Consider the following 72089-nt stretch of genomic DNA (forward strand, 5'->3'; position numbering starts at 1 on the left):
GATGCATCTCCAGCGATCCCAGTACATCTGAAGTTAGAGATGGAAACGAGAAATCACGATGCAACAATAATAACAAACGCCGGAATAAAAGAGACAACACGAAGAGCACGGCAGTAAACGCCAGATTCAAAAGCTCTCGGCCAAGTCAGCAAAAGCCGCCCCCTAAAGGCGCCAGAGACGAACTGTCCAGCCTAAACAAAATTCTGGACCAAATATGTAGGTCCATAGCACCCCTGGCAAACCAGCCAATCATACCCACAGAGACTGTCGGGTGTTCAAGCAGTCCGGCAAGCTCAACACCGTATACAAGGGGGAGGATACACAAAGCGAAGATGAGGATGAGCCTCTCAAGAAAGACACTGGGGAACAAAAGAAATTACCACCAGAAGTCAAAACAGTAAACGTGTTACACGTGATCAATGGCAGAAACAAAACGGCACTCCCAGAAAAATACGCCTGAAGGCCTATCACCGCGGAGTCCTGCGACTGGTCGTCTCAACCGATCACTTTCGACCATCGTGATTACTCAGCAAGTGTCTAGCGTGCAGGATGGGCAGCCCTGGTATTAAACCCAATAATTGACGGATACCACTTCACACGAGTCCTGATGGACGGTGGCAGCAGTCTAAACTTGATATACCAAGATACAATCCGCGAAATGGGGATAGACCCAACAAAAATTTGCCATAGCAATATTACCTTTAAAGGAGTAACGCCAGGCCCAAGGGCTCATTGCACGGGCTCCCTGCTACTAAAAGTTATATTCGGCTTCCCCGATAACTTCCGTAGCAAACATTTAACCTTCCACATCGCTCTGTTTCAAAGTGGCTATCAAGCACTACTCGGACGCGAAGCTTTTGCTCGCTTTAACGCAATACCACACTAAGCTTCCCTCACACTCAAGATGCCCGGTCCACGTGGCATCATTACAGTGAACGGAAGTATTAAGCGATCTCTGTGCGCCGAAGAGCGTGCGGCTGGGTAGCCGCAAACTAAAAACGGCCTCACCAACTAAAGCATTTAGCAGGTCGTCACGACCTCGAACACGGTTAGATGAGTCTGGCGCAGCCATATGCAATTTATACCAGATCAATGATCACACCGCTATTACAAATACAAGGGGCTCAACGTGCACAGACAAGCGGCAATTCTTACTTACCTTGAAGTATACATGATTTCTTTAAAAAAAACTATCTTTACGACAACTTTTTCACCTAAGCTCCTCTCTTTTACAAATTATCATCATGCTACACCCGTCCAGGATAAGGCACAATGGAGACACAGGCGCAGACGTGCAGCAGTGACCCGCTCCAAGGATTTTTTTTCAGATTAAGACCCTGCATAAACCTTTTTAACTATCTCTTGTTGATACATATCCACCGCATTCTCAGCACAGTTGAGAAGTATGCTGGCGTCTTGGCATGTGGCCACGTCAGAATAATGCACATACTTGGACACAAGGGGCTTCTTACAAAGGGCACTATTTGGGACCGGTTTATACCATAAAGACCGAATACCTTAGGGAGTGTTCGGCGTCGCGAGTTTGGCCTTATATGCATCAGCTCCGAATCATTGTCTTTGGTCAAATGTTGGGTTTTCCCGGCTCCTGTGTTTTGGTGCCTTATGTTCCACTTTACCGGCTAAGGTAGCACCAGGAGAACTACTACGATTGTGCCCTGGTTCATCCGGACGAGCACCTCAGTAGAGAAAGCCGAAAACTGACTATCATGATATAGCGTGAGACTGGTCAACCACTCGGTGACCTATCGGAATGTTAGAATTCCTCCGCCTTAACGAAGGGCCGTTTCCCGGCCAGGCATGTACGCACCCCGCGATCGGGAGAGTAGGGAGCCACCAGGGGCTATCTAGTAGCCCCACTGTCAAACTCCTATGGCTAAGTGAAAGTGTTAAAGCATTATAGTCTGGTTGCCTCACTCGCTACGCTATCACCTCCTTAATAGGACCAAGACGTTGGGTTAAGTGTGAACACGCATTTTTTGCGAGCACCCCGCATTTTATGCGTGGGGGTTGAAGCCGACGACTGCAATCTTTCAGGTTATACACAAGTATACATAAACGGCCGCACAGGAGGCATCATACTACTTTCAGGCAAAAGTATAAAAATAACCTTATAAAAAATTCATAAAAGCATTGTGCTTACAATGAGAATACATATCACTCAAACATAATATTTTTCGAGCACTGGGCCTCTATCAAACGAGCACCCTCGAGAACCTCCTCGAAATAGTGTTCGGCAGCCACCCGGCCTATGGCCGAACCCTGCGCCGCAAGAGTGGTAGCGTTCATCTCTGCCCAGTATGCTTTAACACGAGCAAGGGCCATCCGCGAGCCTTCTATGCACGCCGACCTCTTCATCACATTAATGCACGGCACCGCATCAAGGAACTGCTGCACTAAGCTGAAATAGTTGTTCGGCTTTGGCCTTTCTGGCCATAGCTGATCCACAATGGACCTCATGGTGAGTCCCGACAACCTATTCAGTTCGGCCCATTCGGCTAGTTGGTCAGTCAATGAAAGTGGACGCTCTGGAACGTGGAATTGCATCCAGAACAGCTTGTCCACTTCACGATTTGTCTGACCTTGGAAGTACTTGGCTGCATCGGCAGCGCTCGCTGCCAAATCCATATACGCATCTGCCGAACTCCACAGCCGATCCAGAGGGGCATACAGGGGATCTTCGAACTTCCTCCGTAACATGAAGGGTTTCCCAGCCGCAATATCCCCGGCTTCCCGCAGCTCCTCCTTCTTTGCTCTCATAGCAAAACGGGAGTCTTTGTCTGCCGCCGCGGCCTTCTCAAGGTCCGTTGCCTTCGCTCGGTTTTCTTTCTCAAGGATTCGGCAACGGTCAGCAGTGTCTTTTAATTCTACGGCCATCTTGGCCATCTTCTCCTAGCTCTCGCAATGTGCGGCCTTCTCGGCTTTCAACTCTTCGATCGCCTTCAAAGCAACCACATTACCAATCCTCGCTTGTTCCTTGGCTCGGGCAAGTTCCGCCCGCAAGGCTTCCACGGTGGCAGCTCCATCTGCAGTCACAACATATTACAGATACTGGCATTATGTTGCTCTTACTATGTGGCGTTCACCGGATAATAACACTTACCCTGTGCCTCGTCAAGCCTCTTGTTAACAAGCTCGATGTCGGTGTCTGCCGCATCCAGTTGCCGTTTTAATTGGGCAAACTCCCTAGCCCGGCTTGCCACCGGAGCTTCCACCACCTGCACATAGAGGTAGTTTGGATATTGCCTGGGAATATGATCCCCTATTCGCCGCCGTTCTCGACGACAACCAGAGTCTCAGAGGCTACTATCTACACAGGGCACACCTAACATGTGCAGTACTATCACATATTATCTCACATACCTCAAAGCCTATCAATAGACTCATAAAGGCTTCATGTAATCCGGTTTTAGCGGACGAGATTCTCTCCATCACCGTACCCATCAGCGTACGGTGCTCTTCTGAGATGGCCGCTCGCCCCACCAACTCCCTCAGAACATCCGACTGCACACCAGACGGTGTCGGACTCTTTCGTATGCTCTCTTCGGGAGCCGGACACTGGGGACTTTGGGGGTCTACGGGATTATCTTCTGGCCTCACCGGATCCGGAGAGGCCCTCCGCGACGACACTTTGGGGTCGCCCGCTTCTGGAGCGGAGGAGTCCGGGGGAGGTGTTTCGCTCTCCGTCATCTCTGGAAGAAGATCCCCCCAAGACGAGCTCATTTGAGAGGGGCTGAGGCCCGAACTGCAAGATAGATGCGGTGGTTATTTTCTCAGAGGAAAAAGATAGCATACCCTTACTATTAAAATATTTTGGATATCTTATGACTCGTTGGAGGGCTGATCCCCCCGCGGACTCTGTGCGGCAAAAACACCCCCCAAGGCAGGACCCTCAGTGGGAGACCTCTTCTCCCGTTTGGAGGCTTCGGCTTCCAGATCCTCGGAAGCAGTCCTTTTCCTCCCCCGACCGTCCTCCTTCATGGAGACGCTCGTTCCCTCGGTTGGAGCAGATAGCGATGGGGGCCCGCGTCCGCCCGTATTATCTCCCTCGGTATCTTCCTTCAAGGGCTCCGGGCAAGGTGCGACCTCGAGCATCTTCTCCAATACCGGATTTTCCAAACCCTCGGGGAGGGGGGCCAAACACCGAATCATCTTCGCCTTTGTTAGCCAGTCCTGGTCAAAAAGCAAACTCTCAGAAATAACTTCGAATAAAATACAACGTGTTCGGCTAGGGGATTTCTTACTTGTTTGGCGGCGCGGTTACTGCTCAGGCCCACATCCTCGGTGATATCTGGACATTCCACTTGAGGTCCGAAGAATGACTTGTACATCTCCTCGTGCGTCAGGCCGAGGAAACTTTAAATGGCACGTGGTCCCTCTGGGTTGAACTCCCACAAGCGCAGGGGCCGGTGTTTGCAAGGCTGGACTTGACGAACCAGCATAACTTGTATTACCGCAACCAAATTAAAATCTCCCTCGAAGAGATCTCGGATGCAGCTTTGCAGTATAGGCACATCCTTGGCTGGACCCCAGCTCAGACCCCTGCTAATCGATGACATCAGTTGTGGTGGGGGGCCCGGGCGGAAAGCGGGGGCAGCCGCCCACTTGGCACTTCTGGGATCCGTGACGTAAAACCACTCCCGTTGCCATAATTCAGACACCTCTGGAAAGGAACCTTTCGGCCATGGAGCTCCTGCCATCTTGCCTATTGATGCACCTCCGCACACTGCATGTTGCCCCTCGATCATCTTCGGTTGTACTTCAAAGGTCTTGGGCCACAGGCCGAAGTGAGGGGTCACACGGAGGAAGGCCTCACACACGACAATAAATGTCGTGATGTGGAGAAAGGAGTCCGGAGCTAGATCGTGGAAATCTAGCCCGTAATAGAACATCAAGCCCCTGACGAAGGGATCCAGAGTGAGGCCTAGACCTCAGAGGAAGTGGGAGATGAACACAACATTCTCATTGGGTTCGGGAGTAGGGACGACCTGCCCTCGAGCAGGCAGCCAATGCGAAACCTCGGCGGTCAGGTATCTGGCCTCCCTCAACTTCTTAATGTCCTCTTCCGTCATGGAGGAGGGCATCCATCGGCCTTGAAGGCTGGATCCGGACATGATTGAAGATCCAGAGCACCTAACTTGGGCTTTGGGTGTTAGAACTCGAGGCGGGGGAAGGGTTTGGTTGAGCACGAGAGGGAAAAAGCGAAAACCTTGTCCCCTTATAAAGAGGGTGAATATCAAGCGTCCTCTCGGTAGCCGTTTGGGACTTGCCTATAATCTAGGAGTCCTAGACACGGTTGGGTTGCCCACGACCGCATTAATGAGAATCCCGTAATTAGGGGAACATGATCTCTGCTTCAGCAAGGCGTGTCAAGAAACCGCCTCGCATTATGTGTGGAGCTGGTTAAGAGAAACAATTCGAATAATCACCGGGCCATGACATGACGTCATGCTATCAAAACAAGCCAGCAAATTAGATCTGCGAAAAAATTATTCTCTCTGCGGTGGAATGTGGAACTTATTTTGCAGGGTCGGACACTATCCTTGTATTCAAATTCTTCTGTGATGTATTCGGAGAAGGAACCGGCCTTGCAATGCCGAAGACAACTGCGCACCGGACTCATCGTCATTGAAGCCTGGTTCAGGGGCTACTGAGGGAGTCCTGGATTAGGGGATCTCCGGACAGCTGGACTATCTCCATTGGCCGGACTGTTAGACTATGAAGATACAAGATTGAAGACTTCGTCTCGTGTCCGGACGGGACTCTACTTGGCGTGGAAGGCAAGCTAGGCAATACGTATATGGATATCTCCTCCTTTGTAACCGACCTTGTGTAACCCTAACCCTCTCCGGTGTCTATATAAACCGAGGGGTTTTAGTCCGTAGGACAACAATCACAACATACAATCATACCATAGGCTAGCTTCTAGGGTTTAGCCTCTCTGATCTCGTGGTAGATCTACTCTTGTAACATCCATATCTTCAATATTAATCAAGCAGGACGTAGGGTTTTACCTCCATCAAGAGGGCCCGAACCTGGGTAAAACTTGGTGTCCCTTGCCTCCTGTTACCATCCGGCCTAGACGCACAGTTCGGGACCCCCTACCCGAGATCCGCCGGTTTTGACACCGACACTAGCTCTATTAATAGGGGCCCTGGGCCTCTCCCCGAATAATTGAGTGGGAAGGGCGCCAACAATTGGCCATTTTGAAGGGGAACATCTAGTACAAGTTATCCTGACCAAAGGTGGTCTTCGGCTGCCAAAAGTACTGGTGATGACGCCGTCTTGGGCTCCATGGTGACATCCGTCCTGCCGCTCTGCTGGTCTTGGTCTCGTTGCACCGAAATGGCAACCTTTGTCTGATGCCTTGGCCTGTGCTTGCCCCCTTTGCACCAAAGGGGAAACAAGGACCATGTGCAGGCCGGCGCCCGCCTGGCGCCCGCCTGGCCTTGATCGTCATGGCTTGCATCACGAGATCCCCGCGAGGTACCCTTGCATTGATCTCTCCGCCTCCTCGTGAGCCTGCCTGATGAGGCCGCTTCTGAGGAAGCTTCCTGTCATCCGCCCCGCGAGGCTTGGCCCTCGCGAGGGTCTTGAGCTTGAGCTGATGAAGATGGGCCGCGCTGGGCCCCTGCTTGAGCCACGCCGTAGGCCGCAGGCAGGCAAGTCTGGGGACCCCCGTTCCCAGAACACCGACAGCAGCACGGCCGACCACGGGAGGCGGGAGTAGGCGGTCCCGCCAGCGCTGCTTTGGCGGCCGGAGCAAGAAGATCAGAGATTGAACAAACACAGCGGCCGTTGGATTGACATCCAATGGTTACGTCTGCTTGAATCGTTTGTTGACGTATATAATAACTAAAAAATCTTGCATACGCGTCAACTAAATAGGCCCACAAGTCAGACCACTCCCTCTTTTTTTTAATAATTTATATATAGCTCATGGCAACTTCTTATGAAATTTATTGCAGTCGTTTTTTTGGTTGGCCAGGGCCAATTTCGCATATTTCTATGGGTTCCAAACTATTTTTAATACCGAAATGTCCAGCCAGATTTAACATACTTTGAAGATATATTTAAATTAGGTTAATGCCCAGTGAAATAGGAATCTGAAAATGTAATAAAATTCAGAAATTATAAAGTAATTGCCAATTTATCATTTGTTTTTATATTTACAACCCATTTCATATTACTTTCAAGATTTGCAGGCGTCTTGAAAGAGTTGCAGCTCATCAGGGCGTAGAAAAATAAGTAGGCCTGGATTGGGTATTCTTCAGAAAAAATAAACTGGGCTCATTTTCACAAAGAAAAAATAGCTGGGCTGGTCACATGGTGAACATAAAATATAAGCCTGGGCTAGATGGGCCACAACCCAGTTCAAACCCTGCTCCGTCTCAACAATACCAAACAAAAAAATACTACTCGAGTAGCTACGTCCCAGGTGTCAGCCGATCTTGTGTTGTTCTCTTGTCTATTGACTATATACGCTCCCAATGTCGTGGGTCCCAGATGTCAGGAAAACACTAGGAGGAAGCATTTTATTTTTCCAAACGCTGATGTGGTGGGCCCCTACTGTCATCCTCTCCACGTACTTCTGTCGATTCCTATTGTTTGTTGACCATGTTGACAACGCGAGAGGGCGGCGCCGCGGCGAGCGCACCAAAGCGCGCAGAGGACGTCGGCGTTAATGATTTGGGAGACGGTGGGGCGGCGATGCGTGCGCTGAGGCGCAGCCAGCCGTGGGAGGCGGAAGCAGGCGGCCCCGCCGGCGCTGGTTTGGTTTTGGCGGCTGGAGAAAGACAGGACTGAAGAAACATGACAGACTGTAAAAGCAGCAGGAGTACTTAACAACCTTAACTGAAACCAGCAGGGGCACTTGACAACCAAAGCTGAAAGCAGTATGAGTACTTATACAGGTTCAACCGTACAAAGCACACCTCGAACAGTGCTACTTTGCCTACAGTTAACCAAGGGTGAGGCCGCCAAGCCCCAGGACAAGGCCCAGGCGCCACCCCGCGCATTCACAACCTTCTGAAAGCGGCTTCATCTCGCAACGTGGTCAATAAATAGGATATTCGCTTTAGAGCCATGGAAAAGCATGAACATAATCTTCTGTCCTATTCTCCAAGATGGACGGGCCTTCATTATTTGAGACCACCCATGAATAAGTACCTTTTCACCTCCAAGGGGAAATGAGTAGGTCGACATAAACATCATGTTGTGACCAAGCGCAAGTCTGACCCGACCATGGTCAGGCATCTGTATAGGAACAATAGAACTCGGCAGTTCCTGTTTCAAGAAGATCACAGCTGTAAAACTATGTATAAGCAATAGTTTATGAACAACATATATAACAGAAAACAGCTCGTACCATAAGTTTCTCGACACAGTTGGACCTGTTCAACGAGTGCAGTAGTGGCACACATATCCCACGTGGCCTTCCACCATTGAAACGCCCCACAAGGACCTCAAGACGATCAATAAAGTGTAGGAACTTGTGGATGTCGATCCAGTCAACTTCAGTGCCATTAGTAACAGCCGAGTTATTACAGAGTAACAAATGAGCAGACTGCTTAACTCTGAATAAACCTACACGTGCCACCAATTATAAGAAAAATATTAGTTAGAAGTAGCATCTTCGTGAGAGATCCGTTGCTACTTCTAAAGTTAAATTGTGATTAGTTAGACAGAATAGGTGGATTAAGAAGTAATCGAGGCAACAAGAAAGAACCAGATACAAAACTAACATGGATGAACAATTGGAACGACGTCGGGGTGGAAGATCGCAGTGAAGATGAGACCGGGTTCTGCTATTTCCTTCAACATTCGTGCGCCAACTTTCAGTCTGTAACACTTGAGAAAGTTTATCCAAGTTCGGCCATAAAAAAGCAGCGATCTTCTTGGTTCATGAACCCAACTCGGAACTTATATCCATGGCTTGTCTTCACTATGACCATTAAACTAGTGTATTCAATTATGGCAAGGCCGAGCATCTTGAGTACATGTGTTCTGGCAGAGCAAATAATACACTGCAGGAAAAATAATATGAGAACACAGCATGTTCAAAAAAACCCCACCCTCCCGGATAGAAAAGAGGATTCTAGGAACATACTGTGCGCGTTTCAAATTGATGTGTTAGGATGAGAAGGAACAAGTGTGGCGTCTCGCCGAGGGCGCAGAAACCTGTAGGGTACTCGCACTTTGGGCACTGCAAATGAAACACACTAGATTCAGTAGGAAGAAAAATGCATCAACGGCGGTGGCTGCCATCCTAGGATTACCTGCGACCAAGGGACTTGGGTTTATCGGGGATGGATGAAGAATTCGTACCTGGTTCTCCATGAGAAAACCCTATGCAATCACCGAGAGGGGGTTTTCTCTGAAGAAGCAGACGAGGGAGAAGGGGATTCAGGCCCAGTGAGATATTGCCGCTTTGTCCGTCTAGCTTACTGCTAAAGCTGGAAAGGGGGGTTGTGATTTGACGGCACATTGGGCATTACTGCGGCGCTACGACCAGGGTGTGTCTACCGTGAAGTTGTGCACTCTAATTTGTGCATATGGCACGTGGACCCCGTTGCCGGTTGCCCCACATATCAGCGAAAGGAAGTAGAAAGACAGGAGTAACTAGTTACACATAAATATATATTTTGATAGAGAGATACTCCCTCTGCAAAGAAATATACAAATCTTTTATATCACAGGCTCACCTTGCCGAGAAATATACTCCCTCTGCAACGCACGGGCATTATGGGGGTTCAGCTGAGAATATAATACTCATATGTTTTTTTGAGGGATAAAAGCTGCTTTATTGAAGATTAACAGTCATAGTATACAAATAATTTCGGGGGTTCCTGTGAGCCAAAGATGGCGTCCACAGGGCAAAGAAGTAGCAGCTTTTGCGAGCACATGCGCTTCAACATTACACTCGCGTTTTTCATGTATGATCTCCATCGTTTGGAACATATTCTTCTTCATCTTGATCTCGTCCATAATAACTTTGCTGGGCCCCAAGTATGCCTCTCCGATATGCTTGACTGTTGCTGAAAAATCGGTGTTAATCTGAACTTGTTGCAGGTTTAAGTCAAGAGCCAGAGATAGCCCCTCGCAACATGCCATTGCCTCTAGGATCTCTAGATCAGTAACACTTTCGCACACCAGTGCCGATGCTCCAAGGAAGAAGCATGTATGATCCCGGCTCACAACTGCCAGGGCTCCCCTTTCACCATTGCGAGATAACACATCATCAACATTCATCTTCGCCCAACCCACAGAAGGAGGAGGACGCCACTTCTGCACTGAGCTAGTGCTTCTTGAAACCAGGTTCTGGAATTTGGGCCGCAGGCCAACCCTGCATGTTTGGGGGGGGGCATGTGTTCTACCTCAGCGCTTTTCATATTGCAAGCGATCGGTATGGCGCTGGTTTTAGATGATGTCGCAAGGCGAATACACAAAATTGAATAAAGCACGGCAGCTGTTGGAATGAAATCGAATGACAGTTCCTAACCAGCCATCAAAGTTGCAATTCTATCAACGATATACATGTGATAAATAATACTATCGTACTACTTATACACACAAGACACTTGTTTCACCATGCCAGATTATTACATCAAAATCTCTCGGAGGATAGATCAGTTAGGCAGTTGCCTGCTGCTACTGAAGAATTTCAAAGTTGATTTGGACCAGCTCCTTGCCGAGAAAGTTCGATTTTGACATCATCCCCTACCACAAGATATGATTTAGATTTGAACCTTGACCATCCTTTAGCATCAATCATCATGCGACAATCCTTTGTTCTTACGATATATTGAGCAGGTTCATTCACACCAAGGCTGCGCCTGGTAAGAGAAACTTGGTCGCGGTCGCCCGGATTGTTGAACGACTCCCTCGTTGCTCTAGGAATTCTCTGTTTGCAAACAAGAAGACATACCCAAACAGTTGGATCAACACAGTGAATCATGTGAAACAACATGGAAAGAAAAAAGAACGAAGTGTTTGGGCGGCCAATGCTTACCAAGAAGGTGGACATGTCGGTTTTTGTAAGGACTTTGGTATATGAAGTGCGAACTGCAGCCCAGTCTGTTGCCGGTGCAACTACACGGGCCAGAGCAGATGCAAGTGCAAGTGTTGGTGCAGGTGTCGAAGCCGCCGCTGCTGCCGAAGATGGTGCTCCTTCTAGAGCTGGTGCCGGTGTCGAAGCAGGTGCCGGTGTCGATGCCCGATCCTCCGGTAGATCAGACTGATCCGCTGACGCGGTCGGTGCCCAATCCTCAGCTGGATCAGACTGAGCTGTTGCCGCTGTCAGTGCTAGAGCAACTGTCGGTGCTCGATCTGTGCGAGACAGCGGCGATCGTGTCTGGTCTGCTATGATCAGCTTTCTAACTTGACTAGGATCCGTGACCGTGATCTAGTTTTTTTCTTCATTTCTTTTAAACGCGAGAAGGACTAATTGTGGCGTTTTTGTTAAACCAAACTGGAGTTCATCATAGGGATTCAGCTTGTACTCAGACAACAGACTGATCCAATTTTTTCCAGTAATATAAGTGATGGACAGTGCCTTCGTTACTGACACGACATAAGAAGTGAAACCTGCAAAATAGCCATCGTAGAGCAAACCAAACGGTTTATTCTGTGATGAATGTCACATGGCAAAACCTGCATCGTAAAATTGCAGGAAAAGAAAGAAAACATGACATTAAATCAATAAAATTTAGACAGTAAATCAATAAGATTTACTTGATGTGACACGAGTAAATCCTTACCAGGAAATCACTATGTTGAAGTACTAAATAGAAGATTGATCGTTCAACTATGCATGGCATGTAGGGGCCCCGCCTACTCCCACAAGCAGGACAGTCCAAAGGTCGTGACAAATCGTATGGACCGAACATCCATGGGGCTGGAAATCCTGGTGGGTGCGATAAACCCTGCAATGCATACAGATATTGGAGTGTAACCATAATTGATAGACCGTCCTCACAAAAAATATGATATGGATATTTCAAAATATACAGACTGAATTGAGTGGACAGACATTAACATAGACCGTTCTCAGGACTGACCACACACCAAAAGCGGCAGTACTAATAAACAATACAGGGTTCACAAACACAAATCAAGTACTGAACAATAGTACTTACTACAGACAAGCAAAGTTGCGCTAACTAAACTCTGCAGACTATTTTTTACCACCGACCTACGGGATGAACCCCGCATAACTGACTAGGCCATGGACTTCGTGTGAGATGTCTACATGCACCATCACCATCTTGTCAACCTTGGAGAACCTAACAGAGTGGTCTTTCCACTCATAAACATGATGATGAAGACAGGCCGCATCAGATTTGTTGGGAAGCTTTACAAGAACCACACCCTTCATAATCGAAGGCGGAACCAGGAAATTGTTGTGGTCAAGTACAGCCTCGAGAACACGCCTGATAACAATGCTACAGGAAAACACTAGTTCAGGACACATGGCGACAAGGACACAGCAGCTGGATAGTTTAGCAGCAGGACTCATCATCAGGTCTTCCAGTTCACACAGCATGACTTTGAGAACTTCATCTCCACCGCGGACCTGGTTCTAATTCAAACAGAAACCATATTTTATTACTCCCTCCGTTCAGAAATATAAGATGATTTTCGATATTATACTCCATATATGACTACATATACGCACAGAAATGAGTGAACAAAGACACTAGAACATGTCTTCAAAAGCATGAGAGCAGAGGGGTTACATGCAATATCCATAACACAAGTTACGGAGGCAAATATACCCTCTTAAAAGGTAGCATTGATGTTCATAAAGTACTCCCTCCGTCCCAAAATTCTTGTCTTAGATTTGTCTAGATACGGATGTATCAAGTCACATTTTAGTATTAGATACATCCGTATCTAGTAAAATCTAAGACAAGAAATTTGGGACAGAGGGAGTAGTTGAAAGTAATCTATAAGAAATCAGTGTCAACCTCTCGCATGTTTTGGTCAAAAGAGGAATTTAGAACCGTCATTTGGCACACAAAAATCACATGCAAGATCACCTAGAAAGTTGTACTACTAGTACTAGTACTGCGTGTTAGATGAAAAAACATGACCAAGATCGAGTGAAAGATCGTCAAGAAGAGATATTACCTGGACTTGCTTAATGAGGGATCCCGGAGAGGGGGGCTTGGACAGGGCGATGGCTTTGAGCTTGTCTGCGGTAGTCTCGGCGGGGTGCTTGAGCTTCTTCGTACCATGAGCCCCGACGGTTTTGGCCGGAGCCATAGACATCACTTCGGTCGGTGCTCCAGCGTCCATCAAGAAACTGTCAAATAGAAATAAAAGAAAAGAAACCATAATCACAAACCCAAAAGAGAGGGAGTTATTGGATCAGTCTCGGGGTTGCAAGACCGGGCCTTGGCCAGAATCAACACCATTGATGCGCTCACCTTTCCTTCTTTGGGAGAGAAGAACAATGGCAGAAGCAGGTCGGGGTTTTCTTGAAGAAATGAGGAAAAAGATGAGGCAGAAGCGAGGGTTGGGTAGAGAGGAAGCTGAGAGAGAAGAGTGAAATGATGGTTGCTTTGTCTGTCCAACTTACGGCTTGAAAGGAGGGGGTTTTGTGATTTGACGGCTCATTGGGAATTACTGTGGCGCTTCGATCGGGGTAGTCTACCATCACTCTACAACGGAGTAATTTAGTGCATGGCTAGTGGACCCCGATGCTGGTTGTCCCACACGTCGGCGAAAGTGAGTAATTTAGTGCATGGCTGGAGGAGGATCCGCACGGTAGAGCGTGTCCACTGTTTTTCAGAAGAAAAAAATGATTACATCAAGCGTTTCCACTCTTACGACGGAGGAGTGCGAAACACGGCAGCCACTTGAACATACACAGTGCTCCTACTACTAGGCATGTGCAGTGGTTCATACGTTAGTACTACACAATCTTGTTGCTAGTGTAGTAAGATATGACGATAACAAATGATGTTGTGCGCATGTCAACTACTCCTATATGTAACATAGTACCGCTTTTTCGACTGTCCGGTCGAGAATGGACGGTGAGATCAATGTTAACAGAACTAGGTCCACAGCGCACGGAGAGTACGGTGCTACAATACTCCATGAAACATGAACCATATGAAGCACGAATAGTGTTAGGCAGGGTGTATGAAGGGTGCACGGGATGGGAGCAAAAGTTCCCTTCTCGACCCACTTTTGGGTGTTTTACAGAGTGCATGAAGGGTGCATGAGTCCACACTAGTAGGTTGAAAAAAATACACGAAGAGGAAACAACTATATTGAGATGAGAATGCAACCAAACACACCCACACGCTTTGTGCTACAGTGACTAATCTGCAGCGTCTGAGTTTGATCCAACGGTCATGTTGCGCCGAGACATTGACATGCCCATGCAGAGGGCGCCTAAACACCACCGAAGTCCCTCTGCTTCTCGAGGCGCACGACGTTGGTGATGCAGGGTGCAACCGCCCGCTCCTGGTCGACGGGAGCCAGCTCGTCAAAGACGGTGTCCAATGGCACAAATGGATTCCGGTGACGGAGCCCTGAAAGGATTCGCCCGGCAACAGCGATGGCAGGCTGCAACCGCTCCTCTTCCAGCTCAGCCCCCACCATCGCGCGGAGACGACTCAGCTCCTCGGAGATATAGGTGAAGAAGGAGACCAGGTCAGGAAGCCGCAGCTCATTGAAGTCGGCCGGGTGGTTGAACGGGTTTAGCCCGACGGCCGGCATCGTCGCGCTGGCACGACGGTACGCATCGCACTGCCGCAACACGTGCATGGCAACTTGGTTCACCAAGTGGCTAAGGCGATCCTGGACCTCGTCACGATCGGCCGCTCGCGCTCCAGCCGGCTCCCCTGACGGCCTATCATATCTCCCGCTTTCTGCAGCAACGCCGCCGACGCCTCGAGCATCTTTGTGGTGGACGCCTGCCACTTTCGAAGGTCCGTGAACTCCCACACATAACGGAGGAGCATGGCACTCCTCTCCTCCTTGAGCTCACGGAGCTCCACGTCCTTGGCCCTGAGCTCCGCATCCTTGGCATGGAGCTCCTGTGTCAGGAGCCTCACCTCGGACTTCGTGATCTGCTGCGCCGCCATGGAACCAGGTAGAAGCAATGGGGAGAGGATGCAAAGGGGGCGAAATGGCTGAAAGGCAATGCAATCTACAGGAAGGCGGAGGGAGCGGGGAATCTTTTGGTTTTCACCGTGGTAAAACACCAGTCGACGACTTCTCACATCAGGGAGCAGTGGGTACAGGCGGAGTCATCATGACTAATTGCTTCCGCGCCTGCGCTCATCAATCAAAAAATTAAAAATACTGCCGCGCCTGCTCCCGTCAATCAAAAAATTAAAAATTCTGCCGCACCCAAACACTAGAGCAACGCCGCGGTGGATATTTAAATTTACCTGCCGGCAAGTAGATAAAAAAAGGGGTGAAAAAACAAATATGGCGGCGGCCTAGCTAATCGGTCAAACTAGCCCAACTAGCTAGCCACCGTGCTTCACTGATGTACTCGGCGGGAAAGGTGGTCTTTCATGATTTGATGACTCATTTACTTGCATTGGTGCTACGATCGAGGAGGACCCAGAAAACGCGCGGTAGGGCGTCCCACGTCAGGAAGAATACATGCGTGCACCACCCGGAGGACCCCGAAACCGCGCGGTAGGGTGTGCCACGTCTCGGCACGGAGGAAAAATGTGCGTGTAAAAATATATCGTATCAGACGTAGTAGAGTACCTATGGTTCGACCTCGGGACCCAGCCAGTCGGTTGAAAACACCCCACTAGCCACACAGCTTTATCATGCAAATGTGGCACGGAGGATAGATGTGGTTAGTGATACGTCTCCGTCATATCCACTTTTCCAAACACTTTTGCCCTTGTTTGGACTCTAACTTGTATGATTTGAATGGAACTAACCCGGACTGGCGCTGTTTTCAGCAGAATTACCATGGTGTTGTTTTATGTGCAGAAAACAAATATTCTCGGAATGACCTGAAACTCCATGGGAGGTCTTAGAAAAAATAATAAAAAATACTCGCCAAATATGAAGACCAGGGGGCCCACACCCTTCTCACGAGGGTGGGGGGTGCCCCCCCCCTAGGGCGCGTACCCTATCTCGTGGGGCCCCTGTTGCGTCTCCTACTCCAACTCCACCTCCATATATTGAGTTTCGATGAGAAAAAAAATCAGGGAGAAGAAATCATCGCGTTTTATGATACGGAGCCGCCGCCAAGTCCTAAAACCTCTCGGGAGGGCCGATCTGGAGTCCGTTTGGGGCTCCGCAGAGGGGGATTCGTCACCGTCGTCATCATCAACCATCCTCCATCACCAATTTCATGATGCTCACCGCCGTGTGTGAGTAATTCCATCGTAGGCTTGCTGGACGGTGATGGGTTGGATGAGATTTATCATGTAATCGAGTTAGTTTGGTTAGGGTTTGATCTCTAGTATCCATTAGGTTCTGAGATTGATGTTGCTATGACTTTGCTATGCTTAATGCTTGTCACTAGGGCCCGAGAGCCATGATTTCAGATCTGAACCTATTATGTTTTCATGAATATATGTGAGTTCTTGATCCTATCTTGCAAGTCTATAGTCACCTACTATGTGTTATGATCCGGCAACCCCGAAGTGACAATAATCGGGACCACTCCGGTGATGACCATAGTTTGAGGAGTTCATCTATTCACTATGTGCTAATGCTTTATTCCGGTTCTCTATTAAAAGGAGGCCTTAATATCCCTAAGTTTCCAATAGGACCCCGCTGCCACGGGAGGGTAGGACAAAAGATGTCATGCAAGTTCTTTTCCATAAGCACGTATGACTATATACGGAATACATGCCTACATTACATTGACGAATTGGAGCTAGTTCTGTGTCACCCTATGTTATGAGTGTTACATGATGAACCGCATCCGGCATAATTATCCACCACTGATTCGGTGCCTACGAGTTTTCCATATACTGATTCTCGCTTATTTACTTTCCCGCTTCTACTAACACAATCACTACAAAATACCAAAAACATTACTTTTGCTGTCTTTACTTTTGTTGCCGCTACCACCACTATCATATTACTTTGCTACTAAACACTTTGCTGCAGATACTAAGTTTCTAGGTGTGGTTGAATTGACAACTCTTCTGCTAATACTTGAGAATTTTCTTTGGCTCCCCTTGTGTCGAATCAATAAATTTGGGTTGAATACTCTACCCTCGAAAGTTGTTGCGATCCCCTATACTTGTGGGTTATCAAGACTACTTTCTGGCACCGTTGCCGGGGAGCATAGCTCTATTCTTAGAGTCACTTGGGATTTATATCTGCTTATCATTATGAAGAACTTGAAAGATCCAAAAACCAAGATCTATCCCTCAACTACAAGGGGAGGTAAGGAACTGTCATCTAGCTCTGTGCTTGATTCACCTTCTATTATGAGTAAGCTAGCGACACCTACACCTGCTTCTGCTATTCGTTCCAATATGTCGCATGTTATTGATGATGCCACTTCTGCTATGCATGATACTTATGATGAAACTATTTCTATGCCTGATACTACTGAGCTAAATATATGATTAAAAGAAAATGCTTATATGATTAGACCCTTGGGTGATTATATGGCTGATATTAAAGGTGAACTTAAACTTGTTAGCAAACATGCTTCTATGGTTACCAGGCAAGTAGAACAAGTACTTAAAGCTCAAAAAGAAGTGCTTGATGAAATTAATAGTAAGAAAAATGATTATGCTGTTAGAGTGGCTACTAGAACTGGTAGAATGACTCAGGAACCTTTGTATCCCGAAGGCCACCCTAAGAGAATTGAGCAAGATTCTCAGAGAAATAATATTGATGTTCCTAGTTCTTCTAAAAAAGAAGAAAAATAAAAATGATAGAACTGTGCAAACTTCTAGTGAACCTATTGCTGAACCACCTGATAATCCAAATGATATATCTATGTCTGATGCTGAAACACAATCTGGTAATGAGCATGAACCTAATAAAAATATTAATGCTGATGTTCATGATGATGCTCAACCTAGTAATGATAATGATGTAGAAATTGAACCTGCTGTTGATCTTGATAACCCACAATCAAAGAATCAACGTTATGATAAAAGAGACTTTGTTGCTAGGAAACATGGTAAAGAAAGGGAACCTTGGGTTCAGAAACCCATGCCTTTTCCTCCAAAACCGTCCAAGAAAAAGGATGATGAGTATTTTGAGCGCTTTGCTGAAATGATTAGGCCTATCTTTTTGCGTATGTGATTAACTGATGTGCTCAAAACAAATCATTATGCTAAATATATGAAGGATATCATTACTAATAAAAGAAAGATACCGGAAGCTGAGATTTCCACCATGCTTGCTAATTATACTTTTAAGGGTGGAATACCAAAGAAACTTGGAGATCCCAGAGTACCTACTATACCTTGCTCCATTAAAAGAAATTATATTAAAACTGCTTTATGTGATCTTGGAGCCGGTGTGAGTGTTATGCCTCTCTCTTTATATTGAAGACTTGCCTTGAATAAGCTGACACCTACCAAAATATCTTTTCAAATGGCTGATAAATCAACTACTATACCTGTCGGTATTTGTGAGGATGTGCCTGTTGTGGTTGCAAACGTTACTATTTTAACGGACTTTGTTATTCTTGATATTCCCGAGGATGATAGTATGTCTATTATTCTTGGAAGACCTTTTCTTAATACTGCAGGGGCTGTTATTGATTGCAACAAAGGCAATGTCACTTTTCATGTTAATGGTAATGAGCATACAGTACACTTTCCGAGGAAACCACCTCAAGTTCATAGTATCAACTCCATTGGAAAAATTCCATCGATTATAATTGGAGGTTTTGAATTTCCTCTTCCTACTCTCAAGAAGAAATATGATATACTTATTATAGGGGATGTGCATATCCCCGTTGAGGTAACTTAGTGTTATTCAAAATTTCTCCGATTCCATGATTATCGGAATGAGTTTGTTAACAAGACTTGATCAACCTTGTTAGTGGATTCTTTTTGATGACCCTGAGATGGATGAAACTAGAAACACAAACTTTTGTACCCACTCTATATTTTCTGATATTTATATTAAATAAAGTAAAAATAGTATTTTTCTGTCTGTTAGCTGATTGTGTGTGCAATATAAAAATATCCCGAAAATAAAAGTCCTCAGAATGACATGCCAATTTAATATGATTTTTTCAGGAATATTTGAGGATTTAATGTGCAAAAATTACCGCGGGAGGAGCTGCCACCTGGCCACGAGAGTGGTGGGCGTGCCCCCCTGCCTCGTGGGCCCACGGTGGCCCTCCTCCACTTATCCCAGCACCCATCTTCTTCCTCTATCTCACACAAACCCGAAAAACCAACTCAAGCACGAGTTCCAGCCACTTTTGTTGTGATTTTTGATCTCCTTGCTCAAAGCACCTCTCGCAAAACTGCTTGGGGAGATTGTTCCTTGGTATGTGACTCCTCCATTGGTCCAATTAGTTTTTGTTCTAGTGCTTTATTCATTGCAAATTTGTGCTGCATAGGTGACCATGTTCTTGAGCTTGCATGTCAAATTTATATGGTTCCAAGTAGTTTTGATGCATGATATAGGCTCTAGGCACTTGTGGGAGTAGTTGCTGTCAGTTTTATTGAGTTTGGTTTACTTTTATTTTGAAGTTACTAAAAATTTCAGAATTTTTCAGAAAATGATGAGGAGATTATTGAGGGGCTCATCGAGCCAAAGCTCGAAGGAAAAGGCACCGGAGCCTAAGTATAATCTGCCTCGCACCGCGGAGATTCGGGCGTGTGAATGGCCTTCTGATGATTTCTTGAGAGCAGCCGGTATCTATGTAGATTTTCATGAATTGGCTCACAATGCAGGCCTCACGGCTTTCCTCCACGACCAATGCAATCAGTATCTCTTACTCACAAATACCTTTGTGCAAAACTTTCAATTTCATTCTAGGAACTCACCACCCACGGTGGAGTTCCATTTATATGATGAGCATAAGGAGATGTCACTTTATGATTTCTGTCGGATTTGTTTAGTCCCCTTTGAGGGCAAGACATAAGAACCACATCATGATGATGTGGAGGGATTTATTAATAATATCACTGTAGGAGAAACCAGGAAGGTTTCCGATGCACGAATCACTAGCATACATTTTCCTGTTTTACGCTATTTTGCATTATTTGCTAGTCGTTGTTTAATTGAACGCAGAAACTGTGGAAACCTTAGTATCCCTGATTTAATTATTCTACTCCAAGATTTATACAGTGATAACACTTTCAGTATGGGCGGCATTATTGCTAGACGGTTAAATATGAACTGTACTAAGGGCCCCATCTTTGGAGGCATTTATGCTACACGCCTAGCCGCACATTTTAACATACCTATTAGGCATGTTGAGAAGGAAGAAAAGGTGCTGCCCCATGTTTATCTAGATCATAAAAGTATGGTGGCACATGATTTTATTGTTAAGAATAGGGCAGGAGAGCTTAAATATCAATTGTTCTTTAATAAACATCATCCTGAGACTATTACCATGCCTGCTCCTTCTTTGTTTGATTTGACTGCAGGCACGTACCTTGTTCCGTTGACGGCTATTCATGCCTACCGGGACCCTGCACCAGCCGAGGAGCCAGAGCCGAAACCACAATTGGATCCTTCACGACAGTCTAACTATCAGTGGGATCTGGAGATGATTGCCAGCCAGTGGCAATCGGAGCCTTCTTCTTCCTCATCACAGTACGACCCCAACAAGTATTATTATGGATATCCGCCAGGCCAGCCGTGGCCATAGACCAACTTAGGCCAAAAGCCTAAGCTTGGGGGAGTACGTATTTCTCACCGACATTACATTTATGTTCACACACACTCATTGCTAGATGTCGGTGCTCATACTTTTTCACTGTAATATCCATGCTAGTTTATTTTCTTTTCCCTGCTTTCTTCTTGTGTGTTCGTTAAACCTTAAGAAAAACCAAAAAAAATAGTAATAGTTTATTTTTCTGCTGTAGTATTAATAATTAAAAAGAAAACCCAAAAATATTTCTTGTTCTTCTTTTGCTTGTTGGGAGCTTTCCCGTGTAAATAGTTTTATTTCTTTTTCTTTTCTTTGGGGGTCAGTAGGAGAAGACCATAATTAAATTGTTGAAGTGGCTCTTATATGCATCATTGTTGATTTAACCAAGGAGCCCATATTTCCTTGTCTTCTCCTGTTTATTGAATGCTCGCAGATTCCAGCTTAGTCCAATGCACGTGCACTCTTATTATTATTCACACCATTCGGTCGTGCAAGTGAAAGGCAATTATGATGATATATGATGGACTGACTGAGATGAGAAAAGCTGGTATGAACTCGACCTCTTTTGTTTTTGTAAATATGATGAGTCCCGCGTTCTTGATTCAGCTTATTATGAATAAACATGTTTGCAATGACAACTAGAGATCGTAGTTGCTTGTGCCATGCTTAATTAGCTATGAGTTATAATGATTTACCTTGTGTGCCAACATGCTATTAAGATGATTATGATGTGGTATGATGGGGTGGTATCCTCCTTTGAATGATTTAAGGACTTGACTTGGCACATGTTCATGCATGTAGTTGAAACAAATCAACATAGCCTTCACGATATTTATGTTCATGGTGGATTATATCCTACTCATGCTTGCATCCAATTTTTATTAATTTTAATGCATGTACATGGCTGTTGTCGCTCTCTAGTTGGTCGCTTCCCAGTCTTTTGCTAGCCTTCACCTGTACTAAGCGGGAATACTGCTTGTGCATCCAATCCTTTAAACCCCAAAGTTATTCCAGATGAGTCCACTATGCCTTCCTATATGCGGTATCTACCTGCCGTTCCAAGTAAATTTGTATGTGCCAAACTCTAAACCTTCAAATAAACATTCTGTTTTGTATGCTCGAATAGCTCATGTATCAACCAAGGTTGTCCTTATCTTCCGTGTTAGGCGGGTTATTCTCAAGAGGAGTGGACTCCGCTCCTCACTCACGAGAAAATGGCTGGTCACCGGGATGCCCAGTCCCATGCTTTATGCAAACTAAATCAAAATTAATTGCAAACAAAACTCCCCCTGGGACCTGATGTATGTTGGAGTCACTCGTTGTTTCGAGAAAGCCATGGATTGATGTTTGTTGGTGGAGGGGAGTATAAACTTTACCATTCTGTTTGGGAACCGCCTATAATGTGTTTAGCATGGAAGATATCGCCATTTCTTAGTTGTTACGTTGACAATGAAAGTATACCGCTCAAAATACAATTTATCTCTATTGCAAAACCAAGCTCTGGCACCTCTACAAATCCCTGCTTCCCTCTGCGAAGGGCCTATCCATTTACTTTTATGTTGAGTCATCACCCTCTTATTAAAAAGCACTAGCTGGAGAGCACAGCTATCATTTGCATCTGTTACTATTAATCTATGTTGGGTATGACTGATTGGATCTCTTTTACCATGAATTACAATGTCTAGTCAGTCCTTGATCTTTAAAGGTGCTCTGCATTTATGTTTTGCGGTCTCAGAAAGGGCTAGCGAGATACCATCTTGTTATATCATATTATGATTGTTTTGAGAAAGTGTTGTCATCCGAGATTTATTATTATGACTTGCTAGTTGATTATGCTATTGATATGAGTGATTATGAGACCTGAGAATTATTACAAATGTGGTTAGTTATGATCTATGCTGAAAACTTGAATACTGGCTTGACATAGTTACAACAACAAGAGCAAACAGAGTTTGTAAAAGTTTTTCTTTCTTTCTTTCAGTTTGTCAACTGAATTGCTTGAGGACAAGCAAGGGTTTAAGCTTGGGGGAGTTGATACGTCTCCGTCGTATCTACTTTTCCAAACACTTTTGCCCTTGTTTTGGACTCTAACTTGTATGATTTGAATGGAACTAACCCGGACTGACGCTATTTTCAGCAGAATTACCATGGTGTTGTTTTATGTGCAGAAAACAAATATTCTCGGAATGACCTGAAACTCCACGGGAGGTCTTAGAAAAAATAATAAAAAATCCTCGCCAAATATGAAGACCAGGGGGCCCACACCCTTCTCATGAGGGTGGGGGGCACCCCCCCCCCTAGGATGCGCCCCCCTACCTCGTGGCCCCCCTGTTGCGTCTCCGACTCCAACTCCACCTCCATATATTGAGTTTCGATGAGAAAAAAATCAGGGAGAAGAAATCATCACGTTTTACGATACGGAGCCGCCGCCAAGCCCTAAAACCTCTCGGGAGGGCTGATCTGGAGTCCGTTCGGGGCTCCGGAGAGGGGGATTCGTCACCGTCGTCATCATCAACCATCCTCCATCACCAATTTCATGATGCTCACCGCCGTGCGTGAGTAATTCCATCGTAGGCTTGCTGGACGGTGATGGGTTGGATGAGATTTATCATGTAATCGAGTTAGTTTTGTTAGGGTTTGATCCCTAGTATCCACTATGTTCTGAGATTGATGTTTCTATGACTTTGCTATGCTTAATGCTTGTCACTAGGGCCCGAGTGCCATGATTTCAGATCTGAACCTATTATGTTTTCATGAATATATGTGAGTTCTTGATCCTATCTTGCAAGTCTATAGTCACCTACTATGTGTTATGATCCGGCAACCCCGAAGTGACAATAATCGGGACCACTCCCGGTGATGACCATAGTTTGAGGAGTTCATGTATTCACTATGTGCTAATGCTTTGTTCCGGTTCTCTATTAAAAGGAGGCCTTAATATCCCTAAGTTTCCAATAGGACCCCGCTGCCATGGGAGGGTAGGACAAAAGATGTCATGCAAGTTCTTTTCCATAAGCACGTATGACTATATACGGAATACATGCCTACATTACATTGACGAATTGGAGCTAGTTCTGTGTCACCCTATGTTATGAGTGTTACATGATGAACCACATCCGGCATAATTATCCATCACTGGTCCGGTGCCTACGAGTTTTCCATATACTAGTTCTCGCTTATTTACTTTCCCGCTTCTACTATCACAATCACTACAAAATACCAAAAACATTACTTTTGTTGTCTTTACTTTTGTTGCCGCTACCACCACTATCATATTACTTTGCTACTAAACACTTTGCTGCAGATACTAAGTTTCTAGTTGTGGTTGAATTGACAACTCAGCTGCTAATACTTGAGAATATTCTTTGGCTCCCCTTGTGTCGAATCAATAAATTTGTGTTGAATACTCTACCCTCGAAAGCTGTTGTGATCCCCCATACTTGTGGGTTATCAGTTAGCTCCGTCTCGACCAGCCACAATGTCTCTTGTTCTAGGCGATTCTTCTATTTTCCAAGTTTTTTTAGTTGTAATAACACCACGGCAAGCTAGCGCCGCTCTTCGTGTGTGCCCGTGCAAAGGTTAGACGATGGAGAGAAGAGAGATTGAGATCGCAGACCTGGGACCCACCAGTAAGTGAGATAATGGTCATGCACGTGTTGACGAGGCACTCCCTCTACTCTACTCAATGCAAGTACTGTATAAAATCAAGTTACGGGACAAAGCCAACAACTGTTCATTTTTTCAGGCTATCGACTTACGCTTTGTAGTCCAGGTTGCCAGTTTGAATCTTGTCTTTCAGATTTGTTAGTTTTAGGTCCAAATTTGATTGATGACAAGTGGGACCCCCGTGTGTTGTTCCGATATTTCAGTGTAGGATGGTTTTTTTGAACAAACACTTTGCGCGGTTAGACAAGTAACGACACGAGTTACACGGTTTTTGCAAGTTTACGAACAAAAATGACAGTGGCATAGAATATCACATCCACCCCGCAGCTTAGATACTATGGTGATACGAGTTTTTACACCGTTGGAAGTGAGATCCAATGGCTTGGGGGTAGTCTTTGTAATTATGCGCAATTTCCAAACTCTCCAAAGGTTTTTTTGCAAATAAAACATTCAGGCCTCGTGTGTGCTGCTGCATCTTCGATCCAACGGCTCCCCGGTGCTCATATTAGGTGCTCCCCGTAGCTTAATTACCCACTACGGTGATTGGAGTAGTTGTGGGCCGAATGCTATGAAAATATAATCTAAACCGACCGGAATAAATGCCTACACAAATTAATCCAAGGTTGGAGTGTCCCTCGCAATGTAAATAGCTCCGGCTTTGCGAGGGATGGAGAGGTAGTAGCTTCAACGCTTGGAAGATACGGTGTGAGAAAGCGAGGTCAATCGAGAGACATATAGATAGAGAGACAAAGTGAGTGTGGTCCGACATTCATTGAACAAATATGTATGCTCTGGAGAGATATTGTCCGATTGAGATTTTTGGCAAGGGTGAGGGCAGTAAGATAGAGCTTGAGAGATGATCCAGTCACAGACGTGTAGATATATTTTGTGTGTGGGAGGAAGCAAGGTCAACCGATCACATAGGGTCGTCGTGCAATCGAAAGATCGAGATGGGTTGGAGAGAGTGACCTAGATAGACGATGTGCGTGAGAGAGTATACAATGTGAATAGGTCGAATTGGGCTCAACATGGTGATATATCGTTTTTGTCCGAGAAAGAGCGAGGTCAATCGAGACATATGGAGAGAGAGAGAGAGATTGAGTGAGCGTGGCCCACCATGAGGTCAAAAGAGTGGTGGAGGCTTGGATGGACTGACCTAGATAGACAATCTGCGTGAGAGAGTATAGAGTGTGTCGATCGAGGCCCGAATAGGGAGATATATCATTTGTGTGTGAAAGAAAATGAGGTTAAACGAGACTCCAATAAAGAGAGTGATATTGAGCGAGTGTGGCCGGCCGTGTGGAAGAAAGAGTGAGACAGTCTCGAGGGAGTGACCTAGATATACAATGTGCGTGCGTGCGCATGCACGAGAGGTTGGGGGCTAGATAGGCAATACATGTATTTAGTGTGAGAGGGTGAGAGGGAGAGGGGGGAGAGAGAGAGAGCTCGGCATGGGGTGCAATGGCGGGTGTGTAAGGTAAATACATTTGGTAACAGAGTGGAAAAGGGGTTGTGTACTTGAGAGACTTAGAGATCGAAACATGGAGAGAAAGAATGAACGTGTGTTGGAAACCAATAGCTTCCTAAGGTGGTTAGGAGAGGGAGATTGACCGATACAGGAAGTATGTAGCGTTTGTGCAGGGGGGCTAAAAACAACATTTGAATGTACATAGTACGAGACTTAATATCGATGTTTCAATTTGGTGTACATTGTAAGATTTGAACCGAGGACCAGGCATACGGGTAATAATTTCGGAATCATGCCATACTAAGTTTCGAAAAGTTGACATTGACTCAGTTTTTGTGCTATTTTGTAGGTCATATGTTACACGGATAAGCCAGGAAACAGACAGAAAAATACTATTTTTACTTTATTTCTACTAAATAACAGAAAATATAGAGAGGGTACAGAAGTTTGTGCCTCTAGTTTCATCCATCTCATGCTCATCAAAAAGAATCCACTAACAAGGTTGATCAAGTCTTGTTAACAAACTCATTTCGATAATCATGAAACCGGAGAAATTTCGAATAACACTAAGTTACCTCAACGGGGATATGCACATACCCTATAATAAGTATATCATATTTCTTTTTGACAGTAGGAAGAGGAAATTCAAAACCTCCAATTATAATCGATGGAATTTTTCCAATGGAGTTGATACTATGAACTTGAGGTTGTTTCCTCGGAAAGTGTACCGTATGCTCATTACCATTAACATGAAAAGTGACATTGCCTTTGTTGCAATCAATAACAGCCCCTGCAGTATTAAGAAAAGGTCTTCCAAGAATAATAGACATACTATCATCCTCGGGAATATCTAGAATAACAAAGTCCATTAAAATAGTAATGTTTGCATCCACAACAGGCACATCCTCACAAATACCGACAGGTATAGCAGTTGATTTATCAGCCATTTGCAAAGATATTTCGATAGGTGTCAGCTTATTCAAGTCAAGTCTACGATATAAAGAGAGAGGCATAACACTAACACCGGCTCCAAGATCACATAAAGCAGTTTTAATATAATTTCTTTTAATGGAGCAAGGTATAGTAGGTACTCCGGGATCTCCAAGTTTCTTTGGTATTCCATCCTTAAAAGTATAATTAGCAAGCATGGTGGAAATCTTAGCTTCCGGTATCTTTCTTTTATTAGTAATGATATCCTTCATATATTTAGCATAAGGATTTGTTTTGAGCACATCAGTTGATCGCATACGAAAAAAGATAGGCCTAATCATTTCAGCAAAGCGCTCAAAATCCTCATCATCCTTTTTCTTGGATGGTTTTGGAGGAAAAGGCATGGGTTTCTGAACCCAAGGTTCCCTTTCTTTACCATGTTTCCTAGCAACAAAGTATATTTTATCATAACGTTGATTCTTTGATTGTGGGTTATCAAGATCAACAGTAGGTTCAATTTCTACATCATTGTCATTACTAGGTTGAGCATCATCATGAACACCATCATTAATATTTTCATTAGGTTCATGTTCATTACCAGATTGTGTTTCAGCATCAGACATAGATATATCATTTGGATTATCAGGTGGTTCAGCAATAGGTTCACTAGAAGTTTGCACAGTTATATCATTTTTCTTTTTCTTCTTTTTAGAAGAACTAGAAACATCAATATTATTTCTCTGAGAATCTTGCTCGATTCTCCTAGGGTGGCCTTCAGGATACAAAGGTTCCTGAGTCATTCTACCAGTTCTAGTACCACTCTAATAGCATAATCATTTTTCTTACTATTCATTTCATCAAGCACTTCTTTTGAGCTTTAAGCACTTGTTCTACTTGCGTGGTAACCATAGAAGCATGTTTGCTAACAAGTTTAAGTTCACCTCTAATATTAGCCATATAATTACCCAAGCGTCTAATCATATAAGCATTTTCTTTTAGTTGTCTACCAAAATAAGCATTGAAGTCGTCTTGCTTAAACATAAAGTTATCAAACTCATCCAGGCACTGACTAGCAATTTTAGTAGGAGGAACTTCAGCTTATCATATCTATAGAGAGAATTTACCTTTACTACCTGTGTCGGGATATCGGGGTCAGGAGGTTCTTCAATAAATAAAGAATTGAGATCATAAGTTTCTTCAACAGGCGGTGAATTAAGACCATGTATTTCTTCAATAGGAGGTAAATTCTTAACGTCTTCAGCTTTAATACCTTTCTCTTTCATAGATTTCTTTGCCTCTTGCATATCTTCGGGACTGGGAAATAGAACACCTCTCTTCTTCGGAGTTGTTTAGGAATAGGCTCGGTAATTGGAGCAGGAGCTGGCTCAGGAGCTGGCTCAGGAGGTGCCCAATTATTTTCATTTGTCAACATATTATTCAATAGAATTTCAGCTTCATCTGGTGTTCTTTCCCTGAAAAGAGAACCAGCACAACTATCCAAGGTAATCTCGGGAAGCATCGGTTAGCCCATTATAAAAGATATCAAGTATTTTGGGTTTCTTAAGAGGATGATCAGGCAAAGCATTAAGTAACTTGAGAAGCCTCCCCCAAGCTTGTGGGAGACTCTCTTCTTTAATTTGCACAAAGTTGTATATTTCCCTCAAAGCAGCTTGTTTCTTATGAGCAGGGAAATATTTAGCAGAGAAGTAATAAATCATATCCTGGGGACTACGCACACAACCAGGATCAAGAGAATTGAACCATATCTTAGCATCACCCTTTAATGAGAACAGAAATATTTTGAGTATATAAAAGTAACGCGATCTCTCATCATTAGTAAACAGGGCAGCTATATTATCTAACTTAGTAACATGTGCCACAACAGTTTCAGATTCATAGCCATAAAACGGATCAGATTCAACCAAAGTAATTATATCAGGATCAACAGAGAATTCATAATCCTTATCAGGAACACAAATAGGTGAAGTAGCAAAAGCAGGGTCGGGTTTCATTTTATCTCTAAGTGATTCTTTGTTCCATTTAACTAATAACCTCTTGAGCTCATATCTATCTTTGCAAGCTAAAATAGCGGCAGAAGATTCCATATAAAAAAGATAGCCCTCAGGAATAACAGGCATATTTTCATCATCACTTTCATCATCATATTCAGATTCAATAGTTTCTTTTTCTCTAGCCCTAGCAATTTGTTCATCAAGAAATTCACCAAGGGGCACAGTAGTATCAGGCATAGAAATAGTTTCATCATAAGTATCATGCATAGCAGAAGTGGCATCATCAATAACATGCGACATATCGGAACGAATAGCAGAAGCAGGTTTAAGTGTCGCTAGCCTACTCATAACAGAAGGTGAATCAAGTGCAGAGCTAGATGGCAGTTCCTTGCCTCCCCTCGTAGTTGAGGGATAGATCTTGGTTTTTGGATCTCTCAAGTTCTTCATAATGATAAGCAGATATAAATCCCAAGTGACTCAAAGAATAGAGCTATGCTCCCCGGCAACGGCGCCAGAAATTAGTCTTGATAACCCACAAGTATAGGGGATTGCAACAGCTTTCGAGGGTAGAGTATTCAACCCAAATTTACTGATTCGACACAAGGGGAGCCAAAGAATATTCTCAAGTATTAGCAGCTGAGTTGTCAATTCAACCACACCTGGAAACTTAGTATCTGCAGCAAAGTGTTTAGTAGCAAAGTAATATGATAGTGGTGGTAGCGGCAACAAAAGTAAAGACAACAAAAGTAATGTTTTTGGTATTTTGTAGTGATTGTAACAGTAGCAGCGGGAAAGTAAATAAGCGAGAACCAGTATATGGAAAACTCGTAGGCACCGGATCAGTGATGGATAATTATGCGGGATGCGGTTCATCATGTAACAGTCATAACATAGGGTGACACAGAACTAGCTCCAATTCATCAATGTAATGTATGCATGTATTCCGTATATAGTCATACGTGCTTATGTAAAAGAACTTGCATGACATCTTTTGTCCTACCCTCCCATGGCAGCGGGGTCCTATTGGAAACTAAGGGATATTAAGGCCTCCTTTTAATAGAGAACCGGAACAAAGCATTAGCACATAGTGAATACATGAAGTCCTCAAACTATGGTCATCACCGGGAGTGGTCCCGATTATTGTCACTTCAGGGTTGCCAGATCATAACACATAGTAGGTGACTATAGACTTGCAAGATAGGACCAAGAACTCACATATATTCATGAAAACATAATAGGTTCAGATCTGAAATCATGGCACTCGGGCCCTAGTGACAAGCATTAAGCATAGCAAAGTCATAGCAACATCAATCTCAAAACATAGTGGATACTAGGGATCAAACCCTAACAAAACTAACTCAATTACATGATAAATCTCATCCAACCCATCACCGTCCAGCAAGCCTACGATGGAATTACTCACGCACAGCGGTGAGCATCATGAAATTGGTGATGGAGGATGGTTGATGATGACGACGGCGACGGATCCCCCTCTCCGGAGCCCCGAACGGACTCCAGATCAGCCCTCCCAAGAGGTTTTAGGGCTTGGCGGCGGCTCCGTATCGTAAAACGCCATGATTTCTTCTCTCTGATTTTTTTCTCTCCGAAAGCAAATATATAGAGTTGGAGTTGGCGTCGGAGGGCATCCAGGGGGCCCACGAGGTAGGGGGCGCGCCCTAGAGGGGGGGCGCGCCCCCCACCCTCGTGGACAGGGTCTGGGCCCCCTAGTCTTCATCTTTGGCGAGGATTTTTTATTATTTTTTTCTAAGATGTTCCGTGGAGTTTCAGGTCATTCCGAGAATATTTGTTTTCTGCACATAAAGTAACACCATGGCAATTCTGCTGAAAACAGCATCAGTCCGGGTTAGTTCCATTCAAATCATACAAGTTAGAGTCCAAAACAAGGCAAAAGTGTTTGGAAAAGTAGATACGACGGAGACGTATCACAGCCCTGCAAAATCTCTCTTCTCCACCGTCCCCTTCCGCGCCCAGATTGCTCAAATCCCTAATTCGCCGCCAACCCTCGAATCGCCCCTCGTCTCGTCTCTTTCCCCACTGTTCCCCACCTCTGTGTCGGACAACGATGATGAAGACGACGGTCGCGCTTCACCACCGCACCGGAGCTACCTCATCTACGCCCTCGTCCACCGCACCGGGTGGTCCACCGACAACGTCGGCCACCGCAACCGACGTATCTCACAGACACCGAGTTCCACCGCATCAGGTGCGCTTCACCGACGCCGTCTCCCAGCTCACCGGGGCTACTTCACCGAGCACATCGTCGCACCTCCGCCCCCCGAGGCCGTTGGGGCTTCACCAACGGTCTCGTCCACCGCATCGTAGTGCTCTGCTGCCACTCAAGATCTGCATCCATGCGCGGCCAGCCAGCGCATCACCCTCAACGGCTCTGAAGTGACCCGCACTCTAGCTAGGCGAGCATGCCCAAACATCGGCCCGAACTAGGTATCCACACATCACTCCCTTGTGCACTGTTCTCACAATGTTTGGATATCCTTTCACTGCTCTCTTAGCTTACACGCCTATGCAACTCTGACCTTAGCTCTTATTTCTTCTGGAGATATCATCTGAAACAAGCAAATCCATATTTTAGCGAAGCATGACGGCGCTACAGGATCTGGTACACATCCTGCACACCCGTATAACCTTGTAAGTATCTGTCCTCCGGTACAACATCAAGGTTGATTCCTCTTATTTGATCAACCATTCACCGTGTCAAAAATGCAGAGGGGGATGCAAGGAGCACAAGGCCTACACATCCAAGCAAGTGGCAACATGGACTTGTACATGGAACATCCCAAGCGCAAGCAGAGCTGTAGTGAGCCTGTGCAACGAGCTAGCGTAAGTCCCTGCATTTCATTTAATTCATACTGGCATTCGTGTATGATTTGTGTGCAGTGGCTGATCCACGAATTAAAGTTACCAGGGGCGAACATTTAACTTAAAAAAAACGAAGGCACTTGCACTCCAGAAATCAACATAACTTGAGAAATGTGAAGCTACATGCACTTTGAAAACCAGCTAATGATCCAAAGTAGTTCAGATTATAAACACTAAATGATGCAAGCACCAAAAAACACAAAATGCAACATGGTGTACAAGGACTACAAACATGGTCTGTACCTGCTTGAATTATCCGTTCTCTGGCTGAAAATATCAAAGTGTAATTGCACGTATAACCAGTGCGCAAACTGCATATCAATATATCTATCCTGCACAAGTATGCCAATAGTTTCAAACAACATATTAGAAAAGTATTTATGCTATGTTGTCATGATACGGGGACTTTCTGGTAGATGGCCTTGACGTTTCCTCAAGCTATGAAAATGCACTATAATTTGCTTGTCATCAATGCCTGCAAATCTCTCTCTCTCAACATAGTAGATCATCATTAGACACTAAATCCTTCAATGAGCTTGCAAAATGCTTGCATTAGATCCCTCATTAGACACTATATGTTCATCACCAGGAGCATGTAAAATGTTTGCATCAAATCCTTCATTAGCAGTCTGTTCATCAGACACTTCAGGCTCAAGAACAACATGAGCTTGTATGTTTGCACCGGAAACTTGATTAGATACATCAGATTCAGTCAGTTCGGTATTGATTGGGGGAGTTATAAAATAAGTAGAAATTGGTTTCATTTTCTCATAGATTCCCTACATACAAGCAGTTTTACAACACCGTCAGGTTTAACTATTGGCCAGAAATTGAAGAGTTGAATTAGATATAATCAGGGATGTGATGTGCCTGCTTGTTGCGCATGCTACTCTTGCAAGTTGCGACTATCCGTTTGTGCAAGCTCGATGCCATGACCGTGCTGCCGCCGCTGCCTCCCACGTAGGCTACACCCAGGGTTGGATCTTCATCTTCTTGTCCTTTCGTTCGCTTGAAGCCCGGCGACCGTCCTCCAACGAGGGCGCGAGGAAGTGATATGTCGGTCTGTCCAGCGGCGGCTAGGTTAGGAGGGAACCAGACTGGAGGCTGGAGCGAATGAATTGGGATTTTTCCTATTGTCGATCGATATGGGAGGCGCTCGTTTGGGCCGCAAGCCTGCTATAGGGCCTGCCTTGCACTTATGTTATTGGCCCATCCAAATTGAAACATTTTTCTTCATTTTTTATATTTCCTGCTCGTGCATTGGGACGAACAAAACTAGCGTGGGCCAACCTGGACGACTCAAAGTAGGTTCACACTTTCCAGGCACCTGAGGTGGCCGCCCATACTAGCCCCTATGGTGGCATCTCCCCTTTTTGCATGTATGATTGGATAGTGAAAAATATTCTAGTGGCGCTTTTGATTTACCCATAGAATGGTTGAATTGCTTGTTTCTATGAACTGAGTTCGTCAATAATGTGAAGGATGCCAGTCTTTTCATCCTATTGTAGATTACTTAGATCTCGATATGCCAAAAGTAATCGCATGAAATATACAGTAAAAGCCAGTGTGATGTGTTTGGCTACAACTAGTCAGACTACACGTCCTCATATAGCATATCAAGGATGCACCATCTTACCAGATTAACCATTCGACTTACCCATGCAGTGTGGGAAGAAAGAAGTATTGGGACTGCGTATCCAAGCAATTGATGCCATGGACTCCTTCGTACAACCTTGTAAGCGAAAAAGAAGTTGCAGTGTGCCTATACAAAGAACTAGCGTAAGTTGAGTTACCTGCTCGGAATTTTAGCTAGCCACTTATTGCAAAATTGTTCAATTACGTTGCTTGGCTTAATTTAGTTTGCTACTGATTACATAATGGCACAGCCTGTTAATCATATTGTAGACTGCGCCTATCTATGTGTTTCATACTTACTATTAAGAATTACCTATTTGCCTTAACTTAAATATCTACTTGTTTGTTTAACTGCTTTGCTGCTGCAACAGCGGGTTACAATAATGTTAATAACTGCTTTTCAGCATCCAATTGAAACTCTTTAATTCCTTGTTTGTTTAACTGGTTTGTTGTTATAACTCCCAGTTGAGATGTTTTGCTAACTTCAACTTTTCTGAATCCAATCGGAACTTTAATGGCAAAACAGGTTAGCCCAAGATCAAAAAGCGAGGTCCCCATGGACGTTGCATCATCCCACAGCAGTGGCACCGGCCCAATCGTGCATTATGAATTGCCAACTGCTGATGCTCTAGAGGCTAAACTAGTGGTAGAAAGAGATTCTGCTTCTGCACTTAGAGATGAAGTTGACATGTTGAGGAAGCAAACAGCACAATCACAAGCAGTACTCGAGACAACCATTAAATATTTGGTGGATTTCAAAACGAAGCAAGCTAAGACTGACCAGATTGTTAAGGTCCTAAAGGAAAAAAGGAAATTAAATTCCTACTTGGTAAATCATAGGTGAAATGTTCTTTCCATAGTTGAATAACCTTTGTGTTGTCTGTTCATGTAATCAATCAAACCATTTGTTTTAGAGATCATGTAATAATTGTTCTTTTGTTTGTAATTTTATTTGAGCACAAGTCTGTATTAATTGATAAGACTCGGAGACATTTCATTTGGATTGCTGTGCCAGACCTACAAATATGCCAATCGGGCTGAATGTGCATTCAGCAATAGTAGTATAGATGGACCATAAGTGACACGCATCGGAAAGGGCCAAGATGCTGGCTAAAAAAAGGATGTTGTTGTAGCCAAAAAAAGTACAGCGGCCTGGCTTATGTATGTTAGTTGATATTATTGATCCATATACTCTATAAGTGTTTATATGTCTGTTAGTTCCGTACATTCTTGGTTGATTGACTCGATATTTGAATCTTGATACATCGCTTGTGTACATATCTAAATGGGAGTACACATTATGTTGCGTGTGACATTTGAGTTGGACATGAAGTGTTCCAAATATTCGAATTCACCTTAAACTGGATTCTAGTTTCTGAATTTGAGTATCGACATTTGTAAACCATATTCATATATGACAGTGGAATACATCTTTGTCGTCCTTTTGAAGATATATAAAAACACATAGAATGATTTATAAAGATTCATATAGGAATACAAAATGGATTCGAATTTAGTTGCCAGGGTAAACGTGGATGCTTATTGTCCCAAAATTTGAAAGAAACAGCAAAATGTCCACTCCCACATCGGCTGCCCGAAGCCAAGTGTTTGGGAGATGGAAATTACTGTCTACCCATTACACGGACAATACATCGGCCCGATTTCCACTGCTCTAAATAGGGGTAGGTTAGTAACTTCAATTAGACGTGACACGACTGCCTCTGAGCCCATTCTGACATGGTGGGCATCAAACATGAGCGGCAAAACTCATTTGATTCAAGCTCATCCGAAAGACCTCTGTTTCTCCCTACATTTCCCATTCATACACGGTGAGAGGCAAAACACCCTCTCCTCGTCCGAAATAGATGTAGGCTAATATTTTAAATAGGGGTAGATGTGTAACTTCCATCAGACGTGACACAACCGCCCTACCTGTCAGCCCCATTCATACACCGTGGGCGGCAAGACACCCTCTCCTCGCCCGAAATAGTTACCGGCAAATATTTGGGAGATGCGAGATTACCGTCCTATCCCCAACCAACGAGATGTCCAAATTTGAAACGAGGGATAAGTTCATAACTTTCCCATATTTCAGACAGGCGCGTCCCAAAAACATGGTTCCCCGTACCTCTCCCTCCATTTTCCCATTCATACACCGTCCGCGCTAGAACACCCCATTCCCACACCAGCCTCCGTCCGCCACCCCATCCATCGCCGCCGTCCTGCACCACATCCATCGCCACCGTCCTCCACCATGCCGAAGCGCCTACCAAGACCGCGTCGTCCACTGCTAGAGATGGACGTTTCTCATCCACGGCGACGGACCAATAGCCTTGCATCACATCCTCTCGCTTCATCAGGGCCGTCGTCCTCTTTATCGGGGCCACTCACACGACCTTCTCTTCCGCCGCAACGGGACTTATCCCCCGATGCACCCGTCTACCGTCGTAGATCTGCTTCAATGCCACTGATAGCCATCGCACCCCCGATGCCTACACGGCGCCACAAGAGAGGTGGTACTTCATATCTCCTCAACTTTTTGATCTCAACCAGAAAATAGATCTTAACTTGGTTACTCTACTTTCTTTTCAGCTCTTAGAATTTAGTTCTTAGTTCGAAGTAAACAATGGATGCTAAATATCATTTCTTCGGTTTGCAGCTTCAAATCTGCCATGGCACAACCATAATACGGTTTAATTGATCATGCTTAGGGTTCAATTGATCATGTTGGTTCCGTGGTGGTTTCTTTAATAGAAATCAGAGGGGAAACCCTCTTTTGCTAAAAAATATATGCTTAGAGTTTCCCCCTTTTATGATCACTATACGATCAGAATACATGCTTCGTGTCATAATAACACTGATCCACCTATCAAGCTAAACAAGCTTAGTTGTTCAAATATGAATCTGATATTATTAAAACAGAGTGGTTTAATTGGTCAGCTAAATGTTCCTAAATTAGTTTCGAAAATGCATGTTCGTCGCTCGGGTGTGTATCTCTATGTGTGGTCTGGTCAGCACGGTTGGGGAGGTGAACTTTGCATATGCAGGGGTTTATAGGGAGACACTCTCTGAGTTGAAACCGCAATGCATTCCATAGATAATCTGACTACTTTTTATGTTTTCATGAATCTCAGATTCTGAACAGCATCATAATGATTATGAGCTTGCGCGCATGAAAAGAATAAAGCAGAACAATGCCATGGCTGTCAAACTTGGCATTAAGGGACTGAAATCAAGTCTGGATGCAATGCAATGCAAACACTCTCCACCTACAGATTCATGCTCAGAATATGATCCTAATAGTGATTTTGAGCTAGAGGGAGACCTAAGTCAATGTAGCTCCCTAGTGGAGGAGTCAGAGGAAGATTCCCTATCTTATTCACCCATCAAGGTACTTGCTCTAACTTTCCAAGGTTACATTCCTCGCACATATCTTGCAACTGATGCTTTGCATTGCTTCTACTTTGTTGAACTGCCATTAGCTTAGTTTACACATCGTGTATGTGAATACGCCCTGCCTATCCATTTTCAGTACATATTACATCTATCATCATACCATATTTATCCATTCAAATGATATTCTTGTGTATCAGACGTTCAAAAGGAAGAGGGCGATTGCTGATCGTGGAGGAGCACAAGCAAAGTATTTGGAAAAGGTAGTGGCACCTGATAAATCAAATAGCCCATTAGGTGTAGTTGCAATATCACCTGACCCACAAAATACCCCAACTCTAGCAGACTCTAGCCCTACTACACTGGTCATTTCTGATGCCCCAACTCAGCAGACCCCAACTGCAGCAAACAGTATGATTATGCCAGTTGACATAGCACCAGTTGTACGACGCAAAACCCCCATTCCAGCAAAGAGTACACCAAATCCAGTTGCCAAATCCATTTTTGAACCAGAGAGAGCCCCAATTGCAGCAAATAGGACCCCTGTTCCATTTCTTCCCAGTTTAGAAGACGAAGCTTATGTTGTTGTTAGGAACTTTGTGCGCATCTTTCCTTCATAGAAAGATTATACCTCAGACACAGAACAATTTCCAGTCTTCCTCCGCAACTTACGCGTAAGTAATGTACTAATGTTATTCATGGTCATTACTGCATATGTTTCTGCTGACAGAAGACACAAGCTTTCATTCTTTTAAATAGGCGAGGCGCAAACTGGATTGTGATGACGAGCAAGGGTTGGTTGCGCTTTTCAAGCACTCGTTGATGAAGTATCGTTCCTACCTGAGGCAAGCGCACTTCAATGGCAAGCCTCTCAATGAAATTTCTATAAAGTCTCCGGTGCTACATTTATCCGACGGTGACTGGAATAATCTTGTTACACATTGGTCTCGGCTGCAGCGTAAGGTACTGTCTATGATATCACATCACAATTTGAACTACATTTCTGCATTTGCCTTAATGTCTCACTTGTACGAAAACTGTTAGCAGAAGAACATTCGTTCTCAAGGGACCACAGAATCTCGCAACTATACTGCACACTGCATTGCTCTTGTGAGTACCTCTTGCCCTGTGTGACCATACTTACTTTCATAGTTGTTTGATTATGTAGCATCACTGCACATGTTAGCCTCGTAATCGTCCATTTGTGGACATTATAAGATCCGTATGGACTCTTACATAAATTTAGAATCAACCCAATGCCTTTGAAGAGGTTTAGCTCTGCAGTCCTCTTGTAAGGACTGAATGTGGTCTATCACTGTACTTACATTAACAGCTACTCCCTCCGTCCCATAATATAAGAACGTTTTGTACAGTACACCAGTGTTCAAAACACTCTTGTATTATGGGAAGAGGGATTGGTTCATTTTGTAGCATTTTGCATCTTATCTCCCTCGCCCACCATTTACTAAAAAAGATCAGATATATATTTAATCTTACCAACAAGTAGAATACACAGACAATGCTAGTGCAGAAGTGTAGCCCATTGCTCTTGTCAGTACATTTTGTCCTGTAACGCTTGTACTTCCAGGGATTGGTAGTTGATTATGTAGCATCAATCTGCATCTTATCTTCATTATCCTCTATCCCTTCCAGTATTATCATATCTATAATTACTCTCTACAAAATGTAGAGTATAGGCAATGCTTATGAAGAAGATTATGTGCTGAAATTCTTGAGTTATCCTTCCCTTGCCATGGAGAAGGGCATTATAAAGCCGGTGTTAACTGTTAATGTAAGTCAGTCCTTCTAAAGCCTTTATCCTCAACTGTTGTTTAATTTGCTCATACTCCTATCATTTACTGCTGTTTAGTTTGCTATTTCTACCAAAATGCATGTTCGTAAGAACCGTAAGTTCTAAGTTTTACTTGTAAAACCAAATTCCTTATTCATACCATGCACATTACTTAATACTCCCTATATGTATGCTTGTTTTTGTGGATCTATAATCTAGTGTGTGGTGAAGCAGCCCACGTTTGCACCTTGTCATCTCCTGTTTTATCTTACTGATGTGGCTGATGATATGAACAACATGCCATGCACATTATCCAAAATAGATACAATGATTTTCTTTGCCCTTCATCTATACTTGTTATGTTGACATGGTAATCCAGTAGTGTGGTGAAGCTCCCCGCATTATGAACAATGCCAAATTATGCTAGTGATATTTTGAACATACTCTTTATTTTCTAATTTGAAATTGGATAGAATTGACAGAACAGTTATCATCTTTGTTTATACACGTGCAAAATCTGTCATCTCTCTGCTTTGTTTCAGGGTGATATGCCTGATGGCATGCACAAGTCTGCTGAAGGCTGTGAGACAAACCCAACATTTATTGCAGCAAAGAAGGCAAAACATCTTGAAGATAGCGAGACAACCCCAAAGTCTTGTCTTGATGCAGTGTTCAAGTTACTTGAGACTAACAGTCAGACAAGCTCACAGAATTCGTTGTCTGAATCAGTTCGACTTCTTCGGTCCCAAGTTCTAGCAGAAAGGCATTCTGCAACTCAACTTTGACTTGAAGTCCTATCTCTAAGAAAGATTGCGGAGAACACCAATGAGAACCTCATCGCTAAACAGCTACACCTGGAAGCTATGACCGACATGCTAGGCCGGTCTCACAGCCTTGCTCAGCAGCTTGCGCAGCAGTTCCCCCCAAGGCCAACCTTTCTTGAACTGTCTTGGAAGTGGTCTCGGTTCAGTATTATTTTGTTACGCTGCAATGGTGCCTAGTTTTTGTAATCTGCTTCTTCGTTGCGCTTTATGATCACTGGTGGCGAGCTTTGATGCCCAGTGGATGTAATATACCTTAAATCCTTTATTGTGTAGTATAGAGTAGGTTTGTTCTTAATTCCTACTAGTTACGCAGCAGCCCGAAATGAACCCCGGCCCATGATTGTGCGAATCAAATCACGGGCTTTTAACAGGCCAAAATTGTCTGGGTCCTTGTTTGGCCCAATCAGATATCGGCTACGAGCAGGCCGAAGGCAAACCGGGCCGTAGTTAGGCCCAACTATATGACGGGCTTTTAACAGGCCGAAATTAATATAGGGCCGAAATGTTAAACGGGCCCTTAACAGGCCAAAACTAATATCAGGCCGAATTACTAAGTGGGCCTTTAGCAAGTGCGCCCAAAAGCATAGTGTTCAGTTGACGGGTCGAATCTGATATGGGCCATAATTGAGCCCAAAGCCTCTTAAAGGGCCGGACCTGATTTGGGCCGTAATTTGGCCCAGAACGTGGTAGGCTTTTAACGGGCCGGATCTCATATGGGCCACTATTAGGCCCGGAGCGTGGCAGGCCATTAATGGACCGGATCAAATATGGGCCGGCATTTGGCCCAAAACATGGCAGCCAGTTAATGGGCCGGCCTACTAGGGTCCTCAAAATCTTGTGGGCCTATAGCTGGGTCGGCCCATTAATGTCGGTGAAATCTCGTGGGCCTTTAGCTAGGCCGGCCCATTATGACCCGCAAGAATCTTGTGGGCCTTTACCTGGGCCGGCCCATTATGGCACAAAAAAATCTTGTGGGCCTTTACCTGGGCCGACCCATTATGGCCCGCAAAATCTTGTGGGCCTTTAGCTGGGCCAGCCCATTATGGTCCGCAAAATCTCGTGGACCTTTAGCTGGGCCGGCCCATTATGGTCCGCAAAATCTTGTGGGCCTCTAGTTGGGCCGGCCCATTTAAACTTGTTGGGCCGTGTCACGTGTCGATGTATCATAGGCGCCTTCTGTCCAGTGAGTGGATGACATCTGTCCCGACGATGAGCCGACACGTGTTTCCTCTAGCCAATGATGATTTTACACATGGAAGATCCCCATTGGTCGGGGCTGTTAACGGGTTATTGGATCCAAAACCCGACCCGATAGCTTAACGGCGTTCCGTTACGGTGGATGCCACGTGTCGGTCACCCTTGACGAAAGCACTTCTGTGATGCGCGAAATATCGTCATGGAAGTGGACACTTCCGTGATGATAATTTTGGTAATGTCATGGAACACTTCTACGACAGCATAGGTATGACTATCTTGATTCTGTCATAAATTTTTCATGGAGGTACATGCATGACAAAAAAAGTGACCTACTATGACAAACACGTATCATCACGGAAGTGTATTTTTCTGTAGTGGAGGTAACCTTAATTCTGTTTTTTGTAATTTTCTTTTATAGACTAAACTAGTGATAAAACAAGAAACTAAAAGACTCGATTGCAAGATCTAAAGATATACCTTCAAGCGCTAACATCCCCGGCAATGGCACCAGAAAAGAGCTTGATGTCTACTACACAACCTTCTTCTTGTAGAAGTTGTTGGGCCTCCAAGTGCAGAGGTTTGTAGGAAAGTAGCAAATTTCCCTTAAGTGGATGACCTAAGGTTTATCAATCCGTTGGAGGCGTAGGATGAAGATGGTCTCTCTCAAGCAACCCTGCAACCAAATAACAAAGAGTCTCTTGTGTCCCCAACACACCCAATACAATGGTAAATTGTATAGGTGCACTAGTTCGGCGAAGAGATGGTGATACAAGTGGTATATGGATAGTAGATAAGGGTATTTGTAATCTGAAATTATAAAAACAGCAAGATAACTAATGATAAAAGTGAGTGTAAATGGTATTGCAATGCGTTGAAACAAGGCCTAGGGTTCATACTTTCGCTAGTGCAAGTTCCCTCAACAATAATAACATAATTGGATCACATAACTATCCCTAAACATGCAACAAAGAGCCACTCCAAAGTCACTAATAGCGGAGAACAAATGAAGAGATTATGATAGGGTACGAAACCACCTCAAAGTTATTCTTTCCAATCAATCCGTTGGGCTATTCCTATAAGTGTCACAAACAGCCCTAGAGTTCGTACTAGAATAACACCTTAAGACACAAATCAACCAAAACCCTAATGTCACCTAGATACTGCAATGTCACCTCAAGTATCTGTGGGTATGATTATATGATATGCATCACACAATCTCAGATTCATCTATTCAACCAACACATAGAACCTCAAAGAGTGCCCCAAAGTTCCTACCGGAGAATCACGACGAAAACGTGTGCCAAGCCCTATGCATAGGTTCATGGGCGGAACCTGCAAGTTGATCACCAAAACATACATCAAGTGAATCACATGGTATCCCATTGTCACCATAGATACACACGGCAAGACATACATCAAGTGTTCTCAAATCTTTAAAGACTCAATCCGATAAGATAACTTCAAAGGGAAAACTCAATTCATTACAAGAGAGTAGAGGGGGAGGAGAAACATAAGATCCAACTATAATAGCAAAACTCGTGATACATCAAGATCGTATCATCTCAAGAACACGAGAGAGAGAGAGAGAGAGATCTCAAACACATAGCTACTGATACCTACCCTCAGCCCCGAGGGAGAACTACTCCCTCCTCGTCATGGAGAGCACCGGGATGATGAAGATGGCCACCGGAGAAGGATTCCCCCTCCGGCAGGGTGCCGGAACGGGTCTAGATTGGCTTTCAGTGGCTACGGAGGCTTCTGGCGGCGGAACTCCCGATCTATTGTGTTCCCGGATGTTTTTAGGGTATATGGAGATATATAGGTGGAAGAAGTACGTCAGGGGAGCCACGAGGGGCCCACAAGGGTGGAGGGCGCGCCCCCTACCTCATGGCCTCCTTGAAGGTTCCCTTACATGCACTTCAAGTCTTCTGGGCTTCTTTCCTTCCAAAAATGAGTTCCATGAAGTTTCAGGTCAATTGGACTCCGTTTGATTTTCCTTTTCTTCGAAACCCTAAAACAAGGTAAAAACAGAAACTGGCACTAGGCTCTGGGTTAATAGGTTAGTCCCAAAAATGATATAAAAGTGTATAATAAAGCCCATAAACATCCAAAACAGTAGATAATATAGCATGCAGCAATCAAAAATTATAGATACGTTGGAGACGTACCAGGGCGCCAAAACAACCTCTCCACCCCACCCTCCTCCATCCGCCACCCCATCCACCGCCGTCCTCCTCTACCATGCCGGAACTGGACCCCGACGCCATCGTCCATTACAAGAGATCGACTTCTCTCATCCACGGCTTCGGACCGGGATCCTTGCATCCCGTCCTCTCGCTTCATCCCCGCCGTCGTCCACCTTGCCGGCACCACTCCTACGACCGTCTCGTCCACCACGCCAGGATATTTCCCCCACCGCCATCGTCTACCCTCCTAGATCCGCTTCCACGCCGCCGACAGCCATCGCTACCGCAGCACCGTCAAATTCTCAGCAGATGCATACACGGCGTCGCACCAGAGGCGGTACTCTTTCGTATCTGCTCAACTTATTTATCGTAGCAAGAAAATAGATCGCCACTGCTTTTCTATGATTTCTTATCCATCACTTACTTGTTAGTTGAAAGCCCACATTGGTTGCGAAGTTGCCTTTGTCCAGTTTGCACCTTCAGATCTGCCATGGCACGCTCAACACTATACTCACAATGCTTATGGTTTTCCACTTTTATATTCCACACTACTTAAATGACAGTAGACTAAATTTCAAAATTGGGTCAGTCGATTTTTGAGAGCTCAACGAAGTTTGCCGGTGGGAAGGAAGGGGCTCGTCGGAGGGCTGCCCCGTTATCTATCTTAGGGTTTTGGGTGGGGACAGTGGTTGTGGGGGGCTGTCGTTGGGCTATGGTGGGGCCTCGCCGGAGGCAAAACTCGAGGGATGGCTGGGGGCGGCGGAAGATCGGAGGTGGTGGGCGGTTCAGGGGAGGGCGAGGGCCGGTGGTTCGGCCGGCGACCCGTGCGGTGGTCTTTAGGGGAAGAATAAGAGGCAAGGAAGAAGAAGGGTTAGGAGACGTAGGATCTTCATCCAACCGCCTGAAATGGTCGACTGACCCAAATGATGAAAGTCGGGCGACTTGCATGTAGACATTCCCATATATTCAGTACTATTATCATAGGTGCTTCGAGACGTACGTGCAAGCAGTGCTCCTCCACTCATAAAGCTAAACAACATGCCACTCATAATTCCAAACTTAGTTGCTCAAATACGAATCTTGATGCTGACATGTACTAAAACTGAGAATGTTTAATTGATCAGTTAATGTTCCTACTTTACTTTCAAAAAGCACATGCGCCACATATCGAGGGACAGCAGGGAGTTGCATTCTTTATGCGCTCTGGTTCATCATGTGTGGCCAACCAACATTTTATTATCCAAAATCTGCTTGCTCTTCTTGAGCATGCTCCTCTTCTGTTCTTCCTTTCTAAGTACTCTCTTTGTACCTAAGTATAAGTCTTTGTAGAGATTCCTCCATGGACTACATACGGAGCAAAATGAGTGAATCTACACTCTAAAATGTATCTATATACATCCGTATGTGATCCATAGTGGAATCTCTACAAATATTTGTATTTAGGAACAGAGGGAGTATAATAGTTGTATAGTATGTTCTTTGTAGTGAAGAGGAGCAGGGACATTTGCAGTGTACAGGTATATTCGTTTGCTTGTCATGGATGCTTTCAACTCTTCGTGTTGGTCTTCATATCGATTGTCATGGACACTTTCAACTCTTCATATTCGATCATATGTGTTGCCTTTGAGAGCTAGACTAATAGTAATAGTATTGCGCCTTCAGTTGTAGGGAGCTGGTATGCGAAGCCTTTCTTGTCGTACCGGCAATACTAGCACATATATTCTAGCAAGTTCCACTGCCCTGATTTGACTCCTCATGCTTAGAGTTTTCCCATTATATCTACACTACAATCTGTGTAGGTGCTTTGTGTCCTACTAGCAGTTTTCCACCCTTTAAAGCTAAATAACACACCAATCATATGTCCTAAGGTTCTTCAAATACAAATGTGATATGATACTGACATTAGCTAACAGACACACATTTAATTGGTTAGCTAATGCTCTCAATTGAGTTTCCAAATGCATGCGGCCACATATAGAGAGACATCATGGAATTGCATTTCTTTGGGCGCTCTGATTCATCATGGGTGGGCAACCAACATTGTATAGAAAGAAGGGGAATCTCAATAATATGCTTCCCCTTCTATTCTTTAACATGTTCCTCTTCTGTTCTTCTTTAGTAAGCATAGTATGTTCCTTGTCAGGAAGGGGAGCAGGGACATCTGCAGTCGACAGCTCTATTGGGCCGGTTCTGCTAAATGATTTCGCACTTTGAGTTGGTCTGCCATAATACACCGGAAATGGTGGGAGCCGCGCGGTCTTTGATAGACTAAACTGATAGTAACAGTTGTGCGCCTTCAGATGAATAGAGCTGGCATGTAGGTGATCGATAGGCTGCATATTAGTAGCGGTAAAACCTTGTGTTTTCCCGCCAGTTCCGCTTTCCCGATTTATTTATGGTGGTTATGTTGTACCCCTATTATCTACACTACAATCTACCTACTGGCTCTGCGCTCTCGTTATCATGGTTTGGCAATAAACTTTCTATACGGTATATTATGAACCTATCATCTGCCAACTATCCTTACATCTGGGGCTCCCAACAAGGAGCCTATTTTTTGTGTAGTTGTGCCAGATTATATTAATCTACTCACCATATTACAGCACACATGGGCTCTCTCATCAGAATCCAGTGGTAGCACACAAGGGTTTATAGGGAGCCTCTATTATATTACAATATCCTCTGCATTACAAAGATAATCTCACTACTATTTATGTTTTCATGCTTTACAGATATTGTACATAATCACAATGAATATAAGAATGCGCACATCAGAAGAATATTCCAGAATAGTTCAATGGGTAACAAACTTGGCATCAAGGGATTGAGGTCCATTGTGGATGTAATGAAACCCACATGCTCCCGGCCTATAGATTTGTATTCAGAATATGAACCTATTGACTATTCTGAGCTCAAGGAGTCAAAGGCATATGGCCTATCCTGTTCACCCAATAAAGTGTATGTTCTAATTTGGCAAGGTTTTATTGGTTGCACATATCTTGTATAAGGTGTCTTGCATTTCTTTTGCTTCGTTGCACCGCCATCTGCTTAGTTTACTCATGATATATGTGAAGATGCCATGCCCATCCATTATCAACACCTATTCCATTTGTGGGCATACCATGTTTTTTCATTCAAATGATGTTCTTGTGTTTCAGAGATCCAAAAGTAAGAGGGTGATTGCAGAACCTGAAGGAGTACAAGCAAAGTCCTTGAAAAGGTGGTGCTACGGAAGAAATCACATAGCACCTGACGTATATTGGCGATAGAACCAGCACCGCAAAACCTAGGATATCGCAACTATGCTGGTCGCTGCTTTGCTCTTGTGAGTACCTATTGTCCTATCGATGTCCTTACATTCATACCTGGTGGATTATGTGACATCATTGTACATTATAGCTTGCTTATCCACTGTTCGCTCCAAATTATCAGATCTATATTAATGCTTAAATTAATGTAGAATAAACCCAATTCTTATGAAGAAATTTAGTTCTGCATTTTCTTGTAAGTATCTGATGTTCTTTATCACTGTACTTATATTTGTCAGCTAGTTCTTCATGTACAATTTGCAGCTTATTTTCCCTTGTCCTCCATTTTTCTACACATCAGATCTACATTTACTCTTGCCAAAATATTGAATAAAACCAATGTTACTAAAGAAGTTTAGCTCCACATTGGTCTTGTCAGTGCCTTCTGCCTGTATGTTGTATTTACATTTGTACTCTGCATCTTAAGTTAAATAATCGCCATTTGTTCCTATATTTTCACATCTATATCTACTCTTAACAAAATGTAGAATAAAGGCAATGCTCTTGAAGAAGAGTGTGTAGTAAACTTCTTGAATTGCCCCCCCCATCAATATGGACAAGGGCTTTATAGAGTCTGTCTTCACTACTAATGTAAGTTTGTCCTCCTCGAGCGTTCAAACTATGAACAATGGTCTGGTGAAGCTGTTCGCTCCTGTACAATGCCATTTCCCACCGTCTTAACTATGAACAATGCATATTGTGTTAATGCTATTTTAAACTGTGTCTCTTTATTTCTGACAAAGAAATGAGATGAATTGATAGCATTGATGCTTATACGTGCAAAACCTGTTATCTACCTACTTGTTTCTCTTTCAGGGTGACAGCACTGTTGCTAGGAAGAACTGCCACTATGATAGTGAGACGAACCCATTGTTTGTCCCTCTAACATATATTCCAGATAAGAAGGCAACACATCTTGAGGATAGGGATACAACCACAAAGTCATATCTTGCTATAGTGTTGAACTTACTCAGTGACACAAGCTCGACGAAGTCGCCGCCTGAATCTGTTTGACTTCTTCAGTCTGAAATTCAAGCAGAAAGACATGCTTCCGCTCAAATCCGACTCGAACTCCAATCTCTATGCAAGATTAACTATAAGTAGAAGACATCTATTAATGCCATGTAGCTTAAGTTGGTGGATATAAGCGTCAAAGAAGCGCAATCTCATCAGGTTGCTAAGTTGCTTGCGCTGCAGCTCCTGGGCCAGGCTAACCTTTCTTGAACTATGTTGAAGTGATGTCGGTTCTGTCTATTATTGTGTCGGCCTGTTAACTTCCACTAGTGGCAAACTATTAACTTCCACTGGTGGCGACCTGCCCAATTTATGGAATCTGTTGCCTGGTCGCCCTTTATTATTATCACTGGCGGCGAACTTTGACGCCTAGGGGATGTAATATGTTGTAATTTCTTTGTTGTATAGTCTAGGTTTATTCTTTGTCACGATGCAGTAATTTATTTGATGTTTATGTTGTCGTCGCTCTGAGAAAAGGTCGTAATCTTTAATCGGTGCGTAATGAGCCAATAGGTTGGGTTTTAAGATAACAATTTCTGTACTAAAACTGGTTGGTCGCTAATCGCTAGTACGGGCCGAACCGTGGGCCTACAATCATCTTGGGCCATTAGTTAGGTCTAGTTTTAATCTAGCCCACTATTAGTTTCAGGCCTTTAAAAGGCAGAGTAAACCGCTTGCCTTAATTGGGTCGGAAAATTAAATAGGCTTTTAACAGATTGAAAACTAGATTCAGCCTTAATTGTGGCGAACAAATCACGGGCCGACAGCACATTGTAATATAAATCGGCCCATTATTGGCCCATTCGGGTGACGGGCCATTAACAGGGTGAAATGTTTTTGGGCCTTGGCTGACCCAAATACATGACAGACGGGAAGTAGGCCAGATGTATAACGGGCCTAAATTAGGCCCAACACTCTCAAGGGTCTTTAACGGGCCGATGGGCAGTTTGGGCTAGAATGTATCCACGAAGACTACGGGTCGTTAAGAGACCGAAAGTAACTACGGACCATAATTAGACCTAGGTGCAACTCGGGCCTTTAAATGGGCGAAAGTGAAATCGGGTCGAAAGAGGCCCATATGTAGACAGGGCCGCTGAGAGGCCGAAACTAATATCGGGCCAAACTGTTAAACGGGCCATTAAGAGGCCGAAGAGCAAATCAAGCCACCAATGGGCCCAATGGCACAGTAGCTGCTAAAAAGGCCATATCTATTATGGGTCGTAATTTGGCCCAAGAAATGAAAGTCAGTTAACGAGCCGGATCAGGTATGGACGGTAATTTGGCCCAAACTATTGCAGGATGTTAACGGGTCAGGTCTGATATGGGCTGTAAACTAGCCCAGAATATTGCTGTCATTTAACGGCCCGTATCTGATGTGGGCTATAATTTGGTCAATAAAATGTTAGGCTGTTAACAGGCCGGCCCATTAGATCTGACGAAATCTTGTGGGCCTGTTCCTGGGCTGGCTTTTAAACCTATATGGGCCTCTATTGGGTCGTCCCACGTGTCAACGTTTCATTGGCGGTTCTTGTCAAATGGACGGTTGACATCTGTCCCAACGTTGAGCCGACACGTGGATCGTCGACGAATGAGAATTTTACACGTGGAAAATCACCATTGGTCAGGGCTGTTAACGGGTTATCATATCCAAACCGGAACCCGATAGCTTAACAGCGACCTGTTACGGTGGATGCCACGTGTCAGTTACCCTTGATGAAAGCTCTTCTATGACACGCGATTTATCGTCATGGAAGTGTACACTTTTGTGATGATAATTTTGGTAATGTCATGGAAAACTTCTACGACAGCACATGTATGACTATCTTGATTTTGTCATAAAATCGTCATGGATGTACATGCATGACAGAAAACGTGACCTACTGTAACAAACACGTATCATCACGGAAGTGTATTTTTTTGTAGTGTCAATCTCAGAACATAGTGGATACTAAGGATCAAACCCTAACAAAACTAACTCGATTACATGATAAATCTCATCCAACCCATCACCGTCCAGCAAGCTTACGATGGAATTACTCACGCAAGGCGGTGAGTGCTACTTCTTAAGCTTGCGTTGGTTTTTCCCTTGAAGAGGAAAGGGTGATGCAGCAAAGTAGAGATAACTATTTCCGTCAGTTTGAGAACGAAGGTATCAATCCGGTAGGAGACAACACACAAATCACCGAATACCTCCACAAACAATCAAACAACTTGCACCCAACGTGATAAAGGGGTTTTCAATCCCTTCACGGCTACTTGCAAAAGTGAGATCTAATAGAGATAGATAAACGATAAAGTGAATATTTTTGGTATTTTTGGTTTATAGATCAAAAAGTAAAAGATTGCAAAATAGTAGATCAGAAACTTATATGATGGAAAATAGACCCGGGGCCATAGGTTTCACTAGAGGTTTCTCTCAAGATAGTAAATAATATGGTGGGTAAACAAATTATGCCAAGCAATTGATAGAAAAGCGCAAAGTTCTGACGATATCTAAGGCAATGATCATGAATATAGGCATCATGTCCGTGCCAAGTAGACCGAAATGATTCTACATCTACTACTATTACTCCACACATCGACCGCTATCCAGCATGCATCTAGAGTATTAAGTTCATAAAGAACGGAGTAATGCATTAAGTAAGATGACATGATGTAGAGGAATTAACTCAAGCAATATGATGAAGACCCCATATTTCTATCTTCGATGGACACAATACAATACGTGCCTTGCTACCCCTATTGTCACTGGGAAAGGACACCGCAAGATTGAGCCCAAAGCCAAGCACTTCTTCCATTGCAAGAAAAATCAATCTAGTTGGCCAAACCAAACGGATAGTTCGAAGAGAATTACAAAGATATCAAATCATGCATATAATAATTTAGAGAAGATTCAAATAATATTCATAGATAAGCTGATCACAAATCCACAATTCATCGGATCTCGGCAAACACAACACAAAAAAGTATTACATCTAATAGATCTCCAAGAACATCGAGGAGAACATGGTATCGAGAATCAAAGAGAGAGAAGAAGCCATCTAGCTACTAGATATGGACACGTAGGTCTATGGTAGACTACTCATGCTTCATCGGAAGGGCAATAGAGTTGATGTAGAAGCCCTCCGTGATCGAATGCCCCTCCGGCAGGGTGCCAGAAAAGGTCCCTAGATGGGATCTCACGGGAACAAAAGGTTGCGGCGGTGGAAAAGTGTTTTCGTGGATGCCTCTGGTGGTTTGGGGATATTTGGGAATATATAGGCGAAAGAATTGGGTCACGAGGTGCACAGGGGGCCCACAAGGGTGGGGGTGCCCCCTCCGTCCCTATGGCCACCTCGTGGCTCCTCCGACTTCATCTCCAAGTCTCCTGGTTATCTTCTGGTCCAAGAAAAATCATTGTGAAGGTTTTATTCCATTTGGACTCCGTTTGGTATTCCTTTTCTGTGAAAATCAAAAACAGGGAAAAACAGGAACTGGCACTGGGCTCTAGGTTAATAGGTTAGTCCCAAAAATAATATAAAATAACATATCAATGCATATAAAACATCCAAAATATATAATATAATAGCATGGAACAATCAAAAATTATAGATACGTTGGAGACGTATCAAGCATCCCCAAGCTTAATTCCTGCTCATCCTCGAGTAGGTAAATGACAAAAACAGAATTTTTAATGTGGAATGCTACCTAACATATTTATCCATGTAATTTTCTTTATTGTGGCATGAATGTTCAGATCCATAAGACGAAAAACAAAAGTTTAATATTGACATAAAAACAATAATACTTCAAGCATACTAACAAGGCAATTATGTCTTCTCAAAATAACATGGCCAAAGAAAGCTTATCCCTACAAAATCATATAGTCTGGCTATGCTCCATCTTCATCACACAAAATATTCAAATCATGCACAACCCCGATGATAAGCCAAGCAATCGTTTCATACTTTTGATTTTCTCAAACCTTTTCAACTTTCACGCAATACATGAGCGTGAGCCATGGACATAACACTATAGGTGGAATAGAATATGTTGGTTGTGGAGAAGACAAAAAAGAGGGAGATAGTCTCACATCAACTAGGCGTATCAACGGGCTATGGAGATGTCCATCAATAGATATCAATGTGAGTGAGTATGGATTGTCATGCAACGGATGCACTAGAGCTATAAGTTACGAAAGCTCAAAAAGAAAACTAAGTGGGTGTGCATCCAACTTGCTTGCTCATGAAGACCTAGGGCAATTTGAGGAAGCCCATCATTGGAATATACAAGCCAAGTTCTATAATGAAAAATTCCCACTAGTATATGAAAGTGACAACATAGGAGACTCTCTATCGAGAAGATCATGGTGCTACTTTGAAGCACAAGTGTGGAAAAAGGATAGTAACATTGCCCCTTCTCTCTTTTTCTCTTTTTTTGTTTGGCTTCTTTGGCCTCCTTTTTATATTTTTCCTCACATGGGACAATGTTGTAATAATGAAGGTCATCACACTTTTATTTACTTACAACTCAAGAATTACAAATCGATACTTAGAGCAAAATATGACTCTATATGAATGCCACTAGCGGTGTACCGAGATGTGCAATGACTCAAGAGCGACATGTATAAAAAATGATGAAAGGTGGCTTTTCCACAAATACGATGTCAACTACATGATCATGCAAAGAAATATGACAATGATGGAACGTGTCATAATAAAATGGAACGGTGAAAAATTGCATGGCAATATATCTCGGAATGGCTATGGAAATGCCATAATATGTAGGTATGGTGGCTATTTTGAGGAAGGTGTATGGTACCAGCGAAAGTTGCGCGATACTAGAGAGGCTAGCAATGGTGGAACGGTGCGAGTGCGTATAATCCATGGACTCAACATTAGTCATAAAGAACTCACATACTTATTGCAAAAATCTATTAGTCATCGAAACAAAGTACTACGCGCATGCTCCTAGGGGGATAGATTGGTAGAAAAGACCATCGCTCGTCCCCAACCGCCACTCATAAGGAAGACAATCAAAAAATATCTCATGCTCCAACTCCGTTACATAACGGTTCACCATACGTGCATTCTACGGGACTCACAAACCTCAACACAAGTATTTCTCAAATCCACAACTACTCACTAGCATGACTCTAATATCACCATCTTCATATCTCAAAACAATCATAAGGAATCAAACTTCTCATAGTATTCAATGCACTTCTATATGATTTTTATTATATCCCTCTTGGATGCCTATCATATTAGGACTAAATCTATAACCAAAGAAAATTACCATGTCGTGCTCTAGAAAGATATAAGTGAAGCACTAGAGCAAAATTGCCTAGCTCAAAAGATATAAGTGAAGCACATAGAGTATTCTAATAAATCACGATTCATGTGTGTCCCTCTCAACAGGTGTGTACAGCAAGTATGATTGTGGCAAACTAAAAATCAAAGACTCAAATCATACAAGACGCTCCAAGCAAAACACATATCATGTGGTGAATAAAAATATAGCCTCAAGTAAAGTTACCGATAGACGAAGGCAAAAGAGGGGATGCCATCCAGGGCATCCCCAAGCTTAGGCTCTTGGTTTTCCTTGAATATTATCTTGGGGTGCCTTGGTCATCCCCGAGCTTAGGCTCTTGCCACTCCTTATTCCATAGTCCATCAAATCCTTACCCAAAACTTGAAAACTTCACAACACAAAACTCAACAGAAAATCTCATAAGCTCCGTTAGTATAAGAAAATAAATCACCACATTTGGTACTGTTGTCAGATCATTCTTTATTTATATTGGTGTAATACCTACTGTATGCCAAGTTTTCCATGGTTGATACCCCTGATACTACCCATAGATTCATCCAAATAAGCAAACACCACATAGAAAACAGAATCTGTCAAAAACAGAATGGTCTGTAGTAATCTGTAAATCTCAAATACTTCTGTAACTGCAAAAATTCTTAAAAATTAGGAAAACCTGAGAATTTTGTTTATTAATATTCTGCAAAAAGAATCAATATTTTATCATGCTTCTGTTAAAAACAAGAATTGTTTTCCTGAGCGCAAAAGTTTCTGTTTTCAGCAAGATCAAATCAACTATCACCGTAAGCCATCCCAAAGGTCTTACTTGGCACAAACACTAATTAAAACACAAAACCACATCTAACCAGAGGCTAGATGAATTATTTATTGCAAAACAGAAGAAAAAATCAAAAAAACAAAGAATAAAATTGGGTTGCCTCCCAATAAGCGCTATTGTTTAACGCCCTTAGCTAGGCATAAAAACACGAATAGATCTAGGTATTGTCATCTTTGGTTTTTATCTTTTTAATGGAGTTTTGCTCAAATCTAGGAGGTTCTTTGTGTTTCTCCTCATATTTAGAAATCTTTATATCTAAAGCATCCAACCGCTTATTGCAAAGAGTAGTCAACATATTCATGTGGTGGAGGTTTCCACTAACACTTTTGAGGGGTTCAAGAGAATTTGCAAAATTTTCGTTACTTCACATAGTTTCTCAAAAACTTGTGTTCCCTCTTGAGTGTGATGTAATCCCTTTTTTGGGGGTAATATTCCCACTATTCCTTCTATTATCTCATAAGCAATGTTGGGATCAATTTCAATAAAATTCCCTTTAGCAGCGAAATCCAAAAGTTGCCTCTGGGACATGGTTAGCCCAACATAAAAATTACGAAGTAAAATCTTAAAATCCCCCTCTATAGTGCAATTGCGATAGGACTCTATACCAAGCATCCTCTAAATTTTCTCATTATCTTTGTTTGAAATGAAGAACCTCAAAGTCACGAGACAAAGGAGGGGTAAAAGTGCTAGCCATGAGAGCAAGACAAGCGATCTAACGTACAAGCAAACAAAGAAGACGAACGGAAGAGGGGCGAAAAAAAGGCAAATCTTTTCGAAAATCATTTTATAAGTGGGGGAGAGGAAAACAAGAGGAGAATGGTGAATAATGTAATGCAAGAGATGAGAGTTTATGATCGGTACTTGGTATGTCTTGACTTGGCGTAGATCTCCCCGGCAACAGCGCCAGAAATTCTCCCTCCTACGTCTTAAGCTTGCATTGGTTTTTCCCTTGAAGAGGAAAGGGTGATGTAGCAAAGTAGAGATAAGTATTTCCCTCAGTTTGAGAACCAAGGTATCAATCTAGTAGGAGCCAATGCACAAATCACCGAATACCTGCACAAACAATCAAACAACTTGCACCCAACGCGATAAAGGGGTTGCCAGTCCCTTCACAGTTACTTGCAAAAGTGAGATCTGATAGAGATAGATAAACGATAGAGTAAATATTTTTGATATTTTTGGTTTATAGATTGGAAAGTAAAAGATTGCAAAATAGTAGATCGGAAACTTATATGATGGAAAATAGACTCGGGGGCCATAGGTTTCACTGGAGGCTTCTCTCAAGATAGCAAATAATACGGTGGGTGAACAAATTACTGTCGAGCAATTGATAGAAAATAGCAAAGTTATGACGATGTCTAAGGCAATGATCATGAATATAGGCATCACGTCCATGTCAAGTAGACCGAAATGATTCTGCATCTACTACTATTACTCCACACATCGACCGACTCCTGCCTGCATCTAGAGTATTAAGTTCATGAATACCAGAGTAACGCATTAAGTAAGATGACATGATGTAGAGGAATAAACTCAAGCAATATGATGTAAAACCCATCTTTGTATCCTCGATGGCAACAATACAATATGTGTCTTGCTACCCCTATTGTCACTCGGAAAGGACACCACAAGATTGAACCCAAAGCTAAGCACTTCTCCCATTGCAAGAAAAAACAATCTACTTTGCCAAACCAAACCGATAGTTCGAAGAGAATTACAAAGATATCAAATCATGCATAAAAGAATTCAGAGAAGATTCAAATAATATTCATAGATAAGCTGATCATAAATCCACAATTCATTGAATCTCGACAAACACACCGCAAAAGAAGATTACATTGGATAGACCTCCAAGAACATCGAGGAGAACATGGTATTGAGAATCAAAGAGAGAGAAGAAGTCATCTGGCTACTAGCTATCGACCCGTAGGTCTGTGGTAAACTACTCACGCTTCATCGGAAGGGCAATATAGTTGATGTAGAAGCCCTCCGTGATAGAATCCCCCTCCGGCAGGGTGTCGGAAATGATCCTTGGATCAGATCTCACGAGTACATAAGGTTGCGGCGGTGGAAAAGTGTTTTCGTGGATACTTCTGGTGGTTTGGGAATATTTGGGAATATATAGGTTGAAGAATTAGGTCAGGGGAGTCATGGAGGCCCACAAGACAGGGGGGCGCGCCCTACCCCCTAGGCCCGCCCTCCACCCTTGTGGCCGCCTCATGGCTCCTCCGACTTGATCTCCAAGTCTCCTGGGTGTCTTCTGGTCCAAGAAAAATCATCACGAAGTTTTCATTCCGTTTGGACTCCGTTTGGTATTCCTTTTCTGTGAAACTCTAAAACAAGGAAAAAACAGAAACTGGCACTGGCACTGGGCTCTAGATTAATAGGTTAGTCCCAAAAATAATATAAAATAGCATGTTAATCCATATAAAACATCCAAAACAGATAATATAATAGCATGGAACAATCAAAAATTATAGACGCGTTGGACATGTATCACTTCTTTTCGGTTTTACTTTCTAATTTATTTAGTTGTACTATTAAAAGAAAACCCCAAAAATATTTCTCAATTCTTCTTTTGCTTCTTGGGAGCTTTCCCGTGTAAATAGTTTTTCTCGTATTTGTTTTCCTTCTTTAATTTGCTTTCTTCAAGAAAACTAAAAACTACAAAAATATTTTAGTGTGTTTCTCTGAAATTATTTTCTTTTATTGAGTCATACCAAGGGGAAGACCACGATGAAAATGTTGAGTGGCTCTCATATGCATTATTGTTGATCTAACAAAGAACCCAAATTACCTTGTCTTCTCCTTTTAAATAAAATGCTTGCAGATTCCAGCTTAGTCCACGGCACTCTTGCACTATTATTTTCATAATCATTCGGCCTTGCAAGTGAAAGGCAATAATGACGATATTTGATGAAGTGACTCTGGCAGAGAAAAGCGGGTATGAACTTAACTTGTTTTTGTTTTTGTAAATATGTTTAACTCAGTATCCATGATTCAACATGTTATGATCAAACATGTTTGCAATGACAATTAGATATTATAGTTTCTCATGCCATGCTTAAGTAGCTAGGATTGGATAATGATATATCTTAGGTGTCAACATGCATTAAAATGATTGTGATGTAGTATGATGATATGGTATCCTCCTCTGAATCTTTCAAGTGGATTGAGTTGGCACATGTTCACGCATGTAGTTGAATCAAAACCAACATAGCCTCCATGATATATATTTTCATGGTGTTTATATCCTACTCATGCTAGTATTCAATGTCGATTATTCATAATGCATGCTCATGACCATTTTCACTCTCTAGCTGGCCGCTTCTCAATCTATTTGCTAGCCTTCGCCTGTACTAAGCGGAAATACTGCTTGTGCATCAAAATCCTTAAACCAAAGTTATTCCAGATGAGTCCACTATATCTACCTATATGCGGTATTACCCTGCCATTCCAAGTAAATTTGCATGTGCCTCCTCTAAAATTTCAAATGAACATCTGTTTTGTGCTTGGACCGCTCATGGAGCGATAGGGGGCGGTCAGTATCTTCCATGCTAAGCGGGTTATTCTCATGATGAGTGTTTATTCACTCGTCCTTGCACGAGAGGGGCCGGTAATAAGAATGCCCAGTCCCGAAATAAAAAACTGCAAATAATTAAACAAAACTCCCCCAGGATTGTTGTTGGTATGGACGGCGCCCGTGCATTCGGCTAGCCATGGCTTGTGTTTGTTGATGGAGGGGGAGTAAACTTTACTTTTATCGCTTGGGAACCGCCGCTAATTTTTTAGCATGGAAGATATTGATAACTCTTTGTCGTAACATTGACACGAAGGGTGCACCTCCCAAAATTATATTTATCTCTGATTTAAGCTTTGAGCTCCGGCACCTCTACAAATCACTGCTTCCCTCTACGAAGGGACTATCTATTTAAGTTTATGTTGAGTCATCACTTTCTCAAACAAGCGCCACACCTGAGAGCACTATTGGCATCCTCATGCATTGTGTTTATTTAATGTTGAATGCATCATGACTGGATCTCTTCTACCATGAATTACAATGTTTAGTCGCTACCTGAACTTTGGAGGTGCTTTCCATTTACGTTTTGCAGTCTCGGAAAGGGCTAGCGAGATACCACTATTGTCATATTATATCATGATTGTTTTGACAAAGTATTGGCATTTGAGATATTTTATTATTGCTAGCTAGTTGATTATGCCATTGATATGAGTTATTATAATTATTAAGAGTTATTGTTGACATGGGTAGTCATGATCTTTGCTGAAAACTTGGGTGCTACTTAAGCATATATATGTAAATAAGAACACAAGACTTCGTAAAGTTTTTCTTTATCACTTTCAGTTTGTCAACTGAATTGCTTGAGGACAAGCAATGGGTTAAGCTTGGGGGAGTTGATACGTCTCCATTGTATCTACTTTTCGTAACGCTATTTCTCTTGTTTTGGACTCTAATTTGCATGATTTGAATGAAACTAACTCGGACTGACGCTGTTTTCAGCAGAACTACCATGGTGTTATTTTTGTGCAGAAATAAAAGTTCTCTGAATTGGACAAAACTTTTTGGAGAATTATTTTAGAATAAATAAAAAATACTCGAACCAAGACCCACTAGAGGGGGTTCCCTGGCTGCCCACAAGACACCAGGCGCGCCTCCCCCCTCTGGCGCACCCTGGTGGGTGGTGGGGCCCTCGAGGCTTCGCTGACCCTAATCTCGATGCTATAAAATCCTATTTTTCAGAGAAAAAATGAGGGAGGAAGATTAATCGTGTTTTACTATATGGAGCCACCGCTACCTCCTGTTCTTCATCGGGAGGCAAGATCTGGAGCCCGTTCGGGGCTCTGGAGAGGGGAATCTTCGGTTTCGTCATCACCAACCCTCCTTCATCACCAGTTCCATGATGCTCCCACCGAGAGTGAGTAATTCCTTCGTAGGCTCGCTAGTCGGTGAGGAGTTGGATAAGATTCATCATGTAATCGAGTTAGTTTGTTAGGGCTTGATCCCTAGTATCCACTATGTTTTGAGATTGATGTTGCTATGACTTTGCTATGCTTAATGCTTGTCACTAGGGCCCGAGTGCCAAAGATCTGAACCATTTATGTTTTCACCATTATATTTATGTTCTAGATCCGATCTTGCAAGTCATTCGCACCTATTACGTGTTATGATCCGTAAACCAAGGGTGACAATAATTGGGATACTTTCCGGTGATGACCATAGTTTGAGGAGTTCATGTATTCACTATGTGTTAATGCTTTGTTCCGGTTCTCTATTAAAAGGAAGCCTTAATATCCCTTAGTTTCCTTATGGACCCCGTTGTCGATGTCAAAACCGGCGGATCTCGGGTAGGGGGTCCCGAACTGTGCGTCTAAGGTCGATGGTAACAGGAGACAGGGGACACAATGTTTACCCAGGTTCGGGCCCTCTCTATGGAAGTAATACCCTACTTCCTGCTTGATTGATCTTGATGAATATGAGTATTACAAGAGTTGATCTACCATGAGATAGTAATGGCTAAACCCTAAAAGTCTAGCCTATCTGACTATGATTATGAGGATATATCTGTCTACGGACCTAGCCCTCTGGTTTATATAGATACCGGAGGGATCTAGGGTTACATTAGGTCGGTTACAGAGAAAGGAATCTTCATATTTAGATGCCAAGCTTGCCTTCCATGCCAAGGAGAGTCCCATCCGGACACGGGTAAAGTCTTCGGTCTTTTGTATCTTCATAGCCCATCAGTCCGGCACATGTCTAATAGGTCGGACGCCTGAGGACCCCTTAGTCCAGGAATCCCTCATTTGCCCTTGAACCAGGCTTCAATGACGAGGTGTCCGGCACACAGATTGTCTTTGGCATTTCAAGGCGGGTTTTCCTTTCCGAATACTTGAAGATATTCTTCGGAAATAATGAACGTGTCCGGATCTGCAACACAAGTACCATACACAACCACAGGGAATATAATATTGCACGAGTCCAATCTGCTAACACTTTTTTGTAATGTGACATCACGTCTGCTTGGTCATCATTTTGAACCATTTTCCGTATGCCGTTCCACGTTTCAAGATGCAGTTTTCATTGGCACGTCTTGTCGAAGCAGAGATCGTGTCCCCTTATTGCGGGATTCTCATCAATATGAGCGTGGGTAATATAACCGTGCTGTTTACACAGCCCTTGGGAACAGGCGATTTTTAAGGCTAGTGGGGAGGTGCTTGATATTCACTTCCTTTATAAGGAGATAAGGACTCCCTTTTTTTCACCCATGCCTTCTCTCTTTCTCTGCCCTTCCATTCTCGAGCTCCAGTGCCCAAGTCCTCATTCTTCCCGCCTCAAGGAAGCACTCGGCCATGTCCGGATCTGGAGGGCAAGGCAAGTGGATGGCCTCCTCCGTTAGGGAGAAGGAGATCACCAGGCTTCGGGAGGCCGGGTATCTAGCGAAAGAAATCGCCCACCAGCTTCCAGCCAAGGGGCAAATCGTCCCCACCCCGAAGCCCAACGAGAGGGTGGTGTTCATCCCTCATTTCATCCACGGGTTAGGGTTTCCTCTCCACCCTTTCGTCCGCGGGTTTATGTTCTATTACGGGCTAGATTTCCATGACCTAGCCCCGAACTCTTTCCTCAACATATCGGCATTCATCGTCGTGTGTGAGGCCTTCCTCCGCATCCAACCCCACTTTAGACTATGGCTCAAAATCTTCAACGTGAACCTGAAGGTGGTGGATGGCCAGCACGCGGAGTGCAGAGGCGCCATGGTGAGCAAGATGCCCAATGTCACATGGCCCAAAGGTTCTTTTGTGGAGACCGTCAAGGAGTGGCAGAAATTGTGGTTTTACATCATAGATCCGCGCGACGCCACCTGGGTCGCGGCTTCCGGATTCAACCCCGGAGCTCCAATGTGGCTCACTTCCTAGATAGAGAAGGGCCCAAATTGGTCTTCCTCAGACGAACTAATAGCACTGCAAACGTGCATCCAAAGCATGGTGGATAAAAATATCAAACTCGTCAACGTAATCCAGGTGATGATTCGCCGAATCCTCCCATGCCAAAGCCGAATCTGCCCTTTATGGGAATTCGATACAAAGAAGCACCAAAACTTGGAAAGGCTCTTCAGAACCACTCACGAAGATGCCTGGAAGTTGCTCTTTGAAGGCAACGAGACGCCGCCAGCCATGGACTCGGACCGCGGGCACGATATCACCCATCATGCCAATGCAGTAAGTCCTTCACGTCTCAAGGCGCATCCTCTACTTGCTTGTTTCAAGGAGGATATATAAACTTTATTTTTTCAGATATGGACAGGGAGAGCGGAGCGGATTCAATGTTCGTCTCCGCTGCCCAAGGAACCAGTCATCGCGCTCCTGCGAAGATGCTGGTGTCGGCGCCCTATAAGCCGCCGGAGAAGAAGGCCAAGGGGGTCCGGAGTGGCCCCCGCCGCAAGGGAGCTTTGGATGTATCGTCCGAAGACAAGACTCACTCTTCCGCCGCCAAAGACGATGATGATGAGGAGGAAGAAAGCACCTCTCCCCCTGACGGGGGGAGGAAGAAGAGGACGGCCTCCACAAATCTGGAGGCGGAGGCGCCCAAGAGGGGGAAGGGTCTCCTTGCGGATAACTCCGCGTGGGACGTCGACAACAGCCCGAAGCGACGCCCCTGAAACAAGCCTCTAGCCGCGTCATAAGTATTAAAAACCCGCATACGTCCATGCATCCTGATGTAGGGTAGAACCCTAGTGGCCCGATCTTTCACGAAAGGAGTGGATCCCGCGAAGAACACGAAGAACACGAGGGGAATCACGAGGAGAAACACGAGGGGAAATACGAGAGAATCACTAAAACCAACAAGAATGATCACACATGTGCTAGATCCTCGAGAACAAAGGGGAAGATACACGATCCAAAGTCAACAATGGATGATACAAGAGGTAACGGTCTTCTCCATGAGGAGGTCTTGAGGGGGCCGCCCAAGAGGGGGTCTTGATGATCTTCTCCGCAAGGAGGTCTTGAATCCAAGGTGGATCTTCTCCAAAGAGGGGTTGCGGTCTCTCTCAAGGAGTAGATCCAATATGGATGAGCGAAGCTCTATCTCACAAATGAGCTAACACAATGCTAACCCTAAAATGTAGGTGGAGGGGGAGTATATATAGTCTAAGGGGCGAAGGGGTACATGGGCCACGGCCCAGATGCGCTGCACGCAGGCAGGGGGGCCGGATGTCCGGGCCTTCCCGAGACGCCGGATGTCCGGGCGCTGGGGCCGGATGTCCGGGCTGGCAGGGTCCAACCTTGTTGCTCTCTGGAATGGCGGGGTCCGGATTTCCGGGCTGGAGGCCGGATGTCCGGGGGCTCGGGACGCGCCGGATGTCCGGGCTAGTCGCCGGATGTCTGGGCCCTGTAGACTTGGCCGCTGGCTCCTTGCTTCTGGTGGCACGTCCAGGGGCCGGATGTCCGGGTTGGGAGCCGGATGTCTGGGGGCTCGGGAACGGCCGGATGTCCGGGGCATGGGAGCTGTTCTTCATCTTCTTCCATCGTTGCTTCCATGCTTCCCTCGCGGATGGTGTAGTTGTTCCTTGGCGCTTGCACTCCTCCTCGTCATCCATAGTGTTCTGACAATACCTATGCATGCACACGAGAGGGGTGTCAAGTAGTATACCATCCTCGAAGGGGTCAAGTGAGCACGTGTAAAGGAGATGATTCACCTTTATGTATGTGAAGTAGATGTCGCACGTGTCACTTGCCAAACGGACTCTTGACATGGTGATGTCCATAGGATGCTCCGCATCATCTCCCCTCCCTTGGGAAAGATTTGACCTCGGATCAAAATCCAAATCACCATGGGAAAGAGATGGCATCGCCATGTAGGAGTGGTCGATCACCAAGTTCTCGTCATCTTGAAGCTCGAAATGGGCACTCTCCAATGTCGCACCATCTTGGGATTCCTTCAAAAGTAGCAAAGACAACAAACACTTGGAAAAACAAATGTGGTTAGCGTTAGTGCAAAACCAAGCATCCAAGAGGTGATTCACCAAACAAGTGTCGTCATCATGCAAAGCATATGGTGTGACAAAGCATTGTGACATGAGATTAAAGCATATCAATCGAGCACAAGCAAAGAAATCGTGGGGACAATCATGTGAATGTGAGGTAGTGATGCACATATGTGTGACCAGAGAAGAAGCATCTACCTCAAGTTCATAGAAAGCATGGGCAAATTGCTCAATGAAAGGTCTATGGTAGGCATAAGAAGCATTCACAACACCAAAAAAATGAAGTGTCTAAACACATGGGTCAAGTGCAAGACAATCCAAGCATAATGTGCATTGGGTGTAGTAAATATCGTGTGGCACTCAACACAATGGAAATAGCAATTGTTCATCATGTGTGAGGCAATCAGGGCAAGCATGTAGTAATCAATGGGACATGGCATATGTGAAGTGATGACATTGTTGCAACCAAACATGTGATAGGAGCAAGTAATGCAAGAATTGGATGCAACACACAAGGCATATATATCATGATGCATGGAATTGTGAAAATGACAAGTGGAAGCAAGATCTCTAACATGTGCGCAAGAAAGGGGTCCAAGATGACAAATAAGTCGCATGGTGCAAGCAACACAAGTAGTATGATCCACAATATGCATGCTCATGGTTTGGGGGTTCGCAAAAGAGAAGGATATCACCTTGAAAGCATGTTCTTGTGCATCCTTCACAATGCCGAAGTACAAGCAAGTGCAATGTAGAATCGTTGTGGTAGAAGGTGGTTCGCTCTCAAGAGCTCGGATTGTCAACTCACGTGACGTGGAAGTTGACACGAAGTCCAAGTATCCTACACATGCACACAACAAAAGAAAGAACGTATGCGCATGGTAGATAAACACATCATCCATCATGATGGTTCTCTTCTCTCGCACATAACCATTAGAAGCACAAGTGCGTGAACGATATGATGCAACAATGGCAATATACATGGCACTAGGTATATGGTGCAAAGAGGTAAGACAAGCATGCTTCATAAGGAATATGTCAAAATCTCCAAATATATGTGAGAATGCTATGGGGGCAGACTCATTATCAAGACTAAAGGCATAATTGCACTCAATACATGGCAAATCATCTAGCATGAGAGAGGCAACATATGGAGAGATATGACAAGAAGCAATAACAATCATGTCGTGCAAACTAGTGGAGCGAAGATGCAACACACTAGAGGAAATCATGGCAATGATGTCATGTGAGTAAATAATAAGCATAGGCAATGCACATGACATATCGCAAGCACGAACACAAAGCAAGATCATAGTATCATAGGCATGGGGCACAAAGCAAACATGGCAATAACAAGCAATGTCTCCACCAAGCTTGCAAATACACATACAAGTATGAGAATCAATCATCATGTGTAATGCAAAGCATGGGTCACGAATGCATGGCAAAGGCATAGTAATGAGCATATCATGCAAAGTGAGCATGGCAAGATGGGCATATAATATGTAATGGACAATAACCCATAGCTAAGTGAGGGTCATGTAGAAGGAATGCGCGAAGACTTCGCGTGAAGAGAGCGGTGGGAAAGTCAATCCATGGGATTCCAAGTCATCATTGCTCTCTAGAGCTCGTTTTGTCAACTCGTGGGATTGCGAGGTTGACAAGAATTCGTGGGTACCTACACAAAAGAGACACAAATGAAAGAGATTGTGTGTGTGGTAAATGTACACATCATCCATCATGATGTGTATGTGCACGTGAGAGTTAGCACAAGATAAGCATCGCTCAAAGAAATTTGATGCATGGTATAAGAACATGTCATCCATCATGAAAGAATAGTTATTGTGTATGACACGACGGGGGTGCAAATTGAGCATACAAGTATAAGGATCATGCAATGGATGGGAGTGATCAAAATCTCCTAAAATGTATGAGGAAACTATGGGGGTCTCCTCATGAGCAATATTGGAAAGATCATATGGAGAAAATTGACAACATCCAAAACAATGCATATCTGAAGCTAGGTGTTCATGGCCTGGCATGTGAGATAAATGATGCAATGGGAGCATATCAATATCATCACAAGAAAAACTGATGCCAATAACCATGGGCTTGTCATCTATGCCATAAGTGCAAATTGGGTTAATCTTAATGGCATATGCATAGTCACTATGAAGAGATTGCAAATATGACATGTGGTCGATCTCATGCATAGCATATGACAAGTCAAGTGGATTGGCAAACATGATGTGACTGAGAGAATTGTCACAAGAAATCCTATGTAACATGGCATCACAACTAAGAGACTCCACATGGCAATCATCATACTCATCATAAATGGGTAAATCATCGCATGGGGAAATCATACTAGCATGAAGCATGTCAATAGGGGGATCAACATCATGAAAGCAATCAATGTCAAGAATGTCTACTAGTGGGACTAGAGCATCACCGTCACCTATGTTACCATTTTCATTCCACTCAAGTGGTGTAGGTGAGGTGGGAAAGACCAAATGGTGGTCATCTTCATCTTGATGGAACCATGTGGCGGGTGCATCGTATTCCACCATGGCCATCGTCTTGTCCAAGGGGAGGACGAAGTCATCACGAATCGACGCATCATCATACAAGGTACCTAGCACCAAATGAGAAGGCACAATAGAGGTAGAGGTCAAGTCGTTAGTGTTGAAAGTGGCCTCACATGACCTATCAACTATCTCACTCTCTCTATGTGGTGGTTCACTCACTCCCTCAAAATAGGTGCACTCAAACTCACATATGGTGGAGTCACTCATCTCACTCAAGTGGTGGGGGTTGTGGCTCTCCTCACATGGGAATTGTGGCAACACATATATGTGGCTAGTGGTGAAGTCACTCTCGCTCTCAATATGGTGGCACAAGTCACTCAAGTCATCATACGTCGCCGTGTTCGAAGGGAAAATCCCATGCTCAACCATCTCGTTGTTGTCGCCGTGGATGAAGGCCGAAGATGGCACATCATCACTCTCGCCTCCTAAGATGGAAGCATCCTCCGTGCTCGTCACCATGTCGCATGCCTCCCAAGCATGTTCCTTGATTGGCTCCATAGTCGTAGTCGTCGCCGCACCGTCTTGAAAAAGAGTCATGGAGGACTCGGCATCATCAATGCCACAAAGAGGGATGGCGGTGAAGTCGAACTTGGGAGCATCGTCTTGGAGTTCGTAGGGCTTGGACATCTTGGTGGTACTATCCTCATGCTCGTTCTCATGGAGCTTGATCGTTGCGAAGTGAGCTTGGGGTGGAGAAGCTTTGGCCTTCGTGAGTTCTTATTCTGCCTTGAGAGCACCAATGTAGTTGTCGTCGAGGGACTTGTAGTTCTCGAGGAAGATCGTCTTGGAGATGTCGTTGTGCAATCCCATCATGAAGTGGAACTTCATCGAAATGGGGTCGTCCACGCCGGCTCGTCGCAAGGCAATCTTCATCTCCTTGAAGTACTCTTCGATGGACTTGGATCCTTGGATGGTGTTCTCCAATTGGCGTTGAAGTTGTTCCATGTAGGTTGGAGGCACAAACTCCCGCCGCAAATCTCTCTTCGTCTTGGGCCAACTCATGTCGTAGGTCTCCGAAGGTGCATGAAGCTACCATGTGGACACGTAGTCGTGGAAGTTCCTTGTGGCGCACTTCACTTGATCTTCGGGAGGAACTTGATGTAGCTTGAGGTAGTCGTCCATCAAATGCTCCCACTCGAGATACTCCTCGGGTTCTAGAGTCCCATAGAAAGGAATCTCATGGTCGATGTCGAGGTCATAGTAGCTCGTGGAAGTCATGGACTTGAGCTTGGGGAGCTTCTATTGAGCGTAGTCTTGAGGTGCTTGTTGGCGAAGATGCCATATATCCGAAGGCGAAGATGCCTTGAAGTCGCTTGGCGAAGATGCCAAGGGAGATGGTGAAGTCATTGAGCGATTGTTGGTGTTGAGCTCTTGACCTTCACGTTCATGGTGGTGATGGTGTCAATGCCGATGTGACCTTGCCGGAGATGGTAGCTCGGAGGCATGTGCTCTTGAGCGTCTTCTCGAAGATGAGGAAGACCGCTTGTAGGACTTGATGAGGGCTTTGATCTCCTCCATTTGAGCTTGCATCTTGGCGTCGGTGGAGTTGTTCGCGGCATCGAACTCGTTGTTGTTGTTGCAGACCGAAGATGAAATGCCTTGCCTATCCATCACTCCAAGAGAAAAATGTGAGTGGTAGAAAGAGAAGAACGAATACCATATGTACCTTAACCGAAGTTGAAAGTGGATCAATGATCACTCCAATGTGGACAAGGAAATAGCACAATTGGTACCAATTCTTGTTGGTTTCTCACACCTACACAAATAAGGCTTATGGTGGAGCTCGGTGAGGATAGTGGCACAAAAAATTTAATGAAAAATGTTAGCAAGAGTCAATAATCTTGAAAGAGATTCACAAATTCGCAAGTGAAACAAGTAGACCAATAGCAATATGTGGCACACGAAAACACACACACGGATAGATAAATGGGGTCGTGCAACCAAGGATGAGCTCAAAATGTGGAATCCATGGAAAACGCTCGTGTTGCACAACTCAAGAGAGACGCTAGCACGATTGCTCTATAGGCGGATATGACACTTGTGCACAACCTAGAAGATGCAAAATAGATAAACTTTCTATCCCAAGTATGCTATGTGTATGATGTTCCGATGGTATGATCCAAGATGATCGGATATGACAATGTGGTATGATGCTATGGCTATTGCTTACAAGCTCTTTGCTCTCCTTTTCTTTTGCTTAAAATCTTATTCTCTATTTTTTTTGTATGGCCACTTTGCGAAATGCACAACCCAAGATAGCTATTGTGTATATGCGGGAACAAACTTGAGGCACAAGGGATGATATGATACCGATATGATATGGTATGTATGCAATGTATGGTGTAGATCACTAATGTGCACAAGTAACGTTGCCGACAATACTCAAATGGCTAGTCTCGATAGGCAATTGACGCAAAATGGGCTAGGGGTTATCAATGCAATTGCAAGGGAATATACAATGGAGGGATACCACGATACCGAGATGATATGGAGGTTACCGTCCTTGGCGATGATGAGTGGCGGTGATCTTGATGGAGATACCAAGTGATAGAGACTCGTCCCTAAGTAGCCGAAACACCTTAGGAAACGAAAAAACCGCGAACTCAAAATCTCAAATGTCAAATGGTGGTATCGGGATGTGATGGTGGTTGCGGAAGCTCAATGGGTTTTGCGAGTAGGCAATGCGGAAGTGGAGGGTAAGGTGGTGTACTATACACGGTGTCGGAGTTGAAAGCATGGTCCCTAAGTAGCCGAAACACCTTAGGAGACACAACTCACAACACAAACAAACTTGGGTTAAGTTGGGGTGGTGGAAGTGTATGGTGGGCAAGCCTATGCGGAAGTTATGGTGGTGGTGGTGGTTGATGAAGAAGCAATCGTCCCTAAGTAGCCTAAACACCTTAGGAGACTCGAATCACTACTCAAGCAACCACAAATGCTATAAGGAACAAAATTGGTTAGATTGCGTAAGTCAGAGGTGGTTATGCGGAGGTTGTGGTGGAAGCCCTAGGAAAAGATGCCAAAGTTCCAAAATTTTGATGGAGTCAAATGGTGATGGTAGTATTTTTGTGGGAAGGGGGATGTCAAGAGCTTTTCAACGAGCTAAAGAACGTCAAAAACGGACTCCAGATGAATTAGTTATGGACAAAACGGTGAAACAGGGAAGCTGAAATGTACAGGGGCCGGACATCCGGGGGTGGGGGCCAGATATCCGGGGGCTGATGTCCAGAACCGTGCGGGTTTTATGCTCCAGGAGCCAGATGTCCGGCTTGGGGCCCAGATGTCTGGCCCGATGGCCCGGATGTCCGGCCTGAGGCCCGGATGTCCGGCACGACGATTCCAGATCTCGTTTGGGACATCAAAACTCGATTTGGGGCGGAAATAGATGATTTTGGGGGCAAAATTGATGGGATTTCGTGGATGGAAAGTGGGGAAACTTGGGGATATGCTAGATCCACTCGAAACCAAGCAAATCCATGGATCAAAATCAACATAACTTCGTCAAACCAACAAATCACAAAAAAAATTGGGGGCTACTTTTGGTGGGGATTTTCGAATTTAGGACGAAATCAACAAAATTAAGCTAGCAACACAACAGGGAGGCTCCGAAATCGTGATCAACGTGGCTCTAGATACCAAGATGATGGTATCAAGAGATAAGCTGGCTCTAATCCAAGATGATGTAGGGTAGAACCCTAGTGGCCCGATCTTTCACGAAAGGAGCGGATCCCGCGAAGAACACGAAGAACACGAGGGGAATCACGAGGAGAAACACGAGGGGAAATACGAGAGAATCACTAAAACCAACAAGAATGATCACACATGTGCTAGATCCTCGAGAACAAAGGGGAAGATACATGATCCAAAGTCAACAACGGATGATACAAGAGGTAACGGTCTTCTCCGTGAGGAGGTCTTAAGGGGGGCGCCCAAGAGGGGGTCTTGATGATCTTCTCCGCAAGGAGGTCTTGAATCCAAGGTGGATCTTCTCCGAAGAGGGGCCGCGGTCTCTCTCAAGGAGTAGATCCGATATGGATGAGCGAAGCTCTATCTCACAAATGAGCTAACACAACGCTAACCCTAAAACGTAGGTGGAGGGGGAGTATATATAGTCTAAGGGGCGAAGGGGTACATGGGCCACGGCCCAGATGCGCTGCACGCAGGTAGGGGGGCCGGATGTCCGGGCCTTCCCGAGACGCCGGATGTCCAGGTGCTGGGGCCGGATGTCCGGGCTGGCAGGGTCCAACCTTGTTGCTCTCTAGAATGGCGGGGTCCGGATTTACGGGCTGGAGGACGGATGTCCGGGGGCTCGGGACGCACCGGATGTCCGGGCTGGTCGCCGGATGTCCGGGCCCTGTAGACTTGGTCGCTAGCTCCTTGCTTCTGGTGGCACGTCCAGGGGCCGGATGTCCGGGCTGGGAGCCGGATGTCCGGGGCCTCGGGAACGGCCGGATGTCCGGGCTGGCGAGGCCGGATGTCCGGGGCCTGGGAGCTGTTCTCCGTCTTCTTCCGTCGTCGCTTCCATGCTTCCCTCGCGGATGGTGTAGTTGTTCCTTGGCGCTTGCACTCCTCCTCGTCATCCGTAGTGTTCCGACAATACCTATGCATGCACACGAGAGGGGTGTCAAGTAGTATACCATCCTCGAAGGGGTCAAGTGAGCACGTGTAAAGGAGATGATTCACCTTTATGTATGTGAAGTAGATGTCGCACGTGCCACTTGCCAAACTGACTCTTGACATGGTGATGTCCATAGGATGCTCCGCATCACATCCGGACTCTCTTGCTTCATGGTATTAATATGTTTAAATGATGCCATTGCAGTCCGGCCCACGACAGCTCCCGGCGATCCTCATCAAGAGGTTCGTTGGATTCAAAGGCGATGGCCAGCGAGTCACCGCCGGCCGCTCACTCTCCCCCGGCAAAGGGCGACGACGAGGTGTTGTCCCAAAGGACCTTCCTAGGCCAGGGAGAGGTTCAGGAGGCCGCCAGGGTGACGCCGAAGGGCGGAACCTCGGCTGCCGGACACATGGCGGAGCAGACCCCCATGGCGACTGGGGATGGGGGCCTTGCTCAACTCGCCCCCCAGCTGAATACAAGTCTGGAGACCTATACGGCTCCGGAATCCGGCGACCAACCTCCTCCAAAAGAAGGGGGTGTGCCTATTCCGCCGGTGACCTCTGTCCAACCAGAGGCACCGGATAATCTGTTGGAAGCGCTACGAGGTCCTTCCATTGTGGATGAACACCGTATCCTTATGGGTACGGTGATTGAGAGGGTTCGGTCCGTCAAAAGCGGACTGGCCGAAGCCTGCGGCAACCTGCTGACATGCTTTGAGGTAAGCGACACAAAAATAAAAAGTCCTAATATAGACAGTAGCCCCTGAGACACTGTCTGGTGTTCGGAAAGAAAAGCCGGACAGAGGATCAATTTATTTTCGCTGGAAACTAACTAAATATGTCTTATATGAATAAGCAGGCGTCGTTGCTGGTCACGACCTCACACACTGCCGAAGTCTCTGGACTAAAGCAGAGACTAGAGCGGGCCGAGGAGGAGCTCGGCCAAGTGAGGAAGCAGCTAGAAGACAAGCAAGGTATGTAATGACTTGATGTATATTTGGAAAGAATAAATGAAGCGTATTGACCATAGTGCCATGATATGTGTAGGAGCGGCGACCGAGGTCGAGGTTCTTAAACAGGCCCTGGCCGGGGCCGAGGAGAGAGCTGCCAAGAAAAAAGCCGCCCGTGAGAAGCACGAGGCCAGGCTTGATGAGGTCCAGCAAGAGCTCCAGGATGCCGTGAGGAAGTGTGAATCCATGGAGCGCGACGTTTCGGCTCGAGAGACCGAACTCGCCAAGGCTCGCCAAAGCGTAGAAGAGGCCTGGGTTGAGGCCCAGGGCGCCCTCCAGGAGATCCAAGAGGCCAAGAAAATCGCGGCGGGTAAGGCGTTTAGTATGCAAAGCAAATATGTGAAGAAGAAGTATCTCTTACTAACCCAGGTTCGGAGTTCTCTAGGGGCGTTTGCAGATCTGCCGCGCAGTGTGTCTGGCGCTGCGGAGTTCTTCCGAGCCGAAGAAGGGAGCTATACCGAGAAGCTGTTCTGGTCGCAATATCTTGCGCCAGAACATCCAGTGCCCTTTAGCGATCAGCTAAAACAGCTGGTCGAGGTGCATAGGGTGGCCAAACTGGCTATGAAGGATTTGATAATCCGGCTGTGGCCTGCCGAAGCTATGCCCGGTAGCTACTTCGGGCTCGTGAAGCGGCTGGTGAGTGCATGTCCTCGGCTGGACGTCGTCAGGCGGTCGGTCTGCATCAAGGGCGCGTGCATGGCCTTCGCCCGCGTCCAGGTGTGGTGGGTGAAGATGGACGTCGTCAAGCTTACGACCGGGGGACCGCCAGAGGGCAAGGAGCACCGCATGCCCGAGCAGTATTTTGAAGATGTCCTGGAGGGGTCTCATATTGTGGCGATGCAATGTGCGCAAGACATTATTTTTGAATGAATACATTCATGTTGTCTCTGCCTTGTATGATGAAACAAAGTCGTTATGTAATATAATGTTTGTTATTTAAAAAAAATTCACCTCCTGTGCGGCCGTGTTGTGTGAAATCTGAGAGTTGGCCAGTCGTCGGCTTCTGCCCCCATGTAGGTAGTACGGGGGTGTTTGGGATGCAATCTAAACACTCTTGATCCAATTGTTTGGTCCTTGAAGGAGGTGTTTAGCGTGACAAACCAGGCAATCGGACTATGCGGCTTTAGCACCCTCACTTAGCCATAGGAGTTTGACAATAAAAATATAGGCGCAGCCCCTAGTATCCGAACTAAGATGCTGTAAACACCTGATCGGGTAAGTACCGATCCCTCGCGTAATGCGGGAAAAAATCTATAAGGATTTGAGACCTCCGAAGAGCTGACCGGCTCTCGCCGCATCATGACAGTCAATTTTCGGCTTTCTCTACTGAGGTGCTCATCCGGGTAAACTAGGGCACAATCGCAGTAGTTCCTTTACTACCCTAGCCGATATAGTGGAACGTAAGGTAGCAAGCACAGGAGCCGGGCAACCCAACTATTGACCAAAGACATGATTCAGAGCCAATGCATATAGTACTAAATTCGGGGTGCCGAACTATACAGTAAAAAGTGTTCGGACTTTGTTGCCGTGTTGTGGGGCGCTTATGAAGCCCCTGGCAAACTGAAATGTACCAAAGTGTACGAGTGCTATTTGATAAATTTATC

Source organism: Triticum aestivum, chromosome 3A, assembly GCF_018294505.1.
Source record: "Triticum aestivum cultivar Chinese Spring chromosome 3A, IWGSC CS RefSeq v2.1, whole genome shotgun sequence".
NCBI classification, from domain to species: domain Eukaryota; kingdom Viridiplantae; phylum Streptophyta; class Magnoliopsida; order Poales; family Poaceae; genus Triticum; species Triticum aestivum.